Here is a 71,259-nt window from a genome sequence, read left to right on the forward strand (position 1 = left end):
AAATGACGTAAGGTTTGTAGAATGGCTCATTTTTGCTGACTCAATTTGCTGACTCAATTTGCTACTTCTAGATTCATCGGCACGGAGACAGAGCCCCTGAGGCTTCATATCCCCTGGATCCGTACAGAGCCGACTCGTTTTGGCCGGAGGGACTCGGAGCTTTATTGCAGGTATTAACATCATGAATTTTGTCTTTTCTTTTTTTAAATTTTTCATACTTACGCAAGGTAGATTTACACAGGTATGGAAAAGTTGAAAATTTCCCATGAGCCTCAGTACGTGTCACATGACTACGTGACGTAGGTTAAGGGGCCCGTTTTTTAATTAAATTACAATCAAATTAAAATTCAAACGTTTGTGCGTTTAAACGTTAAAATTAATATCGCATTATCAAAATTGTGCAAAAAATCCCACAAAATTTTGACAAACGATAAACCGAACATAATAAATCAAAATAATCAAAACATTCAAAATGGCTGACGTTAAGGGGCCGCTGGAGAGCCAATCAGAGGCCAGTTGTTTAGTTCTGTCCATACCTGTGTAAATCTACCTTGTTTAGTTATTAGAACAGAAACTCTCAAATGAGGGGCTTGGAGGACAAGGCGCATAAATGCAGTGTTTGAAAAGATTGAGATATTAATTACTTCAAGTAAAACTAATCTTAACGCATATTTTGTGAAAAATTGGCTCCCGAATTCCAATTTTTAAGCATCAAAAAGTCAGTTCGGACTTTCTTCCCACCAGATGGATCCACATGATTTCGAAACTTCAAACACGTATTTCCCGAAGTAGCAAAAACTGTACTTCTGCGCCTCGTCCTCCAAACTCCTTAAGTCTACCTTTCCTCGAATCTTAATTAAAAATTGTATTTTTTTCAGTATCAAAACCATCATTCAAATTGTTCCCCTTTAATTTATTTTTCTACGAGGATTTCACTCTTCGTCATAGCTCTCACGGGTTTCAGGACATTTTGTCAACGATTTTTTGTCCGCGCACCTTTTTTGTCCAGTAGTTTACGCCCACACGTAAAATAAGCAACAGTGACTTGGTCCAAGCGTTATATTTTAGTCGGTATGTAAAATTATATTGACAATATAGAAATGAGAAATTGAGAGAGAAAGAGGTGTTGTTATGGTTGCTCATTTTCTAAATGAATATTATTACTTTCCTTTTGAATCATCTTTTTTAATTGTCATTGGTGAATATTTGGTTTTATTTCAATCCTTGAAATAGTTAGTTAGTTAGTTATTATAATTTTAAGACATTCAGCGACTCAGGCTATTAACGTCTTTACAAATAATTTTGAAAATGGGAGTATAAACGAAAATATATTCGGTGTACAATATACCTTATATATGTGTAAGTACTTTTTTTTTATTTTTTTAATTTTTTCTTTACGAAATTATTAATTCATTTTGAAAACATTTATATTTTTAAAACGTGACAAATATTTGTAAAACCTTTTCCAAGCGACATTCATCTCAATGAGCCGCAGTTGTGCCAACAGAAACTGAAAAATGAATAAAAGAGGGGAAAAAACCAAGAAACACGCAATCTTTAGTTTTAACCCATTTGTACATCGATCTTTTAGAGTCAAATACGTCAAATTTTGAGCATTCGGTTGCGCGTACACCTCGCTGCAGCACAATAAAAGCACAAAATGTAAAAGAAAAAATTAAAGTGCTTTGGAAATCATTAAATTTGACACGGAACCACCAATATTTAAAAAGCACACATTATATTATTATCCTCCTTTGATAAATTGTTACATATTTTTTTCCCATCAATTTAAATAAGAATAAGCAAGCCGAGTGCGCAAACATTTCAAAATCATAAGTTAAAAAACGCTGACTATGTGAGTATAAATAGGTATTAAAGCCTAACAAAGCGGAGCGGCGGCGCGCGGCGTGCTGCCTGCGCGAGAGGCTCACTGGCGCCTACAAACCTAAATGGATACTTCACGCATTGCACAATGCTTGAAGTATCCACTTAGGTTTGTAGGCGCCAATGCGCGTTTCGTGCTGGCCGCCCGCCCGCCGTGCGGCGGCGCGGCGCCTGAAGCAACTATTTCACAACAGAGGTGTTGCACAATATCATATGAAATTGAACGTATTAAGAATGACAGGCATCCTTTAAAAGTACACATCTTTCCTCGCAAAATAAATCAAAATACTTATCGTACACAGGAAAAATCTAAGAGCCTTTAGCTGAGGCAAATATAGAGGTTTATCCGGTTCAGGTATAACAAGGTGGGAATTTCTTGAAAGATAATTAAGTCCTGTTACACAAAGAGGTGTAGAGAGTTTTAGTGAATTTTGTCTCATCGAATTGACGCTCTCCCATTTTTACCAAAACTCTCAACTACATATTATTCTCCGTTAGACCAAACAGACCAAACAAAAAAAAAAAAACAAGCAAACCCTCATTCTTTCAAGACATTATACATTTTCATCCAAAAACGTCGTGAGCAATGGTCGTTTGTATTTACATGTGGGCCAATTAACTTTGGGTCTCAACTGGCACGTGGCCGAAAAAACGCGCGGACGTAAATTACTGGAAAAAACAGGTGCGCGGACAAAAAATCGTTGACAAAATGTCTTATAACCCTCTCACGTACATAATTGGCTTGCAGTGGTGAGTACCTAAACAACGGCTCTTTTATTTCGCGATAAAATATGAGCAAGTTCAAATTTTTTACCGCTACAGTAAATTCATTTGGGAAAGTTAGAAAAGGGAGAAGAATGTGCTGGCCTGAAAAAAAAAAAAAAATGGAAGTAAAATTTAAGGAGAACAGCGGAGATGGTATGATCTGTGCGCTTTAATTAGCAATCTTCACTGCACGGTAAAACATTTTTAGCAATATTTGCACCCCAGAAAGCAGGAAAGCTAGAGCTGGAATTATCGTTACGACTGCCAAGATAAGGTAAACCTGCAGAAAACCTGGCATTTTTTACTAAACTCTACGCAATTTTCTTAATTTTCGACCGGACGTATCGGCTCGCTGTAGCTACCGAGTGTTCATTTTTTGGAGGGGGGGAGGGCTTCTGGTGAGTGAGAATATTGCTGAAGAAATTATTCCATGATGCATTTTACACCTTCCCTCAAACAGAAAGTCCTCAAATTATTTTTCCAATTTTCCGATTTTTCAAATAAAAACGGAACAAAAAAATATTCTAGAGTATTCATTTAAGAAAAAATAATATCAAGGATACCTAAGGACTAAGGACCATATTCTCTTTTCGAAGTCTCTAATAGATATAAGTGCCTTTTTTATTCATATTATGTGTAATTTAGAAAAACTTGTGGAATACGGGTACAATTCTGCTGTGCTAATGAAGAACGCCGTATGAACATTCGACAGTTGCCTGTCCCGGAGAAAACATGTATTTTTGAAGAGACTTATGCATATTTTTCTTTGAAATATATCCAGATATTTCAGATTTAGATGTGAGGAAAAATCTCTGAAAAATTGGAAGAAAAATACTCAGAATTTTCTCAGTAAATTCGTTTTTTATTGAAGGAGTTACGGCAAAATCTGAACGGCGTTTTTCCTTAGAACGGCAGAATTGGTCTTGATGATCACTGTTTTATGATTTGTTTTTTAGAGTGGGAAAATTGGTTTACACAGGTTGGGTACCTTTTTACGGCAACGCTACGACGGATTCCTGGCAGCCAAGTATTTGCCAGCAGAGATTTTTGTCTTCTCCAGTTTCCATGATCGATGTTTAATGAGCGCAAGCCTTGTTTTGGCGGGGCTCTATCCTCCACTCGGGACTCAACTTTGGAATCCAGATTTAAAGTGGCAGCCAATCCCCATCCATACTGTTCCTTTGACACACGACGATGTAAGTTATCGTGCGTTTATTCGTCCATTTATCTCAGTGTAATAGACACGTGGACCGCGTTTCGCAGAGAAGAACCAAACCATATGGACTGCATTTTGCAAAAAGGAACTAAGAGCATTCCAATGTTACTGGGATTGTGCAACATACATGCTTTGCAATAAAATTACTAAAATAATGAAACAAATCAGATTTACATGGATGATTTTCGTCTTGAATTCATAGTCTATCGAAAGTAAATATAAAACTTGTATCGATGACCGGTTTATATTTGCAGGGTGAAGAAAGTTGCACAATCTCAGCGACATACTGGAATGTTTTTGGTTCCTTTTTGCAAAATGCAATCCGTATAAGCCAAGGTACATAAGGTATAACTCATCTGATCGTCTTTTATTATAAACGTGGGATCCGATTTTTGACTTTGGTTGGTTTTATTACATTATTTAAAGTGTCTTGATGGAAGGATCGGTATCGTTTCCAAAAATGTCCAATATTGTTTGATATATTATTTTAGCCTTGAATATGTACCCATTTTATCATGAATTGTTCTACTATCTATACTATAAGCTCCAAGACCTCCTAATTTTGCGAAACTGGTAACGCTTAGTTCCAGCGTTCTACCGGGCCGATTTTCATGATTTTTGCGGCTATCGACGGGCAATTGTCTTTAGATAAGCCAACTCTTTTCAGATTTTCAAAATATGGCCCAGGTTTTTTTATATTACGTGGTAAAGTTGCGAATTCTCCCATTTAAACAATGTAAATTTATACTTTTTGTCATAGTTCGTTTGAGCGTTCTACCGGGCCGATTTCCATGATTTTTGCGTAAATCGACTGGTAATAGGCCCTAGATGAGCCCGCTGTAATCAGATTTTGGAAAAAGGACCCAGGTTTTTTTAAAATCACGTTATAAAAGTGACTGAGTTTACAGAATGCTCCGGTACTGCTACCGCTATGCGCGGGAGGATGCGCAGTGGTCGAGGAGGTTGCGCAGTAGCTGTGTAGCCTGCGCATCAGCTCTACACTTATCTACACAAGATTCGTGTTAACATCCTCACGTCGAGCGGTGGCCGAGTCGTCGGAGACGTCGGATGCGTCCACTCTAAACTCGGTATGGGTTCGATCCCCGACCTATGAAAAATTTGATTATTGCTTGACTATCACTATTCATTGTTTTACTGCAATATTTCATCAAGCAGTCATTCCAAAACGCGTCCTTTCAATTTTAAAGTAATTTTAAGTAAAGTTTAAAATTAAAGTATACCTCATATCGTAATTTTTTAGGGGGAAAATAAAACTAACACTGATAGGAGGGTAAAAATGGGGCCGCGAAGCGCCTTCAGGGGGTTGGGCCGCGTAGCGGCCAGGGGGCGTAGCCCCCTAGTCACTACTAACGAGTCACTTTTATAGCGCTTCTGCGTGCTCTGTGACACCCAACCGGCACTGATAGCGATCCTGCCACAGCTCTTCCGGCAGATCGCATCTCTATACTCTCTGTATTTTTCTACTCACTGATCAAAATCCCTGAAGTTATTTTTGTCGTGAAATAGAATGAACAAGAGCTCCATCGTGACCACAAGTGAACCGCGTACAGCAGGAAGGAACCAAGCCACGCCAGATATTGCCAAATTTAATTGGGCAATTTAATTTTTTAAGTGAAAACGGTTGTGCGGATTTTTTTGGGTTGCAAATTTCAGCGAATTTTCTCCGTGATACGGAGCCAATTCCTTAAAATTTCCTTAAATTACAGCATTACATGTGTAATGTCAGGGAGATTGTAATTCAGAACACCGGATCTAGATGTTGCCTAACATCTCATTTATATATTTATTTATTTCTTTGCAGTTTTGAAAAAAACGAATTCTTTGGTGAAAAATGCGAATTAGGAGAGTCAGAATGCCCAAGTCTGATCTGAATACATGGGAAGAACTTATCCTAGCACCTGCTATCACAACAAAAGATTCAGGTTAAAAGCTTGGCTTGAATTCCCTGTGATATGAAGGAGACCATACATATTTTATGTTTTTATCATGAGTTTTTCATTTTCCTTCTCAGATCATTTGCGTATCAAAACGTTGTCCACTCTTGTCAAAGGAAGAAGCCAAATGGCTAGCCACCATTCAACTGAAACTGGTAAAAGATCAAGAACTTCTTATGAACATTTCAAAAGGAACTGGCCTTGACATGAGTAAAATCTTAAACGTCTACTATGTAGATGACAATTTGAAGGTCGTGGTACGTAAAATAATTTTCCAATAGGAGTTTCAAACATTTCGTTGAAAATTAAACGATCATTCTCTCTATTTTAAACAAATTAAAAAATGCCTCGACAATTTATGATTTTTTTTTCAATTTCTTTTATTTTTTACTTTCTTATTTCAATGTGTTTTTCTTTACAAAATTGTACAATAGCAACAGAGAGGAAGCAATGGGAACTGTAAGTTGAACTTAATATTTTAACTTTATAATTTTACTGACAAAGAGTTTCAGAGGATTTTACACCATGAGTAGAGACTGAAATGATACTAAAGTCATTCTTCATTTTCATAGGAGGAGCAAGGTCTTCCACTACCTGAGTGGGCTCATACTATTAATCGGGATAGACTCCGCTCACTCAGCGATATCGGAGTCTTGAAACATTTCGCAACACCCACTATGATCAAACTTAAATCAGGTATCGAAATATTATTGATCCATATATCAAAATGCTACTTGTATACATGACATAATAATATTTCATTTCATCTAAATATTTGTAGTATAGTGTAACAGTGCATAGAAGAACTAATAGCACACCTCTTCTTTTAGTTAGAACGCTATTCGTTCCAAGGAAGGAAAGTGGTCGTGGCAGTGTCAATATTGGTTCCTCCTCTCAAAACTACTCTTGCAAGATTTTCACTATTTCATAGATGTCAATGGAGAGGCTTGGAGAACAAGGCGCTTAAGTGCCGTTTTTACTATTTCGAAAAATACGTGTTCGAAGTTTCGATATTACATGGATCCTCATGGCGGAAAGGAAGTTCAAACTGACTTTTTGATGCTTCAAAGTTAGAATTTAGGAGCGAATTTTTTTCACAGAATATGCATAAAGACTAGTTTTACTTGAAATCATTGATATCTCATTTTCTTCAAAAACTGCATTTATGTGCCTTTTCTTCCAAGCTCCTCAATTATTCAAAATCTTAAAAAATATCTTGCATCGCGCGAGCAGTATATAGAAACGAGAAATTCGGCAATTAAGTACACGCGGTCAGTTTTTACTTTATCGAGAACTCTATCGAGCAATTGGATGTATCTCTATCAAACGGAACTATGTGCATTATGACGTGAGCCCTGTTATGCACATTTTCTTATGGGTCTCAGGGATCATGTCTTAATGCACATAGTTCCGTTTTGCAGAAATACGTCCAATTGGTCTCGCCAATAACAATTTTCCATAATTTGCCAAACCAGATTGTTGCAACATTACCTCTTAGACTATTAATATCGATAGTCGATTATTTGTTTTAAGAGTGCAAATCTCCGAAATTAATACTGAAACCTTAGAAATTCGACGACTCTATGATCTTGGTTTCCCTACCGCGGGTGCAGTGCGGAACGCAAGTGCAGGGTCTGTGCACCTCTAGATTTGTGATCTTAGTCGTTCAGTGATGAAATTCTCGGACGAAGGATACAGGTTCTTAAATTGGACCATTATCCTTGAGATAAAGTGCACGCTCTAGTTAGAGACCTCTTCAACGATTTTCCACGAAAAGCACCCAGTGCGACACTTACCCACAAAAACAAAACCTTTCATTTCCTTCAAAAAATGTCAGAGTTAAGAAAAAAGTCAGGAAATGTCAACGTTTTGCCTAAAGACTAATCCGTGATGTGTCGCGCGGCCCTCTAAAATGAATATATATTGGAACTATGGCACGAACTCCTCATTCATTCTTTCATCGTGACAATTCTTAAGGACACAGGAGGACAGGACCTTGGCTCTGGGAGCGTTTCAGCATTTTCTGTTACAAAAAGCACATGCCGTTTTATTCAGAGAATGTCAGAGTTAGGAAAGGTCAGGAAATGTCAACGTATTGCCTAAATACTAATCCGTGCTGTATCGCTGCCACCTGAAATAAACACATATTTGAACCATGGCACCAACTCTTCATTCAGTCTTTCATCGTGACGATACCGAAATACTGCGTGACGCAGAGCTGATTCATTATATTTTATATTTTAATTTTATCAAGTTTTTGGCAGGTAACTTACAATTAGTATTTCAGGATCTGTTGAGTCTTGTTCGATCATTAAGTTTTTCGTCACTGCGCTTATTTAGCTTTTTCTTTTCGTTGTTTTTGCAGGTGTTCTCATAAAGGAGATCTTGATGAACATGGAACTTAAAGCAAATGCACGGGAAAGATTTGAGCGTCGGCTACATTTATACTCTGCCCACGATGGTACCATTGCTTATCTCTGGCGTGGTCTAAGCGTTACCTCAGAAATTGAGAGATCATCCCTTTCCTATGGAGCAGCTCTGATAATTGAGCTACACGAAATCAATGGCAAACATCAAGTGAAAGTAGGCTTCGTTTCAATTTTAGTTTGACCCCTTCGATGCCCAAGACTTCTTTTATACGCGCGAAGCTCCCAGTACCCAAGTACCAATTTTCAACGGAAGGATCATCAACAGTCAGTGATCAACAGATCAATTGGGGCAGCCCCCGAGGGTTGGGCTTTTTTGATGCCAAGGGGGGCACCACTAGGGTTGGGCAACGCGGAAGCCAAGTGGGGCAGCCCCTGAGGGTTGGGCTTCTTCGATGCCATGGGGAGTAGCGGTAGCCCCCATGGGTTGGACTTCTTCAATGCCAGGGGGCAGCTCCTAGAGTTGGGTTGCTAGGAAGTCAGGCTGGGCAGCCCCCGGGGGGTTGGGCTTCTTGGATGCCAAGTGGGGCAGCTTCCAAGGGAATGGCTACTTCTAAGCCGGGGGGGTGGGACATCCCCTAGGCTAGTGCTGCTTGGATGTCAGGCGGGGCAGCTGCTGGGGGGTTGGGCTCCGTGAATGCTAAGTGGAGCATTGTGGCTAGTCAGCTATTGTGGCTCCACAGGGCTGGGCTCCTTGTAAGTCAAGGGGGCAGGCCCTGAGGGTTCGACTGTTTAGATGGCAGGTGGAGCACTGCCGGAGTCTGGTTTTACTGGATGCCCAGTAGGTCCGCCCTCGGGGGTTGGTCCGCTTGGACCTCAGGGCTGCAGCTCTTGGGGGTTGGGACTCTTGGATGCCAGGTTGAGCACCCCCTGAGGTTGGGCTTATTAGATGTCAGGTGGGGCACGCCCGGAGGTGTTGCTCCCTATAAAACACGTATCTTATTCCAAAATTGTTGCCCTGTTGCCTTGGGCAATGATTCGCCTTCAATTAGCCGGCTATGCAAAACGACTGTCGTGACGCACGAATAGTGGTATCAGAATTTTACATTAAGATTACGCAGTGTTTTGAAGGCGCTCCTCTGTAACCTGTCTGGGTGGCCATGTAGAATGGTGTTGAGCAAAAATGTTCATAATTTTTGAGTTTTCAATCGAGCCGTAAGTTTGGACAGTGCCTGAAAAACATCATTTTGTGTTCTAAGATTTTTTTGTCTTTCAGTCTTATTTGTAAGACTGATAAGAATTGTAAGCTTGACACTTTTTTTTCAGTCTTTAAATGATCTAAACTCTCCGACAGCAGGTTTAATACACTATTTCCAAAAATGTTTATCCTTTGATAAAGTGTCAATTTTTAGTGCCGAAAACGCAAATCTTCGTATTTATGCTGTATTTTCTGTCAGCTCGAGAGATTATTCAAAATGCTGATTTAGTCTGATATTCTTACTATCCTCAAGAATTATTATCCTTCTGCATACAATGAAGAGGAATGCAGACAGTTTCTTTACTCTCCTGGAAAATCGTGTTATCCGAGATACGCACTTCTGCACTCTCACCATCGATATATGCCATTGATTTTCCTAAATGCAGCTAAGTGTTTTTTAGGGAAGAGCGCGATAAAGTGGCTCCTTATTGCCAAATGGACGTATTTATTCTGAAAGGAACCAGAGACGGGTAGAAAAGAAGGAGCGTGCTTGTTAGTTGAGGACCGTAAGAATGCATGATAATTATTGGGCGCCAGTGACGTCAGCGGCGACCATGAAACTCGGGAACGACGATCCGAGGCATTAACTCATGAGCCCTGTTCACAACGCTCGTGTCACATGCCCATGGCTCATGAGTTAGGATACCTTGGCGCTCATTCCATGCGATTTAATTGAAAATCCTACTTTTCCATTGATCTAATTAATCATGCTTGGTGGGTGATTCGAGAGGACTAGAATACGAATTATTTTTATTATGATTTTCCATCATTTACGACTTTCTTTTTTTTCTCATTTTAGGAGATCATGATATTTTCCTGTGCTGACTTTACTCCTCGTTTTTCTCGCGTGATTTATATTGTGTATCATTTCAGATACTTTACAAAAGGAGCCACCTCGATGACAATTTGATGGTGCTGAAAATCGAAGGCTGCAAGGACAGTCGGGGCAAGGAAACTGGTGATTTGTGCGATCTCGATATTTTCTCATCGGCACTACAACATGTCGCTATCGACAACTTCGAAAAAGCCTGCGAAATTCCAATAGAGCAAACCTGATTTCACAAATGCCCCGATATGAACTTTTTGCTCTATACTTCTATTGAAGAGGGAAGTATTTCAGCACAAAAATGACAAAATAAATGTATCAGCTTTGACGCAGTCTATAATGTATTTTTAAATTTTTCATCTGAATACCGATAGATACACTGCGAGAAAGAAGGATCTGTTTTTTAAGGCTCCTCTTTTTTGTTTTATACCATAATTCAAACCCACACCCATTTTATGAATTCTCTCGAACGCCGAGCAAACAAGTCTCCCTCATACGAGTATAATTAGTTTTATGAAAGGCTTACATTTTTATCAAAATACAACACGAAATTCCTTGTTATGGTACACATATAACCTTGGATTTTGGCATCCTCCCCCCCCCTTTGAAATTCAGACACAGACCCCATTTCTCAATATGCAGGCAACTTCTTACTCGAATATTCACAAAATGTTAAAGATTTTCTCTCGCAGAAAGCACGTTTTCCCGCAAACACATCCCTTCCCAAACAGCTGCAGCTTTGCATTTCTCAAATTTTCAGCGGTGATTATGCTTGAAGATGTTCGTTTTCCGATCCAACCTCGTTGACACTGTTTTATGTTTGCATTTTAAAGTATTTAAAGAACGTATATGTCACGCCCGCCGTAAATGAACACAAATGTCGATGGCTCCACGCGAAAAGGCGCTTATTTACCTCGATTGCAACGTTGCGAACCACAGTTAATGCTTTAATTTGAATCAATATATTTTAAAAGATAAGCTCCGATTTTCTGAAAAATTTACAATAATTTTATGAAAGATTTTAGTTGAAATCACGGGAAATTTCAACGTGATATAAAATTCAGTCCTCTTTCTCTTTTTTTATTTTACCGAAAAAAAAACATGGTCCCTGATTCACCAAGTAAGGTAACTTGGAATTGACCCGCTTAGTGCGATTTTCGAGTCCGGAAGGCTCCGCGAGTCCCTCGCTTAGAGCTATCCGCTGAAAACGCTCCAGAGAGAAACTCAAAAAGTGGCCAGAAACACTCCTTTTTGACCAGTTTTTGACTGTTTCTCGGCTCAGGGAGCCTCGCCGAGAGTCGGGACCATGCCCAATGGATTCAGCGCAATCCTCTTCATAGGATCCGAGTGTAATCTCGAAATTATTTTCAGCGACCAAAATTGTTTCTAGATCAAAACTATTTTTATTTGAATTGATTGTGAGTTTGGCTTCCAGATCCCTCGAGAAATGATGCTAATCCAATCATTCTAACCACTAGGTTTAAAAGTCAATCAATCATCTATGAAAGCAAAGGAATGGAAAATATTATGTTTCTGTTATTAAAAATATGATGATGAAAGAAAAATAAATTGGAAGCAAACCAATCTGTACAGATATGTCAAAAAGAATTAAAGAAATAAATGAACAAAACCTCTTGTAATTTTTTTTATTCCCTCTTACAACGTTTAGCGTATGATCCATTTCCATTTCTTAATGAATATTCATTTTACAGACGCACAGAATCAAATCGATAACGAAAGTGTAAAAAACGTATACAGTAAAAGCTCGCTAAGTCGAACTACAGTTAAGACGAAAAGCCGCTTAAGTCGAATTGTTTTTCGGTTTCTAGACAAGTCCACGTGTTAAGAGGAGAATTGGTTAAGACGAATTGCCGCTTAAGTTGAATTATTTTTCGGCCCCTACACCATTTGACTTAGCGAGCTTCCACTGTATCAGTTTGCAAAGTTACAGACTTCATACTGAAAAACTTGTTCTACTTCTTTCTCCAACAAAATATGAAGTTGTAACAGTCCGTAAGCATAAAAACTACTCAAAGTAATTTTTAGGCTACTTTGCGAATTTTTTGTCTCCACTAACTAAAATATTCTGTATATGTTTTGAGAAATGAAAATGGTGTGTTCCTTTTCAGAAAATAAAATTGGATCAACATTTTGAAAAATTTCAAAACAGGTTCAAAATTTTCCCAATTGTTCGATCTGAATGAACTGGGATGGTTCAGCTAAACCTTGCAAAACTTGTTGGTTTCTCAATTCATGACGTACATAAAAAAGACACACTTTTGAAGTAAAATATTTACATACCTTTATGTCATAGGCAGAACTAGGCCAAGATCTATTCAACATCTCTATGAAATTGTAAGGGACTTAAAAAGCGGACACGCAAAATATTTTTAATCCATGAAATTCATACTTTAAAAAACCACGATTTTTTCTGAGAAGACACAAGTTCTAAAAACTACACAAGTGAGAGATCTTTTTTCAAGACATTAATACCTTGAGAAATCAGTGTTATTCATCGCTTCGCGGCTAGAAAGCCTCACCAAACTCGACAAAAAACATTTAACCAACCAAACCGGTCGAAGGGGTAAATATTGGTCAGAAAGACTCGTTTTTCTTGGAAATTACCCGCTTTCTCCACTTAAGCGGCCTCGCAGAGCCTCGGGACCTTGCGCAATCGATTCTGTAACTACATAAGATCCGAGTGTTATCTCGAAATTTTTTTCCACGACCAAAATCGAGGAAAATCGACAGGAGTACTATGGACTAAATTTTTCGGGTCGAAATTGAAAGTTCGCCGATCGGGCTGAAACCAAAGTGCGATTCTCCAGTCGAAAAAGCTCCGCGAGTCCCTCGCTTCGAGTTATCCGCTTAAAATTGCTTTTAAGAAATATTCAAAAAGTGGTCAAAAAAGCTCGTTTTTGACCTGTTTTTGACTGTTTTTCGGCTCAGGAAGTCTCGCAGAGAGCCGAGACTTTGCGGAATCGATTCCGCGCCTCCGACTACATAGGATGCGACTGAAATCTTGACATTTTTTTCTCAGTCCCAAATCGAGAAAAATCGACAGGGGTTACACGGACTAAATTTTTTGCGTGAAAATCGAAAATTCGCCGATCGGGCAGAAACCAAGTAAGCTCGCTTTGAATTGACCCGCCGAGTGCGATTTTCCAGTCTGAAAAGCTCAGCGAGTACCTCGCTTCGATCTATCCGCTTAAAACACTCCAGAGAAAGGGTCAAAAAGTGGTCAGAAAAGCTCGTTTTTGACCAGTTTTTAACTGGTTCTCGGCTCGACAATATCCAAAGTTCGCCAATCGGGCCGACACCGAGTAAGGTAACTTGGAATTGACCCGCTGAGTTCGATTTTCGCGTCGGAAAAGCTCTGCGAGTCCCTCGCTTCGAGCTATCCGCTGAAAACGCTCCAGAGAAAGATTCAAAAGGTGGTCAGAAATGCTCGTTTTTGACCAGTTTCTGACTGTTTCTCGGCTCAGGGAGCCTCGCCAAGAGTCGGGACCGTGCGGAATGGATTCTACACCTCTAACTACGTAGGATGCGACTGATATCTCGACATTTTTTCTCAGTTCAAAATCGAGGAAAATCGACAGGCGTTACATGGACTAAATTTTTAGCGTCAAAATCGAAAGTTCGCCGATCGAGCCGAAAGGAAGTTAGGCCACTTGGAAATGACCCGCTGATAGCGATTTTCCAGTTGGCACAGCTCCGCGAGTCCCGCGCTTCGAGCTATCCGCTGATAACGCTCAAGAGGAACAGGCAAAAAGTGGTCAGAAAAGCTCCTTTTTGACCAGCTTTTGACTGTTTCTCGGCTCAGGAAGTCTCGCCAAGAGTCGGGACCGTGCGGAATCGATTCTACGACTCCAAATACGTAGGATGCGACTGAAATCTCGAAATTTTTTCTCAGTCCAAAAAAGAGAAAAATCCACATATGGGTTACATGGACTAAATTTTTCGGGTCAAAGGCGAAAGATCGCGGATCGGCCCAAAACTAGGGAAGCTCGCTTGGAATTGACCCGCTAAGTTCAATTTTCGAGTCGGAAAAGCTCCGCGAGTCCCTCGCTACGAGCTATCCGCTGAAAACGCTCCAAAGAAAGAGACAAAAAGTGGTTAGAAAAGCTCCTTTTTGACCAGCTTTTGACTGTTTCTCGACTCAGGAAGCCTCGCCGAGTGTCGGGAACGTGCGGAATCGATTCTACGCCTCCAACTACGTAGGATGTGACTGAAATCTCGAAATTTTTTTCTCAGTCCAAAATCGAGAAAAATTGACATGGGTTCCATGGACTAAATTTTTCGGGTCAAAATCGAAAGTTCGCCCATCGGGCCAAAACCAAGTAAGCTCGCTTGGAATTGACTCGCTGAGTGGGATTTTCTAGTCGGTTCCAGAGGGGGACGGAATAAGCTATTTTTGCATCAAGCTCTTTTAGTCCATGAAACCCCAGTCGATTTTTCCCGATTCATTCCGATGAAAGAAAATAATCCGAGATTAGTATCAAATCCCATGTAGGTACTTGGAGGCGTAGAATCGATTCCGCGTGGTCCCGAGGCTCGCCGGAGCTTCCTGAACCGAGAAACAGTAAAAAACGAGTGTTAATTTCTTGACGTTTCGGGCATGGTCGAATATCCGCGGTTATCCGCGATTGTCAAGTCTGATCGACTCGTGAAGCATTTTGGACCGGAAATTCGGACCCCTCGACTCATTTTATGGGGGACGAGCTTCATTTCAGCCCGATCTGAGAACTTTCGATTTTGACCCGAAAAGTAAAACCTGCATGGTTACCCGACAAACACAAAATTTCAACAACGAAGCTGCTGGGAGGAAGGTAAGTCTCTAAAGTATAGGAAATCTAAGTAGTCCTTGAACAATGAACTTTTTTACAGGTTTGTAGAATGTTTTGGGATTTTGCAGTGCTTCCGCAGGGCCGGATTTATACCCACTTGCCGCCCGTGGGCCGCCCCCTTTTCATTCGTTTTGAAATATCAACTACGAACCATCAAGTGAACAAGCCGGAGTAGGAGGGGTGCATAAGACGTGTTTATTCGTGTTGGGCACATTTTTTTCAAAGCCCTGTCAACACTAGCCAAAGTTCACGGAACATAGCGCGAAAGTTAAGTTCCGTAAACCTTTCTCTGTGTGGTCCAGGCCTTCCATTTATTAGAAATGAACGAAAAAATTATGAAAGAATAAATATGAATGTGGTTTAATAATTTTAATTTCCGCCACCGCGCTAACCGGACTGTTTTTGACGAAATGCATTAAGTATTCATGCAGTCTTGTAGGCACTATGAGTCTCACGCCAACCGCTGCTGACCGCACTGCGTTTGACGCAATGCGTGAAGTATTCGGGGAGTCTTGTAGGCGCTAAATGTGTTTCATGCTGACTGGCGCGGCGCGCGAAGGGCTTCTCCTTTTCAACTCAAATCCTTGTCATCATTGCTCTTTGCGCCGCGTCGCTCCAGGCCAAACTGCGTGTTTGGTTTCTCTCTCAACTATACCAATGAAAGGCGCTGTCTCTTGTATCGCTGAAAGACGAACAAATTCAACGCAAAAAATTCATTACTATATGTATACTTTAACTCTCAGGAAATGAGAGATTTTGACGCCTTTTCTCGTTTTTCATTTTTTTTTTCTGAATCCGTTTTTTTTTTATACCTAGATTTGAAAATTTGCCGCCCCCTAAAATTGCCGCCATTGGCCGCGGCCCATGTGACCACCCCCTAAATCCGGCCCTGGATTAGGGGCTGGGGAGGAACACTTTGACGATGAACTCCTAAGCCACGTACATCGTTTGCGGTATTCAAAAATCTCCGCTCCCATTTTACTTTTTGGCGGAGAGCAGAGCAATTTCATTCCTTGGATTTTCCACACAGTTTTCTTCACGCAGACGAAAAATCCCGGGGTTTTAAAAAATTGACGTTGAATGGTTTTCATGATAAAATAATGTATGACAGGAAGTCTGCAACGTTGCAAACTGAGATACGTGGCCTCGTAGTTTCATCGTCTATTTGGGTTCATTACTACGCAGATCGATGTTAATGTCAACCTGCGATAACTATGAGAGATGAACAAATTTTCACTTTGTGTGCGTCGTTTTTTCCATCTTCTTAATCCATGAAATCGAAAAAAAAAAAAAAAAAAAAAAAAAAAAAAAAAATTTACCATCCAATTTTCGTTGTTACAGAGAGGTTACTTGTTGGCAGCCCCTGTTTTGCCGTTACGCATAAAATCAGACCACGTTTAATAGAGATACATCTAGTCGCTTTCAGTTTGAACCAGGTTTCAGGTTTGAAGTTTCATTTATTCATAAAACTTGGGTAATGTTAAATGTGAAGTTTAACGTGCTTTCAGGCTTAAAAATGTTTTCTCGACTTTGAATTTAGCCAGGACACGATGCAAGACTAATTGTATTAAACTACTTCAAACTCTTCTCTTTTCAAAGTGCGGCATGGTAACTGGTAAGTTCCTGCTGAACTTGGTCCAATTCGTTGCTCCTATGGCGTAAGGGTGTATCTCAAATTCCGCATGAGTCCCGGCACAGTGGTTTTGAAGCAAAAAAAAAAATGTACCCAAAAATGGTTTGCTCGGGGTGAGTCCATGGTACGTGCACACTTAAATTCGCGAAAAATCAAAATCTTGGCTAGTGCTATTTTCTAAATACGCGCTTTGAAATTTTCAAAGTAAATGCAACTTTTCTATTGATCTTGATCCACTTTTTATTTATTTGTACATTGAATCGGTGTTGATCGGTTCACGTTTTCATTTTTTATTCGAATCAAGTCGATCGAATACATGCCCTCTCCTTACACGCACACTTCCTTCATACTCTTTTTTTTAACCGAAAAATTCGCCTTCTGCTGCGTCTGCGGCAATTGTTGTTACGAGTATGCGGTGCGTGCTGGTTTCAGGTAGATACATACTCGACTCTTTGAAGGCGTTTTGTGTGCGAGAGCAATTCGCCAGTTCTCCAACAGGGTACGCCACTTGCGCACATAAAACGCCTTCACAGAGTCGAGTATGTAATGACCTGAAACCAACACGCACAACATATTCGTAACAACAATTGCTGCAGACGCAGCTGAAGGCGAATTGCTCTCGCACATAAAACGCCGTCAGAGATTCGTGTATGTAATGACCTGAAACCAGCACGCACAACATATTCGTAACAACAATTGCCGCAGACGCAGCTGAAGACGAATTTTTCAGTTAAAAAAAAAGGGTATGAAAGGAAGTGTGCGTGTAACGAGAGGGTATGTATGATCGACATGAATCGAACGGAAAATGAAAACGTTAACCGATCAACACCGATTCAATGTACAAATAAATAAAAAATCGGATCAAAATCAGTGGAAAAGTTGCATTCACTATGAAAATCTCAAATCGCGTATTTCGAAAAAAGGATCAGTCAAGATTGTGATTTTTCGCAATTTTACGTGTACACGTACCATAGACTCGCCCCCTGCAAACCATTTTTGGATACATTTTTGTCGCTTTTTTTTTTATCTTTTAGATAAAAAATCTCGGCAGATATTGAAGTTTCAGCAAAAAAAAGGACGATAGCCCCTGCGCATGAGTCTAAAGAATCATTCTAAACCCAAAAATCGGCAAAATTAAGAGAAATGAAAGCAGAATAGTGTTTGGAAAAAAACCTCACATTCGATACAGAAATCGGTCAAGGGTCAATTCCAAGCGAGCTTACTTGGTTCCGATCCTATCGGCGAAATTTCCATTCTGACCCGAAAAATTTAGTCCATGTTATCCGTGTCGATTTTTCTCGATTTGGGACGGAGAAAAATATTGAGCTCGCCCACTCGGGAGAGCTCTTTGCGATCGATTTCTTTTGGCATTGGTAGTGTCCGTGGCGACAAATGGATGGTTCTCGTTGCCGTTGGAGGAACGGCCAAAATCCCATTGATTTCAACGTCTAAAAGTTTAATTTTCGCGGGTTACAGTTTTCCTCCGTCGAACATTTCCGTTCCCTCATTCAACTGAGGATTAATTGTTCCTCGTTTGCTACACTAGAGAGCAGCACTTTCCAGTGGCCGAGCGTATCACGGTGCCGGACACGGGAGCTGTCAGCAATAGATTTCGGGTGCACTGCAGATTGCGAAACGACGGGTGGCGCGACTGCGGATTGCACAGGAGTTAGGGCGCTCGTATGATGTAAACAAACTTTGGCCGCGGGATTGAAGAATTGAATCTCTAAATTGAATCGGACATCTGAGGAACTAACAAACAGCTTGTGGGCTGTAAAAATTGACGACCTGTAATACAGATGGACAAGATTCTAAAAACTCTCTGACTTTTAAAAAGAGGTGGCGGGGAATTCAAAACAAGTTGATGCTGTAGGTACATGCTAAAGTAGGTTTTATATATGAAGCGGAAAATTTATTAAAAATTAGAAATTTAGAAAATATTGACTCATCAAAAACTAATTAGCAATAAATGTATATACATGAATTATGGTTTGTGTTGTAACGTCACCATCAACTGGTACCCTGGATGTGACCTCAAAATGCCATTATCAAGACGTCATCCAAGGATGACTCCATGACGTCATCAACGAGACTCGTTTCCATCGACGTCATCGACAGGTGCCTCCATGACGTCATCAACGGATGAGTCTATGGCGTCCTTGATGGGTGTCCCGATGACGTGATCGGGGGGGGGGGGGATTGCTGGTAGATATAGAATTGTCATTTTCTCAACTTAGGGGGATTAAAGTACAAGAGGAGAAAGGTAAGGCCTTGTCTCCACGGGACGTTTTCATAGGATTTGTCCCAAGTTCGAATCGCAGGAATGAAACTTCCGGGATTTTTCCCAGTTACCGTCTCCATGGGACGGGGCTCATACAGTCCTGCGACTAGTTTGCGCGAGAAGATAAATTAGATAAAGTCGAGTATTTAACCGGGATTAAAATACTAATTGCACTCAATTGACAATTATACACATTATTTTAACGAAACAAACATTAACGATGGAGTAATGAATAAAATATCGCACAATTCGTTTCACTTCTTCCTCTCCTCTCAGTGGGTCCTAGGGGTACAAGTACCATACTTGGTACTGGGAAAAATATTGATTAACTCAATATTTTTCTCAACTTCGTAAGTGGAATTTAACGCTAGGACAAATCTCGTGAAACGGCCCGTGGAGACAAGGCCTAAAGAAAAAAGTAAAAACATTGAGAGCGAAAAGAATCACTCTCAAAAATGGGCAACCACTGTTTGACCAGTTATTCCGATTAATCAGTCCACTGCCCCTTCTTTTATATCGACACAATTCCCCTTTACCTGCACTTCTCTGTAATATACCGTCAAAAAAAGGCAGCGTTCGGCCCTCAGTCCGGACAAGAAAACTTCTAAAAGTCAAAGTTCTAAAACGAGCCACACGCTTCATACATATGTATAGGTATTGTTCATAATTTCTCGCGGAGCGCCCTAACTCCTGTGCAATCCGCAGTTGCGCCACCACCGTCGTTTTGCAATCTGCACCCGAAATCTATTGCTGACAGCTCCCGTGTCCGGCACCGAGCATCTCATAGCATGTTGCTATGGTTTTATAGCAAATAACCTAATTGTATGTTATCATCCTCTTATCTTTTCAATGCAGTTTTTGTGTGCAGTTATACTTGCAATTGTTATTATTTCTTAAAATAAAAAACATGGTGACCTCGACGTGATTTAATAATTTGTTCAATTAATTTTAAGTTACTAAGACTAAGATTGAGATCTGCGCATAATTAATGGATAATCCTTAAGATTGCCGTTATTGGTACCATAGAAGGTCAATTAACTTCAAAATAATTGCATGCTTGAGAGCTCGGTTGAGACTCGCATTGGGATCCTTTCAGAGTTTGTTTAAGGTGAGATTGTAGTCCTATCTTTCCCCATGTAATTTTGGTCAACTTCAGGTACAGTTTTTGAGAGAACCATCTGCCCTAGGAAGTTGAAATTTGGCATGCATATGTGTCATAATAAGGAGATTGGAGTTAACCACTTTTTAAATTTTTTTTTACTTTTTTAAATTTTTTTTTGGTTTTGAAAAAACGTATTAAATTTTACTTTTTTCCCCTTCTCTATTTGAGTCTCATTAATAATCTTATTGTTACTCAACATTTTAAGCAGGTTAGACCTGTAGAGCTTAAAAAATCCGAAATTTTAAAAAAAAAATGAGCCTTCTAGGTCAAATATTTCCCGAGAAAAGTGTACCTAAAGGTAAAAAAACACAATTTTTCAGGAGAGCACTTCAAAGTCTTTAAATGGTTTTGACCTTGACCTTGGAAAGTTTATCCACACATAAACAATCACGCCGCGAAACAAGAAGTTTTTTTTAATATAATATATAATATATATTTATATATAATATATATAACATATATATTATATAATTTATATAATATATATGTTATATATATAAGTTATATAAGCTATATATATGATCGTTTATAATCGAAATTTTTGGATTCCTGCTTTTCCACATATAAATGCTGATATGTTCATTAATTTTCCTACAAACCCCATACTATTATATACCAAAATACTCAGGAAGATACGTAGAATAAGAAAAAAATATAAACAAAAAATGTTACAAAATTCGATTTTTTGACTACAATCTCACCTTAAACCTCATATTAAGAATGCTTTAGGATTCGTTTGAGCCCCTCGCATTAAGAATGCTTGGGAGTTCGTTTGAGCCTCGCATTTAGAATGCTTGAGAGTTCGTTTGAGCCTCGCATTGAGTTTCTTTAGAGTTCGTTTTAACCTTAAAATACAGATGCATGAAGTGCTCTTTCGAGCTCCGTGCTATTCATAGTGCGCGAGGTGCTCCATTGAGCCACCGCATACCTACAAAGGCGTGATGTGCTCCATTGAGCCACTCGCATACAAAGGCTTGAAGTGGTCTTTCGAGCTCCACGCTAAAATTCAAGTGAATTCCTTTTCAGCTCTTAGTGTATACGATAAGTATTGTGTAAAAATTATGGGAGAAACGTTCCTCCGAACCGTGCTCAATTATAGTTTCTTTGAACTCTGTGCCGATAAAAATTCAGAATTTCAGACTGCCAGCTTAACAAAGTATAACCATTAATTCAAATTGGCGACTTGATTTTTTAAAAAAAAAAATAAAATTAAATCATATGGTTTCATTACATTGTTGACAAGTTAAGAAAAAGCTTATCAACGATGAAAGCCAGAAACAAAAATGCGATGGCAAAAATAGCCATTGCAACATTTGCCGCAAAATCACATTCATAAAAGATAATTCCATTTCTCTCTCTTTATTTCTCTTTATTTATTGTAATGTGAAAAATGTGTCATATGAAATTACGTCATAACATTTTGCATCGACATGTAACCTCTGATAATTGGGTAAAGATTCATTTAATACATATACAATTTCAGAAAAAATCATTAATAGTTGTTAATAGTTTCCGAAAGGCGAGCTCTCCAACACAGTAGTGTTGGAACCAGCAGCTTCTTGGAGATTTCAGTCGCATCCTACGTTGCTGGAAGCGTAGAATCGATTCAGCACGGTCCCGAATCTCGGCGAGGCTTCCTGAGCCGAGAAACAGTAAAAAACTGGTCAAAAACGAGCTTTTCTGACCACTTTTTGACTCTTTCTCTGGAACGTTTTCAGTGGCTAGCTCGAAGCAAGGGACTTGCGGAGCTATTCCGACTGGAAAATCGCACTCGGCGGGTCAATTCCAAGCGAGCTTACTTGGTTTCGGCCCGATCAGCAAACTTTAGATTTTGACGCAAAAAATTATGTCCATGTAACCCCTGTCAATTTTTCTCGATTTGGGACTGAGAAAAAAATTTCGAGATTTTAGTCGCATCCTACGTAGTTGAAGGCGAATAATCGATTCCGCACGGTCCCGACCCTCGGCGAGGCTCCCTGAGCTAAGAAACAGTCAAAAATTGGTCAAAAACTAGCTTTTCTGACCACTTTTCGTCTCTTTCTTCTGGGCGTTTTCAGCGGATAGCTCGTAGCGAGGGACTCGAGGAGCTTTTTCGACTGGAAAATCCCACTCAGCGGGTCAATTCCAAGCGAGCCTACTTTGTTTCAGCCCGATCGGCAAACCGCAAACTGTCGATTTTGACGCTAAATATTTAGTCCATGTAACCTCTTTCGATTTTTCTCGATTTGGGACTGAGAAAAAAACGTCGAGATTTCAGTCGGATCCTACGTAGTTGGAGTCGTAGAATCGATTTCGCACGGTTACGACTCTAGGCGAGGCTTCTTGAGCCGAGAAACAGTCATAAACTGGTCAATAACAAGACCAATTTTCTGACCAGTTTGTGCCTGTTTCTCTGGAGGATTCTCAGCGGATAGCTGCGAAACGAGGAACTCGTGCGACTCGAGCTTTTCGGACGGGGAAATCGTACTCAGCGGGTCAATTCCATGCGAGCTTACTTGGTTTCGGCCCGCTCGGTGAACTATAGATTTTCATGCTAAAAATTTAGCCCCCTGTCGATTTTTCTCGATTTTGGATTCAAAAAAAAATTCGATATTTCAGTCGCATCCTTCGCAGTTGGAGTCGCAAAATCGATTCCGCACGGTCCCGACTCTCGGCGAGGCTTCCTGAGCTGAAAAACAGTCAAATACTGGTCGAAAACGAGATTTTCTGACCACTTTTTGAATCTTTCTCTGGAGCGTTTTCAGCGGATATCTCGAAGCGCGGGACCGACGGAGCTTTTCCGACTCAAAAATCGCACTCAATGCGTGAAATACAAGCGAGCTCACTTGGTTTCGGACGCGATCGGTGAACTTTTAATTTTGTCGAGCCGAGAAACGGTCAAAATCTGGTCAAAAACGAGTGTTTCTGACCAGTTTTGGACTGTTTACAGGAGTGCAGTGGTTTTCAGCGGATAGCTCGAAGCGAGGGACTCGCGGAGCTTTTCCGACTCGAAAATTGAACTTAGCGGGTCAATTCCAAGCGAGCTAAGATCCAAAGGAGTCAACGTCACGAGATAATCGATAGGCTTGGAGGACAAGGCGCACATGGCGCACAAGTGCAGTTTCTGCTATTTCGAGAAATACGTGTTTGAAGTTTCGAAATTATACATGGATCCTTATGGCGGAATGAAAGTTCAAACTGACATTTTGATGCTTAAAAATTGGAATTTGGGAGCGAATTTTTCACGGAATATGCATCAAGACTAGTTTTACTTGAAATTAAAACTGTCTCCATTTTTTTAAAAACTGCTTGTATGCGCCTTGTTATCTCTGAAATATTTATCAGTGTATAAGTCGCAGGGAGTCAGCAATCGCCGGCAATTTGCAAGCTCCTTACTTGTCAATTCGTCAAATTGTAATTACGATAACATCGATATAGTAAAGATTTCTTTACGCCTTCAAATCCAGCGATACTCTCCGCTTTGCCAAGGAGTTAGTTTAGTTGCTTAACCGAACCTAACACAGATTATTGATGGCATTTCACGAACTCGCGAGTCTGCTAGCTGGCACCATGTATCCAAGAAGAAGGGGCTAACGTATGTTTGAATTCAAAGCATAATAATCCCTACTTCCAATCTCGTTTTTTCACTTTAAAACGATTAAATTTGTTGATTAAACACGAAGAGATTGCAATTTGCCGACGATTGCTAATTGCCTGCAACATATATACCTGAGAATTTTTGTGAAGAAATTAATGAGAAAAAAAAATTACTGACTGAACAATCATAATCACTGCCTGTGGAAATGTTAATTAAACGATACTAAAGCACTTTATAGATGGTGAAAGTGCAGAAGTGCGAATCTCGGAAAACACGATTTTCCAGGAGAGTAAAAAAACCGTCTGCATTCCTCTATATTGTCGGCAGAAGGGATTAACCTTCTACCCTTCTTATTAATAATTCTTGAGGATGGCAATAATAAGATGTTTTTTCAAACTCCATCAGCAGTTTCAATAATTTCTCGAACTGTTAGAAAATACGGCAGAAATGCCGAGATTCGCGTTTTTGGAAATAAGAATCGACCCTTCATCAGTAGATTCGCATTTTTGCACGTAGTGTTTTAAACTTGTTGGTGGATTTGGATCATTTAAAGACGGAAAAAAGGGTTTCACACTTAAATTTCCTTATCAGATAAGATTTAGTTGGTCATCGATGCTCCATTAATCCATGCTTTACGCTTTCCTAATGGGCCAGTGGAGAAAGTACTTTTTCTTCAATTATGATTATTCACAGTTAATCAAAGAAAACTCAATTTATCCGTTCGAAACTATTTAAATTCACGACCGCTTTTGAGTGAGTTGCAATCTTGAAAACGGCGACTCTTTCAGTTTTACTTCAGAATACGATGACCGAACCAAGGGACTTAAAATACACAATCTGATCCAGCCGCCTGCGCTCTCTTCATTTAAAAAGGACGTAGACACCAAAAACCATCTTAATATTATTTCAAAATAATATTCCTCGGCATTTTCCCAATATGCAACTCGCTTTAAACACCCAAAATTATGAACTTTTTGGTCAACATCATGACACAAGGCCTCTCATAATGGATACAGAAGAGCGCCTTCAAATCAATCCGTAAACTTAATGTAAAATTCTGATACCACTGTTCGTGCGTCACGGCAGTCATTTTGCATACCCGGCCATTTGAAGGCGTCTCGTTGACTTCAGGCAAACTGGTCAAAAAGGAGTGTTTCTGGCCACTTTTTGAGTTTTTCTCTGGATCGTCTTCCGCGGATAGCTCGAAGCGAGAGACTCGCGGAGCTTTTCCGACTGGAAAATCGCACTTAGCGGGTCATTTCCAAGCGGACTAGCTTGGTTTCGGCCTGTTCGGCGAACTTTCAATTTTGACCATAAAAAATTTAGTCCTTCTCGATTTTCCTCGATTTCGGAGTGAGAAAACAAATTCGAGATTTCAGTCGCATCCTACGTATTTGGAGGCGTAGAATCGATTCCGCACGGTCCTGACTTTCGGCGGGACTTCCTGAGCCGAGAAACACTCAAAAACTGGTCAAAAACGAATCGTTCTGGCCACTTTTTGACTGTTTCTCTGGAGCGTTTTCCGCGGATAGCTCGAAGAGAGGGACTCGCGGAACTTTTCTGACAGGAAAATCATACTCAGCGGGTCAATTCCAAGCGAGCTTACTTGGTTTCGGCTCGATCGGCGAACTTTCGATTTTTGACCCGAAATATTTAGTCCATGTAACCCCTGTCAATTTTTCTAGTTTTTTAACTGAGAAAAAAATTTCAAGATTTCAGTCGCATCCTATTTAGTTGGAGGCGTCGAATCGATTCCGCACGGTCCCATCTCTCGGCGGGTCTTCCTGAGCCGAGAAACAGTCAAAAACATGGTCAAACACGAGCTTTTCAGACCAATTTTTGACTCTTTCTCTAGAGCGTTTTTAGCGGATAGCTCGAAGCGAGGGACTCGCGGAGTTATCCCAACTTGAAATCGCACTTAGCGGGTCAATTCCAAGCGAGCTTACTTGATTTCTGCCCGATCAGCGAATTTTCGATTTTGATGCTAAAAATTTAGTCTATGTAACCAATGTCAATTTTTCTCGAGATTGGACTGAGAAAAAATGCTTGAAATTTCAGTCGCATCCTATGTAGTTGGAGGCGTAGAATCGATTCCGCACAGTCTTGGCTCTCTCCGAGGCTTCCTGAGCCGAAAAACAGTCAAAAACAGGTCAAAAACGAGCTTTTCTAACAACTTTTTGATTCTTTCTCTAGAGCAATTTTAAGCGGATAACTCGAAGCGAGGGACTCGCGGAGCTTTTCCGACTGGGGAATCGCACTTAGCGGGTCAATTCCAAGCGAGCTTCCTTGGTTTCAGCCTGATCGGCGGACTTTCGATTTCGACCCCGAAAATTTAGTCCATGGTACGTACCCTTGTCGATTTTTCTCGATTTGGGACTGAGAAAAAAATTTCGAGATTACACTCGGATCCTATAAAAGTTGATAGCGCTGAATCGATTGGGCATGGTCCCGAGGATCGGCGAAGTCGCCCGAGCCGAGAAATAGTCAAAAACTGGTCAAAAACGTGTGTTTCTGACCAGTTTTGGATTGTTTCCAGGAGTGGTTTTCCGCGGATTGCTCGAAGCGACGGACTCGCAGAGCTTTTCCGACCGGAAAATCGCACTCAGCGGGTCATTTCCAAGCGAGCTTCCTTGCTTTCAGCCCGATCGGCGAACTTTCAATGTCGACCCGAAAAATTTAGTCCATGGTACTCCAGTCGATTTTCCTCGATTTTGGTCGTGGAAAAAAATTTCGAGATAACCATCGGATCTTATGTAGTTACAGAATCGATTGCGCAGGGTCCCGAGGCTCTGCGGGTAATTTCCAAGAAAAACGAGTCTTTCTGACCAATATTTACCTGTTCGACCAGTTTGGTTGGTTAAATGTTTTTTGTCGAGGTTGGTGAGGCTTTCGAGCCGAGAAGCGATGAATAACACTGATTTCTCAAGGTATTAATGTCTTGAAAAAGGATCTCTCACTTGTGTAGTTTTTAAAACTTGTGTCTTCTCAGAAAAAATCGTGGTTTTTTAAAGTATGAATTTCATGGATTAAAAATATTTTGCGCGTCCGCTTTCTAAGGTCCTTACAATTTCATAGAGATGTTGAATAGGTCTTGGCCTAGTTCTGCCTATGACATCATCATTAATATAAACTTCGAAGGATTCAGACTTTCAGCGATTCTACCTTTTTCTATTTCACTCTTTTTCTATACCATCGTTGAGCAGTTTTTAGACTTCTACGCCACCGATAATCCTCTTAAGAAGTAAAGATGAACTTTTGCCACTTCAGCAAGTCAAATCGCGGAAGGAGATCCATGGATTCTCTTTTTCCGCCACCCGTCCGAAGGGATGACGTCCCAGTCAAATGCGTTTTTGAAGAAATGATCGAGCCACGCCACGTGATATACAATACACGTACGCCAACGGTTGGCAGTACGAAGTGTACAATTGACTTCCGGATCCATAGCGGCATGGTCGGAGGCCGCTGGGTGAGAAACCAAAGCGTGGATCTAGTGCGATTGAACGAAGGTGTGTTCAAGATCTCTTGGAGTGAACCCACAGGCACTAGAGTCCCTTTATACTGAGAGTCAAGACAACACCCCTCATGGAGTCACAAACGGGAATAAAGATTACACAAATTGAACGTTTTCGTAATCTTTGATCGGCTCATTCTGAAATTCCTTTCTCCGTTCCTTCTTTCATTCCGTTTGTTCCTTGCCAAACCCGAAATTCCTCGGTCCATTCCAGATTATAATCTTTGCAATCGGTGAATATTTAATCTTTATTCCCGTTTGTGACACTGTGAAGGCCTAAAATCCGGTTAACCAATCAGAAATGGATTCGCATTGTCTTGACTCTCAGTGTAAAGGGACTCCAACAGGCACGAGCGTCGTCTTGAACGTCCTCCCCAGGGAGCGGCGGCTCCACGGGACGATCTTCTTCCCCGAGGGGGTGGAGCGGGACCCCTCCAAGACGGTCCTCTTCCAGAACGACAACCTAGAGAAGATGCGGGAATATCGGGATGCCGGCCCTACGTACCCGATAAAGATGGTCTCCGAGTTTGCATGCATCACTTTCCTCGAGCATCTCGGAGTGGATGACGAGACTGCCATTTCGGTCGCACCGCGGGATCTCCCACCGGGCTTTGCGCAGCGCAAGAACTAATGCCCCTCCGCACAGTGGATCGAGTCAATAGGAGAGGTCGGACAAAATTTGGAAACTTTAAACGCTTATAACTCTGTTTATACAAAAATTTGATGTTCTAAGAGGGGTTCCATTGGTTTCCTCGTGAAATTTCCTTCAAGAGGCACCCCTTAAAATTTAAAATGTAACGAAATGAACATCTAAATTAGCAGTTTTAATCAAACATTCCATGTCCGACTTCTCTGATTGGCTCGATCCACTGTGCTCCGGCCCAATTGGACGTATTTATGCTAAATGGAACTATGTGCGAGTGGAATGATGGGGTGTGCTCGTTAGTTGAGGGCCATAAGAATGAAAGAGACTTTAAAAGCGCCAGTGACGTCATTTATGAAACGGCAGGTTCGATGAGGAAACGTGTTCATTCGTACCTTGTCTAGTGGTCCATTTGCCAACCTCCACATTAGATCCAACTGTAATCCTCTTATAATTTTGGATCGATGTTGGATATTCTTCTTACATTTTTTGTAAATACTTGTTTGTATATTTTATTCGATGCGCCGCAATTTTCCTAAGATAATGTAAGTTTCTTAAGCAATCCGCTTAACAAAAAAAAAAAACACGCGACGTACAAACTTGAACATTTTTTAGAGTAACTTTTGATGAGCTCACTTATCCCTTCCGCATTATGATATAACGTATGATTTTGTATACTATGGAATACATTTTTATAAAATGCTATGAAGTATGTCAAAGTATTATAGTCAAGTTCACATTATTCTTCGACGTAATGTTACAGAACACGCTGTAAACGGAGAAAAAAACCTTGGCTCATGTCGTCGCCCTCCGGCCAAAGTATCACAAGCGCCATGCGACGTTTCAGAATTTCCGCCGCCATTTTATTTTTTTACAGAGTAATTTTTCCACGTAGCTGTCCGAAAATTTCACTGAATTTTGTTTGTGCTGCCGATAAAATTCGGTGAAATTATCAAACAGATTCAACCAACGATTTTTCAATAAAAAATAAAATTGGGGCGGAATTTTTGAAACGTCGTATAGCGCTTGTGATACTTTGACTGGAAGGTGACGATGTTGTACCTACACCAAATTATTTTGTCTAGGTAGGTGGAATTTTCGGTCTCAGGGACTGGACTTCGATTCAGGTAACCAAAGTTTTTGTTAATTGCACTGAGATTCGTAAAGATTTTAGTTATAACTGGGCCAAGTTTGGATCGCATGATCGACAACCTCAGTTAACCATATCGAGAACCTTGGTTTTTCATTTGAGCCAAATTTCGAGGCTTGCAGTCTGATTTTTTCATCTCTGCCAATTTGAGGAAACGTGAAGGTCGGAAAAACCGCTTTGAGATATCGACATTTGCCTCCAAAAACTTTCAGTGATAGTACCACAGATCGTATCGTGCTTAAGCCGATGGGGGTTTTGGGGCAACCGAAGCTCGGCATTAAATACTGTAAGAGGTTGTTCCAAAAACGCCGATTTTGGCCCCCCCCTGGATTTGGCCCAAACTTTGCTCAGATGTTGTACTAAGTGTCCCTGATGCTTGGGCAAAATTTCAGCCCCCTCGGATAATTAGGGGGGAGGGGGCAGGGGGGCAAAGTTGCAATTTTTTTAAAACTTTAAAAATCGATATCTCGCGAACGGTTTGAGTGTAAGTGTTGCGGTTTGCGCTAAAAAACGTCAAAAAATATTCTCTACAAGAATATTAATGCTGTTTGCAAGGTTGCGTAATTTATCGCGGTCATAAATCGATTTTTTCGATTTTGAAGGTTCGACTTTTTTTCGTTTTTCGTCTCTCCTCTCTTTGGAATCGTTGCTACGTGAATGAAAACCTGTTGAGGTGATTCTCCATAAAATTTTGCATCTACCACATTTTGTTTGATCTTGGGGAAACGATTCGTTCGTGAGTTATAGCGATTTTTCTGCGCGTTATCGGTTACGCGCGGGCGGCTTATCGGCGGCGCTCCATCCCGCGCGGGCAAGGCAGAGGTTGTTTCACCGCTAGGGCCTTATATTCATGCTGTAGGCTGTAATTAACGATATTTTCTCCTCCCCCCACCCTTCCCCTGCAATAAATATTTGTTTAATACTTCGTTATACAGGGTATCCCAGACCACCCGTAACAGGTCTTTTTCTCGGTTGGTTTAGGTAGTACGAAGTGGGGGGCCGCGGGATTGAATAGGGAATCGACCCCAAGGAATCCGAATTTCACGGTCCCGATGCCCCCCTAGCCACCCTCGGGGGGTAAAAGGGGGAGTCACAATGTCTCCCGACTTTGGGGATCGTGACCCCCTCTTTACCTCCCAAGGGGGGCATGGGGGGTTTCGGGACCGTGAAATTCGGATTCCTTGGGGTCGATTCCCTATTCAATCCCGCGGCCCCCCACTTCGTACTACCTAAACCAACCGAGAAAAAGACCTGTTACGGGTGGTCTGGGATACCCTGTATAACGAAGTATTAAACAAATATTTATTGCAGGGGAAGGCGGGGGGAGGAGAAAATATCGTTAATTACAGCCTACAGCATGAATATAAGGCCCTAGCGGTGAAACAACCTCTGCCTTGCCCGCGCGGGATGGAGCGCCGCCGATAAGCCGCCCGCGCGTAACCGATAACGCGCAGAAAAATCGCTATAACTCACGAACGAATCGCTTCCCCAAGATCAAACGAAATGTGGTAGATGCAAAATTTTATGGAGAATCACCTCAACAGGTTTTCATTCACGTAGCAACGATTCCAAAGAGAGGAGAGACGAAAAACGAAAAAAAGTCGAACCTTCAAAATCGAAAAAATCGATTTATGACCGCGATAAATTACGCAACCTTGCAAACAGCATTAATATTCTTGTAGAGAATATTTTTTGACGTTTTTTAGCGCAAACCGCAACACTTACACTCAAACCGTTCGCGAGATATCGATTTTTAAAGTTTTAAAAAAATTGCAACTTAGCCCCCCTGCCCCCTCCCCCCTAATTATCCGAGGGGGCTGAAATTTTGCCCAAGCATCAGGGACACTTAGTACAACGTCTGAGCAAAGTTTGGGCCAAATCCAGGGGGGGGCCAAAATCGGCGTTTTTGGAACAACCTCTTTGCATAAGATCATACTTTTTCGATATTCGCTAAGTTTTTAAATGTACCTATATTAAGACTGCCCCTATGGTTTAGCCGAAATTCATTTTCCTTCGTGCGAAGCCTAACATTGGACATCTCACGTTACGTGATTTATGGCTAATCCCTGATATTAGGATCCATTTCTCAATCATGCTGATTTTTTTCTCGGTGTAAGTTGTATGAAAATGTCGTAACATCAAGAAGATGACTCCAATGGTCGCGTATGCTTCTAAGTGCCAAACTAAGATATAAACGAATGGACAACAATCTTGTTTTAAAACAAATGCACGCAGCATAAACTGAAAAAAAAGATTGGTAGAAAATACCATTCCTTCACGCTGTATTTCACACAGCGTCAATGCAGAGTCAATTCTGCCACAAGAAAGGTAAACGTTATTATATACTGGTACAGGTAACCATTCCTCTGGCAGAATCGACTTTAAACTCACGCTGTGTGAAATGCAGCGTGAAGGAATGGTAAATTCTACCAATTTTCTTTTTCAGTGTATGCAAGTAGCTGCTCCGGTTCGATGATCGGTGAGTGATGACCTGCTGATTTTCCTCAAAGGATTTTGCACTCATTTTCAAAATTTTCAATGATAGCAGGTCTTAATGCATTTGAAAAGAGGTCTAGGTCACACGTGTCATCTTGCCCAATGCCCTTGCCATCTTTGCAGCCTTGAATTTTCAGTACCTCCAAAGTCTCATCGAGATAACTCCTTTTGTACAAGATCTGAAAAATGAGAGAATATTATCTGCGGTGAGCATTGTCAGCTAACATGCATCAGTTACATCAGATTCCTACAGTGTTTTGATTATATATGGGGTCATCATCGTCACAAGTTTCATATAAAAGTAACTTTTAAAAAGCTCTTTCAAAAGATTGTACTTATCCTCAGATTAGTGAACTAAATTGGACTTTTAATTTATTTTTTGACGAGGAACTTGAATTTCAACTCAGATTTTTAAAATTCAAAAATCCAGAATGGCAGAATTTGCCAAAAACACTATCTTAGGACCTTCGTACTACGATTAAATGCTGTCGCACGACAGCATTTAATCGTCGAAAACCACAAACTCGCATACTCCAAGCATGCTAGTCTCTTAAATGATGCAACGCATATTTCGTTGGATCTGCTCTCGCTTAGCTGTTAAAAATTTAGCGAAATGGGGTCTTGAATGTTTCTTTGTCCGCCTTCATTCCAATGAATACGCAAAAACAGCTCATATATGCCGGACTTTACTCTGAATTTGACTTCCGTTAAGCGGAATGTAGCGAGCAAAAACATGTAAAGAAGGAATGTTGAATAAGACTCACCTTCACTCGGTATTTTCCATCAATTTCGTGAAGCTCAATGATGAGAGCTGCGCCGTAAGGTGGTCTCTCTGTGATTTCGGAGGTGATGTTCAGGCCTCCCCAAAGACCCACTATCGTATCATCGTGTCCGGAGTACAAACTTGCTCGAAGCTCAAAATTTTCCGTTATGCTCGCTTTCCGTTTCATGTTTGATACTATTTCATTTATTAAGACGCCTGTGAAGAAGAAGGGAAATCTTAGTTCATTTTGAATTACGTCAAAAATTTCATATTTCAAAATTGATTTTCAAAGATTATGAAAATCTTAGCCGTTCCGTACACGGCAAATCTAAGTTTAGGGACGAACAGGGTTGAAGAGCATTTTGAAGAATTCTGTAACCTAAAATTCTGTAGAAGCAATGGTTATAATTGCGCTCAACGTACACTGAGCTCACTACGTATTTTTTGATTAGAGCAGCGCAAGTATTAGATAGCTCAGGATGCTGTGCTACCAGTATATTTTACCGTCCGAATAATTAAGCAAGGAAATGTTCCAAGCTGTTTGGTTGAAATTAGTGCGTATTGTTACTCGGGTAAGAAAGCAGTTAGTGTCTTCAAGTTTTTGTACATCGATGGTGAAATTTCTAAACCGTGTATCTCGCATGCGGTGATTTAAAATTTCTACTTTAATTTTTGAAAGGGTACCTAGACAAGATCAATATCATTCCTTCAAATTTTCACAGATTTTTCTTCGCCCAGAGAGGAAAAATCGAGGAATTTGTTCAGAATTGACGTTGAGTGATTTTCCATTCAAAAGATAAAGTACGACAGGAAGTCTGTAATGTAACCTAACGTAAAGTAACGTAAGCAAAGATCCGTGCGGATTATTAAGAATTTTACCGTCGATAAGCATCACTATCGCAATCACTGAGCACAAATAGTCGTATCAAGGCTTTATTATTGTCATTCCAGTTGGTCCCATATAGTTTCTTGGATAGAAAAAAATCGGAGTGCCTTCAATTTTTTGCATATGCAATATAGGCATCTACTAAGCACGAATAGTTGCTTAAAAGCGTTTGCTCTACCCAGCGCTCTGCGCTGAAGTTAGAGGACAAGTCTTGTTGCTTTTACCACTAACCAAATATTTTTAACCATAAAGGAAAATGATTTGAGAGGTTTGCTCTAGCTTTCGTCCGTTATCTTTCAATTTCTTTAAGGTAACAGGACGGTAGATTAATGCTTGACTTGCTTCTCTACGGCCGCTATATTGGCTCCGAAAAGAGCCAATAAGTCGGTACCCGTCCTTTTGTTGGATCTCAGCAAGAAATTTCTTTGCATCTGCCTGGGCTAATCACCTGGTCTCTCAGTTTTATTTTAAAGTGTAAAAGAGTTCTTTTATGAAGCTCTAATTCTACTTTTTATTTTTCTCGGTTTTGCTTCCCCTTTAGAATAGTGTAGGCTCAGCACTACTCTATCATCCTGTTTTTTACGATTTTTGAGCCGTCATTTTGTGTTTCTATACTCTATTTATTCTATTTCTTTTTTCTTTATTTATTAAATCTTAATTGCTTTTTTTATTGTACTTTTTCTATTCTTCCGCTGCAGTTATATTTTTCTGAGCAACGTTTTGCGCGAGAAATACGGAGTACACAGTATATTGCGAATACCTGTTAGGAGCTTGAACATGGTTGGAGACACGTTTTTGTACAGGTTATAGATGTCGGAGAGTGCCTGAAGTTTCTCATAAACACCACCTTGAGCCCATTCTGGTAGAGGAAGGCCTTGCTCTTGCTTCATAAAAAATAATGAGAAAATTAAAATGGGAATTAGAATACTACAGTACTTCAAACATGCCGAGGCCTTTAAAAGTAAATTGCAATTGGAATAAAAAATAAGAGGGAGAAGAGAAAGCGAACCCATATTGAATTGGTTTAATGGTTCTTGAACCCATATTCCTGACTTATAACAATTTTTTCCTCTCGTGTAGTAATTATTCTGGTGGAAAAAATAATAAGAACCAATGATGTCATCGTTTACTTCGAATATGACGTCCGTCGTGGCAAAATTCATCAAATCATAGACTTTTAAATGCAATACTAAAATAGAGTTGATTCTTCATATCATCTTTTTCATTCCTTAAAAATCCTTACCTTAAAACCCCAAAACCCCCAAACCTTACCCCCCAACCCCCCAAACCTTAAAAATCGAGCATGGTATGGCCATAATCATATATGCTTATTTTCATTAAAGGATAAACCGATATTACAATACAGAATTTCATTGTATTGAATTGTCATTCAATATAGAGGAGAGGATTGCTTTGGAGAAATAATGAAACTAGGATAATTTCTGCTTTTTATTTATCGTACTTACCACAATTGCAAGATTATCTTGGATGTCATAAATGCTGTAAATGTTTTTGATTGTGTAACCTGTATTTTTTGAGATGTTTGAAACGAACTCATGATTTTCATCCAGTGTTTTTTGAACCAACGATAACCACTCTGCCTCCACTTTCGACATTAGTGCGCAGGGTTTACAAACTTTGATTTTCTGTTGGGTAACAAGAAAACATAATGAGGGAATCCTTAATTGTCTAAATTCTTCAGGTTTAGGAACCCCCTCGTATCACATTAGAAAATGTTTGAAGGGGGCTTTAGGACCGTCATATTCTAAATCATGACCCCCATTTTACTTTCAGAGGGGAACAGGGGAAGCTTCGGGACCATGATATTCAGATCCCTTAGATTCCCTTTTCGTTCTCGCAGTCTCCAACTTCATCCGACCCAAAAGCCTGAAATTGATAGACAAAGCTATAGACAAAGAAGACACAGGCAATATGGAGCGATCCCATTGGTTGTAACTCGTAGTTCTTATAGACTAAGCGAAGGGACTTATTGTAGGGTCTCTCGTGGGTTGCTGTTAGGTAGTCTAATACGTACCTCTTTTGTCCATTGCAATTACCCGCTTCTACAAATAGGATCCCTCCATATCCCTTTTGTCTTCTTTGTCTATAGCTTTGTCTATCAAATTCAACAATCAGCTCGCTAGTACGGGTGGTATGTGACACCCTGTACAACGAATTTGTTGCAAACTAAGCTTATCAGCCACCTTATCAATTGCCGTAGCAAACAGGTAAATTTTGAAAACCCACCCAAAATTTTTAAATTTTTTTTAAAAAATGATATGTCTGCATATTTCAGTAAGTTGAAAGGAAAAATTGATAAAGGTACCAATTTCCTTAAATTCATTGTTCATATTGACCACAAATTTATGTCCGGCAAACTTTTCAAAAAGTTGCTTCTAATAAAAAAATCAAGTTATTTTTATGTTTATTGTTCACTCGCAGTGAATCATTCTGAAAAAATACGATGAAATAATTGAAGATTCACAGAGAGCATTTACCAAATTCTTTGAAAAAATATTCTGTTAAAAATCTGAAAAACCTAGCATTGTAATCCATGGTATAGCAATAGTCTATTTGAATAGACATTTAGTAATGTGTCTAATTTGACTACCATTTAGCCTGTAACGTAGAAATCAAACAAAAATTGAAAAATGCAGACGTGTCCATTATTCTTCTCTGTCTTGGAGTGATTAAGTCCTATCTGATAAGGCTGAATGACTATTGTCTTATCAGTAGGATATCATGTAATCGCATATTACACAATTATTCGTATGTTATATTACAGTAGATGGGTACCAGACAAGCATTAATCTTCTTTCCATCTCTATTGTTAAGCTCCTGCTCCAAAAATCAGTCGCGAAGCGTGCTTTGCGAGACATCGATTGATCTGCTATTTAAACCTCAAGAAAGGATCGATAAACAGGGTTTTCGCAACGAAGACCTTAGTAATCGATTCTTTACCATAGCTTCAAATGGATAAATATCGATAGTTGATCATTCACACCTTGCCACCGCCAAAACATTTACTTCTCTCCTCACTTTTTAGTTTAATCCAAGTTCTTATCTCCACATCTATTCAAAGTGAACATTACATCCTGATTATCTGCCTGATTCGGTGATCAAGCCTCTGTATTCCTCAATGACGTCATAAAGGCCATATAAACCTAGACTACCTCTTTTTCTTGGTCTTTCCACCGTGACCCGTGCTGGCCACGTCGCGTTGCGATTAGTTTGTGCGGTTGTGCGCTTACTTCATAATTTATATTTGGTGTGGTGTAATAGTATTTATAAATTACTGAATTCTCGAATTATCACATGAATTTTTCGTCTAAAATACTTCGGAATGTCCAGATTATTGAGCCACGAATACACAAAAAAAAACTGTTCAACGGTTGGGATTTTACTACTTCTACGATTTTTACTTCTATGATGACTTCTTCTGGGCCGAGGGCCCTCAATTGTTGGTTACATGACTTTTGGCTGGAGTAGAATACCCGTTCGCAATCATTCTTGTAGTTATTATCCTTTTGTGTGGTGGCAAATCAGCCTGAAATTGTGGTTTTGGGGTGTTGGTATAGCAAATTGTCTGAATTTTTTTCAAGGGTGTCAAATAAGTAAACTCCTGTTGTATCTCAAAAACGAACACGAAATTACAATTATGCTAGAATCTTGTCGAATTTGAAGTTTCAGAGCGATCCTCGAGAATCAGAAATATTTTGATTTGATAATAGAATTACCAACAAAGATTATTGAGTATTTGGAAATCTGTGCTTTGAAAATCCGTGCTGAAGAGCGTACTCCCGTTTTAACAAGGCTTAGCTCTCTTAGAATAATTTATGTAGCGTTATTGACGAGTATATATTGCTGAAGTTTTCAAGTATTTGATGATATTAAATAAGGGGATTTAAGAGAGGGTCTGAAAGATGATGTGATTTACTTACGTCATCGCATTGTAAAGGTGCCGAATGGACAGGGATTGGTTGCCACTGCAAATCCGGATTCCAAAGTTGGACTCCAATCGGGGGATACAGCCCTGCCAAAACGAGACTTGCGCTCATCAAACATCGGTCATAATCACTGGATTGGATACGAATTTGAGAGGGTGAATATTTAGCCGAGAGGAAACCGTCATAGCGTTGTCTGAAGGAGACCCCTAGTTTGTGTAGTCCAACCTTCCCCCTCTGAAATACAATTTCATTTGGGTGGTTGAAGGATCAAAATGCTTCATTAATAAATGCTTAATAATGCTTTAAACAACGAGATGGGATTTACCTAAATGCTACATATTTAATTTCCAAAACTCATAGTATCAATAGTTTAATTATTATTGAATATATCTCTATCATAGTCATTGTTTCAATACTTGTATTTACCCGAATAATAAACTTAGGAGATCATAATGCTTTACATTTTATAATTTGGTTACGTGCAGAAGAATTCTTGGATTATCTATTCTAATCAGTATAAATTGAACTCATGAAAATTATTTTTTAAAGCCATCGATGATGTTAAAATTACAAAATTTTTAAGTATGGTTATGATCATAATTACCTTAAAAACAACAACCAAACAATTAATTTTTAATCAATTTTATTCCATGCACATGTTTCTGGATCAGTCCAAGCATAAGCTGACGATGGACATCTGTTCATTCAGAACCATGCATACCAACTATGACAACCGCATACATGTACCACCATACCATGCACGAGAGGCCGACAAATGCTATTGAGACTCCTTGATTTTGAGTAAATCGAATAACAAAGAGTTTGAAATTAAGATTTGTGAAATCTTAGGTTGGAAGGTTGACATAAGGCTCAGAAACTCTCTTTCACAGATGGCGAAGGCTGTTTCGCTGACATTTTCACAGACTGCTTTCAGATGTTCTGAAACACACTCGAAGGTGCCTCCTATTATTTTTTGTAGAGATAAGTCTCCGCCACTTTGACTGTTGCTAAGGACTCCATCCTTCCTGAGAGTAACAGCTTCAAAAATCTCACATTCCAAGTCGGGTTTTTTGCTTTTCAATTTCACTCTTTATCTTCTTAGCAATATGTATTCAGAAACGACTTCTAAGTTCTACTCTCAAATTCTTCCTCGCCTGATTGGTTTAATTAACAAAAGAAATACTTTAAACTTCTGAATTATTCAAATCAAGTATAAATGTACGAGAAAACATGAGATTTATAGTTGTTTTTAGAAATGCCGAAAAAGAAAGAATCCCGTCTGGCATTTGCGGATTCTTTTACATGCATTGAGGTTGGAAATTGCGGAAATGTGGCGCAGAGCCGTGACGTTTGCGAATTAGAGATTTTCGCGGGTGGCGAGGTAGCAGACGAATTGGTAGAGAATAGCATATTTTACCCCCCCCCCCCCCCTCCACCACCCACCCTTCCCCGCACTATCTAGCTAAAGAAAGAATCACCGAAGAGACACTGAATTACTTTTCGTGGACGAGGAATAAAGAACATGCATATTATACATCAGAACACAGAATAATTGACACACCAAAAATAAAAAAAAGTTACATGACTAGAATTGTTTAAAAATACAAAAATTAGCATTAATGAATTCTTAGTTTTAAGTATACAGTTAACAATATTGTAATTGGACTGAGTTAAGCAGAAAGGAACCAACCCACATTCTGGAAAAAATTGAGTTATGAGTGGTTTTGAACTCGACCACTGCTCTACTATCTATCGCCAAAAATTCAAAGTTTTTGTCGGAGCAAATTTTGCAGGAATTGAACTAGAAGTTTATCTTTGACATTGAATATCATGCAGAAGCCAAACTTTAAACCTCTTTTTCTCGGTTCGATCCCGATGTGGCTTGGCCCTTTTCTGTTTAACTCCGTCCAATTAATAGCCCCGAAGGCGGCTACAGCTGTTCACTTTTTAAGAAATATAAAAGAACATAACAAAAAAAATGCAAACTCGGAAAAACGGATTTTCGGCTGAAAAGGGGGAAAACCTTAAAAACTTGTAACGTCTACAGGTCCTGTTTGCACTTATGCACCATTAGATATAAAAAAACATATGCAAAAACTGTAATGAGAAATACTAAAGAAGAAGGAGTTCGAAATATTAGCAGATGAAAACACAACGACCAAGCTTTGAGGTGGTCTCGAAAGCAAGTCCATAGAACATGTATATGTATTGAGAGGATGTGGTAATTTTTAATTTGATAACATACGGAAATTTTAGAAATATACTTAAAATTACGTATTCTAGTATGACTCGCCACTTTCTTGGGCGTGTGAGTTGGATGAGGATGTTTTGTACGTTGTAGTATGGCGATCTTTTTCTCGATAAAAATTTATTCAAAGTCATCTCGGAACCGGCTTTATCACCTTTTGTTGTGGACTTGTCCCCTGATTAAAATTTGACAAGCACTCTAGGTACCTGATTAATTTTAACCGCAAGTTAAGATTCTTAGCTCCAACATTTTCTACTAAAACGACCGAAACCGTCGTCTGAACCGTGAATGCATCTTTTCCTAGCATATTCTTTGATGTGGTCTTAATTTTCAATCGTGGATAAAATTTAATTGCTGGATGGATCAAAGCTTTTTCAATAATAAATTTAGAATTTTTTTAGAAGTGAAACTGTGGAAACAATAACCAGTAAGAGACTCAAATTATTCTTTTTTTATGTAGTTTTTAGTGTGGCATATCTTGAATAGTGGAACAAATTAAAACAAGATCAGATCACTGATCAGAGGTTTTCTAATATCAGATCTCGAACTTATGTATTTAATATTTTTTTTAGTATTGAAACCCTCTCTAAGGACGTTTTAAATTTCAATCCAATTACTTCCCAGCATAGATAGATCTTTCATCTGTGATTTCCTGTCATCCTTTTTTTTTACGAGTTCGGTATGTATCGTGCATCTTTATTTCACAAGTTTTTCAAATGTTTTTTAATAATCCTTCACGTATTTTCGTTCGAAAGGAGTGGGTATGTGTATCCAGCTTATCGCCATTACCTCGTTTACCGCCCGAACTTTCTTTTATCATTTAAAATTCCTTCATTATTCAAAATTACAGATTGAAAGATAATATATAAAATAACAGATGGCAATTATATAAAATAATAAGAAGAAGCCATTGTTATTAGACGGCAATTAATTAAAAGGATATAGACCGCGCGAACTTGTCGCAGTTGTATTGAATGAGATTGAACTACTGACGAAGCGCACGAAATGAGATTGAACGAGACGAGTTCTCGTAGCTTGAACTTGTGAACATATTGTTCGAAAGACTCGCAGACTGTGGAATAACTGTGTCAAGTAATAATTTATGTTACGCTTAAATATAGTGTATGTTATGCTCTCTACTTCTCGAGTATTTATTATTTCATCCCCAAATCCCCGGACAGCACCTCCAATTTACAAATCATCTTCCCACTGTACTGGTCAAATTTTACAAATTTACCGCCGTACAAATTTTAGGGTCAACTCTTCCTGAGATTATCTTCAATCAAACGCTTTGTACGTGAAGGAAGGGGGGGGGGGGACAGGACTTCAGTTTTAGAACAAGTGATGTAGCCTTAACCACAGCACCTTCTCAGGGACCTTAAGGAAATATACTACTACTTTACCATGGTAATCGATATTATTAGTTATTAATTTGCACGTGGTAATTTCCTGGGAGCCAATACACACATCAACTGGATGCCAAGGGGGGCAGCCACCGGGGGTTGGGTTTCTTGGATGTCACGTGGAGCACCCCCGGAGGCTGGACTAATTGGATGCCAGGTTGGGCAGTTGGGGCACCCGAGGAGGTTTTGTTCCCTAAAAAACACGTATCACACTACTGAATTTCGTACCCTGTTGCCTGGGTCAATGATTTGCCTTCAACTGGCCGGGTATGTAAAATGACTGTCGTGACGCACGAATAGTGGTATCAGACTTTCGCATTAAGATTACGCAGTGGGTTGAAGGCGCTCTTCTGCATATTATCTGAGTGGCCCTGTACAACGATGCCGACCAGAAGTGATCAGAATTTTGGACTCTTAAGTCGAATTAGGATTATTTTAAGCTCTCGAGCATTTGAGGACTTCAAATTCTACCTTGATTTTTTAAAATAATGAGTTGTGGACGAGAATCCTAAGATATCTCTCTGATTCTTTGATATTTTTAAAATAGTTCTGAGCCATTTTATTAAATAATTTTTTTCTTTTAAAAAATAATAAGTAAAAAAAATTCTAATTTTTAGAAAAATGAAAAATACAAAAAAATCGTAAATTTACCGGAATTGCATCCATGGATACCAATTTCTTAGAATATGAAATCAAATACGCTGCTGAAAAATGCTTGATAAAGTAAAAAATGCTTAGTAATATCTAGAGCTCCTGCAATTTTTCGATCTCCAAGCTGATTTTTTACACACATACACACCCTATCGCCCTCACACATGCACAATTCATAGACAAATCAATTATAATTTACCTTTGTGAGAGCGCCTGGACCCTCCGGCCAAAATGATTCGCCTTTGTACGGATCAAGAGGGTAAGAACGTTCAGCCGATCGTTCTCCATGCCGATGAATCTGAATGGGAAGAAAGCAGATTTTTTTTTAAATAAATCATTCTTATTTTTGTTTTTAAAGGCATTTATCCAACAGATATTCTTGTCGTAAAGGTTCGATCTTGACAAATTTTGAAACTTCACTTTGGAGGTATAAAATCATGCTTCTAATGAAGAGGTGTAGGAGCTTAATCTCAGCGGCGAAGCGTGAATGAACAATTATCGATATTTCACCTTTTGAGGCTATGGTAAAGAATCGATGATGAAACCGTTCGTTGCGATCACTCTATTTATCGATACTTTTCCATAGGTACATGTGCATTTCATGTATAGGTACATGTCAGATCGATCGATGTATCGCAATGCACGACACGCCACTGCTTACTCTTCATGAAAGGACCAACTTTTTCACAGAAGTTTTCAAAGAACAAATTGAGGGGAAAACTTCAGTGCTTCTGTCCCTGCTCATGCTTTGTTCTTTTATTGTTTTATTATTTTTTTTTCTGAACTAACCAGAAGTTTCCCTAAAAAATTGCAGTGAAGTAGTTTAACTCATTCGAGCAATTTTGCGGGAAAATTCATTGATGTGTTTTGTTTCGTTTAAAAATAAAATAAAAACAAAACATAATCTGTAACCTTGAAACCTTGCAATGAAAGTACGCAGTACGCATTTTCCACTTTTAGTCATTGATATGATGATCAAAGGGCGGTTGAATTTTTGGTGTTTACTTATTCACTGAAAAAAGTGACTTGATTTCAGCAGCAATATTCCTGAATTTTAAACTCAATAAGAAATGTCTCTCAAATCAAGAGGAAAATACGCTTACATCAAGAAGAAAATTGCTTGGAGCTTGCTTGATTCAAGCAATTCCATTCTTGATCAAAAAGTAGAAATAGCATTTTCGTTACGATCAATCCTTCTCACTTTTTTCAGCGCAGTTGTATACACTTATCCCCAAAATTTACTCCTGGGTTGAGATCAGAACTAACCTCAAGTTTACAAACAATAATAATTACGTCAATATTCGATATTCATGTAAACTTATAAAAGGTTTCAGATCTCGTTCCTGTCTTTCTCTCCTCAAAAATAACAGAAAAATCACACTTACATTGTAGTTAAGAGCTCATTTTTCAAACTTTGATATAGCTCAGACTTTCATAAGTGTTTGAAGAGTTTATTTGGTTCCAAGTATTTAGTCTAAAATTTAAGAGGTCTAAAAATAAATAAATTCACTCACAATACTGACGAATCGTAAGGTTGGCTCAGCCGCGGGACTGCGCTTTAAAATGTAAAATCCAACACACGCTGAAGTAATAGATATCACCAACACTATCACCAAGAATACACCCTTTTTACGGGATTTTGTGCAAGATCTGCTTTTAGCCGTGCCCATTTCGTAACCGTAAGTGATGTACTGTATTCGGGTGTGTTTTACTACGCGAGCCTAAGGAGCATTTAACGCATAAAAGGTGAAATAGTTACGGAAGAATAAGCTGTCATTTTAAGAAATGATAACCATCACTTTTTCTACATAAGCTCCTAATTCCTCATATTTACCTCCATCACGTGAAAGAAGAAGCCGGCAGGATTATGCCTATCAAAATTTTTTGCGTGAGAACATGAGGTTGTCGGCCAGACAAGCACGCAGTTGTCATTTGCTGCATGGGTGTATTAAATACTGTATTAGTGAGTATAGAGTGTATTAACACTCATTAGTATGCAAGAAAAAAATCGTAGCGAATCGATTTAATTCCTCAATTAGCAGTTTAGAGTGGGGCTTAAGATAGAGGAATAAATCAAGTGATGAGGTTTAAATTTGTGATAAGATACAGCCACACTTCTTTTTTTTTTCGTAAGTTTAAGGCATTCGTTAACGAAGTCTCCGGAGAGTAAAAGATACCTCTAACTGATACTAATATATTTAACAATTGAGACCCACTGGAGGGTATTCTACACATCCGATTGTTGAAATTATTGCAAGCACAAAAAGTTATCTATGGCTGATTATGTTGGCAGGTTGGTATCTTCTTGCCGCGGCTAAAAAAACCCATTTTAGTACGGTGAAGTGAATTTAAGTCCCTGGTGGTGGATGGGATAGTTACCTTTTCGTTATTCAGTGCTTTTCTGCTCATTAAAGTAATTTCGCGCTCCCTCAACCTAATGAGACCGTCACTTCATGCTACATGACATTTACAGACAAATATTTTTCTCACAGCCGTATTTTCAGCTGTTGGTGGTTATTCCAGCTGATTTAAACTTCAAATTATTTTAAATGTTTGAATTTGTAATCCCTGAATTGATGTTGATACAATTAATATAAATAGAACTAAAAGTTTTAGCTCAACCTCAATGTGTCGGCCTTTTTAAAAATTGACTATTGCTGGTTAGTGAGATACTACTTATTAATATCACCGCAGTGGATTGTATAGTCAACTTAATCAAGGCGTATCGTGAGAGGGGGATAGGGGAGAGGGGGAGTGTAAGGGGGGATGGGGGGCGTCTATGACAGAAGTAAAACGTCAAATAAGAGACGATGTAATAAAGGGGTGGGCGACAAATGACAAATTACTATTTGCAAGAATTGGAGGGGACGCCTTGATTGCATTCGAATAGAAATGTTCAACGAAAATTTCGATTCCATAGGGTGTAAAGGGCTCACAATGCTTCTCATATACGCTGATTAATCAACATTTGAAGAGTCATTCATCATATTCAAGTATTGCTTCCGAGTTTTTTTATTTTCTTATTTTCGTTTCTTTTTTAAACAAACATTTGAATACACATGCAACTGAATTATTATTTGACTAATAATGATCGATGTCAGATGCGGACCGCTAGGATTTCTTTACACGATTTCGCATGATTTGTCAAAATCCTCGATGACTGCACCAATTGAAGCAGATGTAAACGTTGTGATGTCGCACATTTCATCATTCTCTCCGTTCTGGCCGTCTCCGCAACCTTCAATTTTCAGCACTGTTAAATTCTCATCGGAATAACTATTTTTGTACATGATCTGGAACAACAAAGCAATATTTCCTCGTTGTAGAAAGATTTAATCCTCGGCATCATAATATGCATTACTGTGAGGTATTAAAAAAAAGCTCTGATTTCTGATTATATTTGTTGCAGGCAATTGATAATCGCCGGAAATTTGCAAGGTACGAGTGAATTAATAGGAAAGTACACAGTTCAAAAATAAGGGAACAAGTGTAAAGTACTGATTATTTTGTCGTTATTGTGAACACATAATTTTTGATTCGTAAAACATGGTCGTGACAAAAGGCATACTCTGAAGAGCATGTAATGGAATTCAAGACCTTGGTTGGGTTTGGATGGGAAAGGCAACTAAACTAACTCTGCAACAATGCGTGTAGTATCATGAAGGGTTTCAGGACATTTTGTCAAATATTTTTTGTCCGCGCACCTTTTTTGTCCAGCAGTTTACGCCCACATGTAAAATAAGCAACAGTGACTTGGTCCAAGCGTTATATTTTAGTCGGTATGTAAAATTATATTCACAATATGGAACTGAGAAATTGAGAGAGAGAGGGAGGTGTTGTTATGGTTGCTAATTTTCTAAATGTAATGTTATTACTTTCTCCTTTTGAATCATCTTTTTAAATTGTCATTGGTGAATATTTGGTTTTATTTCTATCCTTAAAATATTGAATGTACAATATACCTTTTATATGTATGGGTACTTTGTTTTCTTTTTTCTTCAAGAAATTATTACCTCATTTTGAAAACATTTATATTTTTAAAACGTGACAAATATTTGTAAAACCTTTTCCAAGCGACATTAATCTCAATGAGCCGCAGTTGTGCCGACAGAAACTGCAAAAATGAATAAAAGTCAAGAAACCAAGAAATGAACCAAGAACACCAAGAATGACCAAGAAACACTCAATCTTTAGTTTTAACCCATTTGTACATCGATCTTTTAGAGTCAAATACGTCAAATTTTGAGCGTTTCGTTGCGCGTACACCTCGCTGCAGCACAATAAAAACACAAAATGTAAAAGAAAAAATTAAAGTGCTTTGGAAATCATTAAATTTGACACGGAACCACCAATATATAAAAAGCACACATTATATTATTATTCTCCTTTGATAAATTGATACATATTTTTCCCCATCAATTTAAATGAGAATAATCAATGCAGAGTGTGCTAAAATTTCAAAATCATGAGTTAAAAAACGCTGACTATGCTAGTATGAATACTAAGCCGAACAGAGCGGAGCGGCGTGCTGCCAGCGCGAGAGGCTCACTGGCGCCTACAAACCTAAGTGGATACTTCACGCATTGCACAATGCTTGAAGTATCCACTTAGGTTTGTAGGCGCCAAATGCGTATTTCGCGCTGGCTGCCTGCCCACCGTGCGGCGGCGCCTGAAGCAACTATATCACAACAGAGGTGTTGCACAGTATTATACGAAATTGAACGCATTAAGAATGACAAGCATCCTTTAAAAGTACAGATCTTTCCTCGCAGAATAAATTAAGATACTTATCGTACACAGGAAAAATCGGAGAGTCTTTAGCTGAGGCAAATACAGAGGTTTATCCAGTTCAAGTATAACAAGGTGGGAATTTCTTGAAAGATAATTAAGTCCTTTTACACAAAGAGGTGTAGAGAGTTTTAGTGAATTTTGTATCATGGAATTGATGCTCCCCCATTTTTACCAAAACTCTCAACTATATTATTCTCCGTTAGACCAAACAGACAAAACAAAAAAACAAGCAAACCCTCATTCTTCCAAGACATTATATATTTTCATCCAAAAACGCCGTGAGCAATTGTCGTTTGTATTTACATGTGGGCCAATTAACTTTGGGTCTCAACTGGCACGTGGACCAAAACTCCCTTGCCGAAAAAAACGCGTGGATGTAAATTACTGGAAAAAACAGGTGCACGGATAAAAAATCGTTGACGAAATGTCCTATAACCATCATGAAGAAATGAAGGCGCTGCAATCCGTAAGCTTGCCTTTGAAGGCTATCACCCATCTAATCTTTATTATGCCGATGCGTACGTACTGTTCTGGAAACATTCTTCTGGAACAATTTCTGGAAACAACATGTAAGCCGCTTGCAAATTTTTAGGTTTGTTAGGTTAATCATTAGGTTGGTTTTTTACCGGAGCGGTTCATTGAAATTTACCTTCACTCGATATTTGTCACTAATTTCATGGAGTTCAATTATTAGCGCTGCTCCGTAGGAGGGTCTTTCAGTAATTTCAGGCTTGATTTTCAGGCCTCGCCATAGGTACACCAAGGCGAGATCGCGTGCTGAATACAAACTCAATCGGGACTGAGAGTTTCTCTGCTTATCAGCTTTCCGCAGCATATTTGATAATATTTCATTTATGAGGACACCTGTTGAGGAAAAAGAGAGTAAATTAATTAAGAGATTAAATGATTTACCGAGTTAGATTTCGGGAGCACATTAGAACTACGGATATAGAATGATTTGAGTAAAAATGTACGAAGCAATAATTTCACAAAAAAATTAAGAGATCCTTAAAAAATTCCCTGCAATTTTGCAAGAAGACGTACCTAGGTAAAGATTGCAAAGTAGTGAAACTTTGGAAACATTTTTGTTTATTTTGTTTCTAAGCATTAAACGTAAAAGACTAATTCTGTATAATAAGCTATCGCTTAATTAAACTAACAAAACCAAACCATGGACTGATTCAGACCTATGCCACACAAACGTACTAAGTATGACTTATAGTTATCAATTTATTTGGAATGGCAACCCTGAAAAACGAACTTAATTGTTCAGATCTAATTTATTGCAATCAAACCCGTGAGCGTGAGCTAAAACTTCAGGGGGCGCAATTTTAAAAACGAAAGGAAGGTCAAGCTCCTCCCCCCCCCTCCGCCGAGAAGGGCGATTTTCAAAATTAGAGATACTCGTAGTGACGCTATTTTCCGTTGTTGGCATGGAAAATATTTTAGTTTTCGAGTTTAAAGGTGAGGAAATCTCCTCATCATCTTCAGATTGATCTTCAGAGAAGGGATGGGTTTTATTTCTCCCCGTCAAACCTTCAAAAATATTTACGAGGCGCAGCGCAAATGCGTTCCAGCGACTAATACCAGCTGCTAATATCTCTCTGATTAGTTTTGATAATCCGAGAAAACTTGGGGGGGGGGGGGCGTTCCCATACACACGCCGTCACGATTCGAGACGTGTCCCAATGGAAAAAGGTTGTAGTGACTTTAATAATATAAATTATTTTGTTCCGAAACAACATAGCAGCAAAGGTGCCGGACGAAAGTGACATTTTGAAATTAGAAGGTTACAGAGAAGAATAAAAGTCAATTTAAAATTTGCCCCTTTCTGGCTCAATTTACCATTCATCAGAGTTTTCAAAGTATCTATTTTTCTGGTCTTAAATATATTCCTTAAATATCGCCTTATAATCGTAAAAAAAAATTGTTATGAGTACACTTCGAAAAGGGCGCGCCGATAGCAAATTCTGATAATAAATAGGTAGCATTTCAAATACTCATTAGTGTCATTGAGAGAAAAATTATGTTGCAATTTCATAAAAAAAATTGATCGATTAATACCAGATTTTAGTTTAATCATCTCGGGTGGTGCAAAAAGTCGTAAGTTGTCAATTTTTGCGAGTGATTGCAGTTTATCCCAGGAGTCACCCTGTGCCCACTTTGGCAAAGAGAGTCCTTGCTCTTGCTGAAAGAAAAAAATGTTAAAGAGGAGTGTCATGAAAAGAATGCATTCGGGAACGGACGATTCTCATCTGAGACGAATAAAGTATAGGGACATTGAGAGTCTTGCATAATCGGGTTAAGAGTTAGATCGCGCTTTAAAATCACAGATGGATTGTCTGCGCACAGAAATAGCGTGCAAAGAGTAGCCAATTATTAGACTTCGATGGTTTCTAAACTGAAAAAATACATTATAAATCAGTTTAAAAGACCAACTGAGCATCTTGCTGCCATTCTTTGAATAAACAGAGCAAAATTAGATGAACTCTGAGGAGAGGGAACTCTCTCTCTATCTCTTCATTCCGTTCATATCTCGCATAGATTGAATGATGACAGAATCAAGATTCTAATTACCAACCACTTACTTAGCGGATTCTGATTGCTGAATGGAAAAAAAATTCAATGGGTCAAACTTTAAATATTGCAGTTATGGACTCAAAATTTCAGTGCCTGATTCAGTGCAATTTTTAAAACTAAATGTTTAATGAGTATTTTGTTCAATGTTTTATGTACCTTAGCAAGTCACACTAACCACGTAATTAATTACCATCTAATGATAAAAAAAACCCACTTTTGCCCATGGTTACTATTAATATAGAGTTCAATTTGAAAACTACCTATAATATCGGTAATTTCAATCATAAATCTTTCTCAGTGATCTTCTTTGCTGATTATTTACAGTAGAGGATACAGATATACGTACCGCAACTAACAGATTATCATAGATATGGTAAATGTCGTAGATGGATTCTATTTCCTGGCCCGTGTTCTTTGAAATGTTTGAGACAAACTCATGATTTTCATCTAGTTTCTGTTTAGCGATTGCTTTCCATTCTGTTTCCACTTTTGACAGTAGCGGGCAAGGTTTACGGACAGCAAGAATCTGTAAAGTAAAATCATGAAAAAATGTAAATATGCAGATGCTAATCCATTTGAAACTGCTGTCAACGTGGAGCTGATGAGTTAGATTCCGCAGGATCAAAAAAAATATGCATGTTTTTTTGTAGTTTTAAAAATATATTAATCATTCTGAGAAACACGGTTGTCGGTTCTGCTATGCCCCTTGAACACGTCACAGAGTAAGTTCAGAATGATTATCACAGCACTTCTTCAGTAAAATGTTGAATTTTTCTCCTAATTTGAACGGATGGCCTAGTAGCAGTGTTATCCTACGTGCTCTAAAAATGATAGCTCCGACGGCTAAATTAAAAAATACATATGCTTGAGTGTGACGTTGTATGTCTCTGCTCATACTCTATTTTTAGAAATATAACTCCCTATAACAGACTTGTAGGATCCCAATCATACATCTGTTAGGGCAACCGATCATCTGCTACTCTCCGCATATGTCCATACCAAACTAGCTGCCTGGTTTTGATATCGTGCACTTTATTGTTCTCAACTCCCACTATTTGGACGTATTTCTATCAAACGGAACTATGTGCATTATGACGTGAGCCCCGTTATGCACACATTCTTATGGGTCTCAGGGCTCATGTCTGAATACACGTAGTTCCGTTTGATAGAAATACGTCCATTTCACCCACTCGTTCATTCCGAACGTGCTCTCTTCACGAGATCGAAAGAAGGCGACGTGGACGTCCAGTAGAATGTTGGTGGCAGGGAGAGGAGGAGGAGATCAGAAGGTGTCATTTGCCTGATGATCTGTGGGAGGGTCGATGCCAATGGCTATTGGGAGTCGCAGAGCCCTCCAGTGTACTAAGGTAGCGGATTAATATATGGACTGCGTTTTGCAATTTAGACCCATAAATTCTGGCCTGGTTTAAAAACAAAGTATGTGCCATTAGTTTCCCTATGTACGTAACTGTTTTTTTTTTTTTTCAGATGAGCCAGAATTCATTGTTCCAAATTGCAAAATGCAGTCCATATATCGTTACTTTCCGTCCAAAGTATCACAAGCTCCATGCGGCGCTCCAAAATTTCCGGCGCCATTTTATGTTTTTACAAAGAAATTGTTGGTTGAATCTATTTGAAGAGTTCACTGAATTTTGCCGGCAGCACAAAGAAAATTCAGCGAACTTATCGGCAGCTTCGTTGAACAATTTCTCTGTGAAAAAATGAAGTGGCGGCGGAAATTTGGAAACGTCGCTTGGCGCTTGTGATACTTCAACCGGAAGGTGATCATAAGTATGATCTAACCAACAATATTCCTTGAAATTATATGTGCTTCTTTTCTTTGCATGTCATCGTTTTCTTCTGTGATTGAAGATAAACACTCCGGTAATCTGCTATTACGTTATCAGCAAAAGTTAAATACTTCAAAAAAGTCTTGAAGATGGCTCGCATGGTGCTCTGATCGTTCAAAAGAAGTAGGAAAACACGCAACAGAAAATCAGTATCTGAGATATCTAAACAAGTCAGATAATTTTTTTCACGGACTTTTCCTTCCTTTTCTGTTCCTCTTTTGGTCTAGTTTTGGTATGTTTTCTCCTGAAATGAATATAAATTAAATTAAAAGTAAATAAAGTAATTACATCTCTGACCATTATGTTGCGAACTTTTTATTATTTATTTCATCCCTAAATAATAACAAATTCGCAGCATAATGGTCGGATCTTCAATTTTTTTTTATTAGTTTTAATTTTATGTTTATTTTTATATTTGCTGCTTCTCATATTTAAATGCTAAGCATATCGACGGTGTAAGTCGGCAATCACATAACTCGATTTGCGACGTCGCAGACTTCCTGTCATACTTTATCTTCTAAACGGAAAGCTACTCAACGGCTATTCTTTAAAACTGCAGCGATTTTTCTTCTCTACGCGAAGAAAATTCTGCAAAAACTTCAAGGAATGATGTCAATTTGTTCTCCTTTAAAAAAATAACAAAGAGGTGGAGATCTTCAGACACCGCAAACGAGTTATGTGATTGCCGACTTACACCGTCGATATTCAAATATAACATGAATAAGACAGATTTGAATCCCCCAAACAGTTACAATCAGATAAAAGGAACCAATGGTTGACCTGAACTCATCGAAAATATGGATCGCGTTAAACAGAAAGGAACCAAGCCACATCGGCCATTGCCAAATTTAATCGAGCAATTTAATTTTTTACATGAAAACGGATGTACGGATTTTCGTGCAAATTTCAGTGGATTTTCTCTACAGTACAAAGGAAATTCCTTAAAAATTTCAAAGGAATCCACACAAACATTCTCTCGTAAAAAATTAAATTGCCCAATTAAATTTGGCAATAGCTGATGTGGCTTGGTTCCTTTCTGTTAAACGCGGTCCATATAACTTACTCACGTCATCACATGACAAAGGGGCCGTGTGAACAGGGATCGGCTGCCACTTCAAAGCTGTATTCCAAAGTTGCACTCCGACTGGAGGATAAAGTCCCGCTAGAACAAGACTTGCACTCATGAGACACCGATCAAAATCGCTTGAGAGAGCGTATGTTTCCGTCGGTGAATATTTGGCAGAGAGAAACCCATCGTAACGTCGTCGCAAAAAACCTCCCAGCTTGTACATCCCAACTTTTCCTTTCTAAAACAAACGAAAAAGTGAACTGCACGTAGTTTCAATCCTCGACATCTCCGATTATGTAGCATCACGTCCATGATAGTGGACTCCATGCTCACCCTTGATATATTTGCCTACGCATCTCGTCCAAGATCTTGGACCCCATGCTCATCGCTAAACTTCTCACTTCCTTGCTTGAGCATGGAGTCCAATAGCAAGTAGACGTCTCTCAGTTTTAAAGTTTATCATGATAGAAAATCGTACACTTCTCTTATCTACTCTAACTTGAACTAACATAACCTAACCTAACCTAACCTAACCCAACATAACCTAACCGAACCAATGCAAAATTGTTTAAGAAAAAACACTTTTTTTCGTCTTCATTTCACCAAAATTGTCTTAATAAATTTGTGGATCACATGCTCGTTTGTTGTCAAAGAATACCTTCATCCCACAATTTTGGACGCTATGCTCACTTCGGTTTTTCAAAAAAATCATCCCTAGTTAAAGTGAGCATGGAGTCCAAGATCTTGGACGTGATGAGCAACCGAAAATATATAGCTGAGCATGGAGTCCAATATCATGGACGCGATGCTACATTACCACATCTCCTCCACAGACTCCTCTCCTTACAAAGCATTTTAGGAAGCAGTTTCATCATTGTTCATCACGATTTTAATTTGTTTTCAGTTTTGAGACCTACGTTGTTTTATAGCTCAAATCTCATGTACGTACTTATCTGGAACAGAAATATGAGAATGGCCTCTCACAAAGGCCTAAGAGGCAATGTGAAATTTTACCAAATCAAGGCTAACATGAGTATAAGCACAAGGCAGTGATAATATGATCATAGTCAATGATGACGTCATATACTGCATACGCAGTGCATTCCCTTAATGGTGAGAATGCAGTGCATGACGTCACCATGGCTATAGTCATATGATTTCTACCTTGTGCATGTGCACTGGTGACTCCACCCGCAATAGTTCTTTGGAACATGAGTATGTATACTTGGCTCGTCAGTGTTCAAACATTGTTCATGCATTGGATTAATTTGTCCGTTACGAAACCTTGCATACCCATCAAACTTCTGGAAGGGATTGAGACAATTCCAAGACATCAGTGGTTATTTCTTTTTTGTGTAATTTAGAAACTCGACTCTGAGAATGTTAGTTGCTATAAAATTTATTTTTGACTTCTGTATGGAAAATGCAGGATTTTATCCACGTAGCATTTCATGATGTACAATGACATTCAACTGCAGTGACTATTGAAGACGGATTAAGTTAGTTAGTTAATTTTATTAGAGTCGCTCAGCATACAAATTATTATTTTCAAGTCGTGAAATATATACGTATTAATAAAAGTAGAGTTTTCACAGCAGAAACAGAAGCATTGAAAAAAACGGTGTAGATGGACTCTTCAGTCCTTTTTTATACCTCTACCTACCTTTAAAAGGACGCCCAGGCCCTCCGGCCAAAATGATTCGCCTTTGTAAGGATCAAGGGGGTAGGATTCCTGAGGTGCTGTGTCTCCATGGCGGTAAATCTATAATATTCGTGAGAAATATATTTATTACTCATAAAACTTACTTATCCTCCTCATAAAATCAATAAAATGAAAGCACACCGTAAATAGTTGGATCATAAATTTAATAAAATTGCACGCAGAAATATTTCAAGACAAAATGTCCATTTTATGATTTCAACTTTTCTTTTTCAACTATAACGATTTCATTGTGAGAGAAACTCGCTCTCTGATTCTTTCATAGCTTTCAAAGCTCTTCATTTCACTCTCGTTGGCTCTCATAATATTTTTAAAAGCAGAATCGGCTCTAATTCTCCACCTCTCCCTTCCCCTCAAAAATAAATACCTAAATAAAATATCTCAGCTACACAAGTGGGTTGTTAGTGCCAATAATTGACCCTTGAAGTATGAAATTGTGTAGGTGCTCTTTGACCGTTTTTCATAGTTTGTTTGAACCTTCTTCCTAATTTTAGCAAATATAACAAGTGTAATAAAGACATACTTACTCCTAACTCATACTTATCCATACTTTATCCATTCGGTGCTAAACCGTATTTTTTTAAAATGGATAGCAACAGTACGGCTTAATATACAATGAAGGAATTGATTGCCATAATTGATATTGGAAGTCACTGATGCATTAAAATATGAAAAAAGTGTTGTGCAAGTTACAGCGATAGCTCAAGATCTGGTAAGAATTTTCATATGGTTCTTCGAATTTTCTCTATTTCATACAACTAATGCATCCTTGCATCTCTCCCTAGGTTTGTTTCCATTTTTCCACCGAAAAAAAAGTGAAGTTGATTCAACATTCTGGATGTAAAAAAAAATGTGCGAGAACCTATAAAATTCTTAATTACCCACTATAGCATGTACTTTAGCAATGCCAAGATGTAAAGCTAACTGCTGTGGCGGGTGATTCAGCATTTTTTAAGTTTTCGCAAACCTTTTTTTTACATCCAGAATGTTAAATCAACTTCACCTTTTTTCGGTACACACCTGACTCTTCAACTCTGCATGTCTTTCGTGCCTGCATGAATCGTCACCCCTTTGACCTGAGGGCGAATCTCAAATTTTTCGTGGACCCTGTTTTACAAATTATAATCCATGTTTTTTGGGCCTTATGTGGAAATCGAGGTATACGCCCTAACGTCAGAGGAGCAACGAGATTGGTCCTATAGACAGTCCTTAATATAATGCACCACTAGACAAGGTACGAATTTAAGCATTCTGATACATGTTTCCTGGTCAGAATTTCACGTAGAGCACGATTCGCGCAACGAAAACTAATGAAACAAACTCCAAACGAAGATATTAACGTTTTCATTTCACATTGGTTACGAGGAATTTGAACTGCCCGCTGCCAAGAAACTCAAAAGCTCTTTGTGAGTCAAATCGCGCACTACAACGGTTTCAACAAGATTCTCAATCGAGTAATGTTCATTTTCCATCATGTATTGTTCAAACTATAAGCAATTTGCTACAGCTGAGCCAAAGCGTCAAGATTGAGGTTGCCAGATTTTTATATCGCAGAGACTGTCATGATAACGTTTAGCGCGCGATGTGAATCACGCGGAACATTGAGTTTTCATGAGCGGGTGGTTTGAATTCACGCATCAAGAATCATTAAATATCTCTGGAAGGAGTTAATTTTGGTAATTTTCGTTATGCGCGTCGTATTTTACGTAAAATTTTAGTTTAGAGACATGTATCAGAATGCTGAAATTCGTACCTTGTCTAGTGGTCCATAGTAGGAAAGTAGATGCTGCACCTCTGAGCTTGTTCAGTACATTGAAATGGATATACTTACAATACTGACAAATCGCAAGGTAGGCTCCGCTGTCGGGATGTTTTGATGTATGAAGAATCCAACACAGGTAGATGTGATACATATCAGCAGCACAACTAGCGTAAAGCCACCCCTTTTCCAAGATTTAGAGCAAGGCTCGGCTTTGCCTGATACCATTTTAAATTTTCGTCCGAACAATATTACGCGATGTGTTGTGGGAACAACTTGAGACGGTGAAAGAAAGAAAAGAAGAGTGATCACTAATTCTTGAGAAGGATACAGTGCGTATCAAACACGTCATAGCACCACCGAGAAAATAAGATTTTCACTAGAGCTGCAAGATAATTCGTTAAGAGCACTCGATAAGAACTTATCACAAACACATGTCTTGTAGAGGTCCGTTCTGTCAACGTTTTTACTTTTTTTGCATTAGTGTTGAAGAGAAGATTCTACCTCCCGAAGGTTCTGGGTTTTATTAAATTTTGTGTTTTTTTGTCATTTATTTACTAGTTTAAAACACGTTGCTGCTCATCAATGCCTGTAAGAAAGTTGGGCATTCGATTCGATAGCAAAGCAACACACCAAACGGTTAAACTGAACAGTATTGAGCATTGAGAATTGAGAGGTAAATCAAGTGCTCAAGCTTAAGTCCATAGTTAGATAAAATTAGCAAAACGTGACAGATTTTGTGGAGTTCAACCACTTACTAATGGAATCCTCAGATAATAAGATGATCTTAAGTGATGTCAAATAAGACAGTATTTACAGATTTTCTTAAATAGCATGGTATCTCGCTGGTGCATTAGTTGATTTGATGCTGTCTCTGATAATTTTAACACTCCTCTGCAGTGATCTATGTAGTCCTCTAACGTGCAGTTGTATTTCCGCTAATTTATCGTTCATTATGAGTATTATCATTTTCATTCCTCCTTTATTTTCTTATCTTCTTCTTCTGATCTTCTAAAGTTGACCATGTATTTAATTATGCTGGAATGTTTGAGCAAATCTTTTGCAATTGTGTTGTAAAATTTAAAGGTTGACATATGAATCCGATAAAACGATCTGGAAATTTTACAAAAACAAATTGTTGTCCTTTTATTGTAACGGGTGAATTGTAATTATTTAACGAGCTTTTTTTCGATGTATGAGTAAATATTGCGGTATATATTTGAGTATTTAAACATATACAAGTTTACAAATAGCGATTATGATTATTCGGACCAAACAACCATGCAATCTAACATATGTTTATTTGCCAATTATTTTGTTCATTTATTGCACGATATAGAATATGAAAAAATTACATAATTGTTTTTGCATCTCAGTCTCATGATAGATTCTGTTTGTGTCATCACTTAAGCGGTCATAGAATATAGTAATACAATGAATACACTCGAGCGCATACGGCATACCGTGTTCCTTCAAAGCGCCCTGAACTCCTAAGCATGCAACAGGTTATACACTCCTGCAATCGTGCTCCGATCCCGGCGATTTTCAGAGATCCTAATTTCGTTCCGTCGTTCTCACAAGTTTTTCATTCTTAATGCTCTCAGATCTTGGACATTCCGAAGAGAAGCTCAAGGGAATAGTTTTTGAAGCAGTTATTGTGCTTACCACAATTAACAAACTGTCAAATAAGAAGTACACGTCTAAGAGCGTTTTCATTTCGAGCCCAGTGTTGTTTGATAGATAAAATAAAAACTCTCGATTTTCATCAAGTTTTCTTTGCATTATTGAATTCCACTCTGCGCGTTCTTTTGATAATAGTGCACATAGTCTAGCGACTCAAATTTTCTGCAGGGAAAATAAAAAATGCAAGCAAATTCTTATAGATAAAAGGATATCCTACGTGAAGACCAATAAATATTGTCTGTCAAAATATAGCAATTTTATAAAACAGGTAAGTAGAAAGAGACGTAGAAAGCAGGCAAATATCCACAATCCTTCAAGAATTGCAGGCTCGTGTTGCACACTGGTTGGATAAATTGTGTCCATCGCACCACGGGCGGTGGGTTGGCGATTAAAATGCTCACTGTCCTGTGCGCGCAATGCGTGAAGTATTCCTGCAGTCTCGCAGGCGCTAATATGCGTTTAACGCTGTGCGCACTGAATTAGACGCGATTATTCGAGCTCGCGTCAGAATAATCACGGCATCGAATAATGGGGCTTAAAAAGCACATGTTGTGTTTCGACGCCAGATGAGTATTCCAACGTTGCATCTTTTCTCCCGATAAAATATTTTTACCGAGAAAAGTTAGGAAAGTTCTTTATGTTCGCTTTTGTAGATTGAACGGATCATTGAGCAAGGTACGAAGTTAAGCACTCTGATACATGATTCTTCCCCAAAATTTCTCGTTAAACACAATTTAAACAATTTAAATGAACAAGGTAATGGCTTAGAGTAATGTCAAGTAATAAAGAACAGCTTGATCAGCCCAAATGAATAAAGAGGGAGAGAATTAAAACATGGGTAAACAAGGCTGAAACATTAAAAACACTAAAAGGCAGGACGTTTCGAGTTGTTACCAGCTCATTTTCAGCTGCAAAAAAGCACAGAGAACAAGTAAAACATTAAGTAACGACCTGACCTTAGCCGTCAACGGCTGGGGTCAGGTTGTCACTCAATTTTTTCTTGTTTGTTGTGTTTTTTGCAGCTGAAAATGAGCTGGTAACAACTCGAAACGCCCTGCCTTTTAGTGTTTTTAATGTTTTAGCCTTGTTTACCCATGTTTCAATTCTCTCCCTCTTTATTCGTACATTCGGCTTTGTTTTTGTGCTTTATCAGCCAACATGTCGAATACGTCATTCTCTATGCCAGGATGAGAAAATGAAGTATCGATTTATCTGATTCGAGTCAACCCCCCAAAATATTTGTTTTTAGTCGTGAAAACCCCCTCTAAAATTTTAGCGAGGCGAAACGACACTAATGTGAAAATGAGAAATCTCAGTGGGAAAATTGCACTTGGAGCTCTGTCGCCCGTCTCGGGGGCTTAAAAAGGTAAACTTGTAAAATTAAACAAACACTCAGACATGGCAACGGTCGTAACTTAGTTGCGCCCTGAAGTGTCCATTGTTCCAACGCCCCGGAGCACTCGGCGAGTCCTTTTGTTTGCTGTGACGTCATCATCGACTCGCGGCGCGCAACTCCTTTGCCTGTGAGCGGGTCTTCCTATTCCCCGTCAAAATATTTACTCTTATCCACTGCCCCAATTTAAAGTTTCAAAGTGACTAGAGAATCCCGTCAAGGAGGAGATCGGCTCCCGCGAGCTCACCCTTGACCCTCAGTTGACAGTCCCTTCATCGACCCGCGTTGTTTCATGCACAGGAACTATCGTAATTGTAGCTAAGAGTGGTTTTGAGCCTCTAGCCATTGTAGGTTACGTTAAGGTTGATATCGACGGTGAAACTACCAAATCATGTATCTCGTTTGCGGTATTTAAAAATCTGCGCTCGAATTTTATTTTTTTGAAGTAGACCAAATCAATATCATTCCTTGAAATTTTCACAGAATTTTCTCCGCACGAAGAGGAAAAATCACAGAAATTTTCAAGACTGGACGTTAAGTAGTTTTTCATTTAAAAAATAAAGTATGACAGGAAGTCTGCGACATCGCAAACCGAGATACGTGGTTTGGTAGTTTCACCGTCGATATCTTTGAAATCTTGCATTTTAAAACTCAACATAAACTCGAAAGCCGTACTGCCGTGCTGAAGGAGAACGCCGTATGAACATTCAAGAGTTGTCACCTTCGATAAAATGTTCATTTTTCAGGAAAGTTATGAATATTTTTCCATTAAATTTTCAAAATCTTTAAGTAAAATTGCGAACTGAATTATCTGAAAAATTGGGAGGGAAAAACTCATAACTTTGCTAGGAATTTTGTATTTTATCGAAGGAAATTTGGCAACGCCTAAAGGTTCAAACAGCGTTCTTCCTTAGCACGGCAGTGTAGCTCTTTTGCCACTATTTGCCTAAACCTCATAAAGCGCGTCGTACATCTTATACATATATAGATTTTAATAGCATTATGATCGCGAATGAGTGTCAAAAGAAGTGGAAGGTGGATCTTGGATAGTGGCGTGGACGAAGTTGCGCACTGGTTAAGCGTTAAACGACACTTTTGAGATTTTCCATAAAAAAAGATCAAATCTCGAAGAGGAGGATAAATTAAAAATGTAAAAAAAATTGACGAATTGCGTTTCCAACCATGCATCATCTCCATGTGCATGAAAAAGAGAAGGTCATTGACGTCATACAGCAAAAAACTTTGAAGCATACATTTTTCGTCTCTACTAAGGCAAATTCTGTCACTATTATTACATTTCTAACAGTCAATAGAAAAAAATACGGCTCTAGCATCAAAAACCTTAAGAAATTGTGTAATTTATATCACAACCAGGTACGTGGTTTACGAATATCTCCAGAACCAACGAAAACGAGAAATCACCTACGAATGTTTAAGTGAAGGAAGGACAAAAGGTCGTCGGTTCAATTTTGTAAACTAGAATCTATTGACGACATCAAATGCTATTTTCAGAGCTCTAAAGAGTGTTTTTTTTCTCACAGGACGAATTTCTATTTTCGAATTTTCTGGAATATTGCTGGGAAGAATAAAAGAAGAATTTACAAGACTAGCGTAACTTTCAGGTGTGTAGTACGGCAAGTGAAGAAAAGAACTGAAAACATGCTCAAGACAAACATGCATTTTTGCCGAAAGTCTGTTGAAATTTCGAGAAGAGACGACAACTCAACCATACTTCGGTATATTCTTTAAAACAATAAAGCCTTGCTGATCACAGTCTTTTTGATTTCCATCCTTTTTCAGTTTAACAATAATCACGACGCGGCGTCAAATGTTATGGTCCAAGGACCTCTTAAATCCAAGGCAACTTTTTCCTTTTCGTTTTTCTCTCTTAAAATTTAATGGAAATTTGATAGAATTGATAATTTAGAAATTATAAAAATCTTGGGAGGAAATGATGCTATTGATTATGAGTAAATGATGAAATTTTATGACCTATGCTAGAACTCCTCTTCATCGGTGAGAGGGTTTCTATTTTTAGCGCTGAAATTTTTTTTGCACCGAACGCGTTATGTTTTCCCCCTTCATTAGGAATCTTGTCTACGAACAAAGCTAGCTTCGTGTTCATTTCGTGAATAGTAATCATCAGATTTTTTACGGACAAAAAGAATATTGCTCGTGCGTCTCGGCTGGATTGCATTTTGCAAAAAGGAACCAACAGCATTCCAATGTTGCTAGGATTGTGCAACTTACAATCTTTGCAATAAAGTTACTGGCATTGTGCAAAAAATTAAAGTAACCAAGGTAATTTTCGTCTTGAATTTATGGTTATTTGGAGTAAAGATAAAACTTGTTTGGGTGATCAGTGTTTATATTTGCAAGGTAAAATCATTTGCACAATCTTAGCTATATTGGAATGCTCTTGATTCCTTTTTGCAAAATGCAGTCAAGTTGTTCCACGTTCTTCGTCATGTTCAACCGGCGGTAAAATTGTAAATTCGCGAGTCTTGCGTGTGGTGTTTCAAAATCTCGCTTCCATTTTAGCCGCGTCAAAAGCAAACGATTCAACCCTGTTGCCAGAAATTTTCACGGAATATGCTTCATACAAATTAGGAAAATCAGAAGAGTTCTCAAAGAATGACGTAGATTTTTTTTCCATGAAAAAAAAAGAAATAGAGAGAGAGGGAGAGGGAGAAGGGGATAGAGAGGGAGGAGAGAGGGAGAGAGAGAGAAGAAGAAAAAAACACTATGGCAGTAAATTCGTAGCGTCGCGAACCCAGATTCATGTTTTTGCAGTTTCACCGTCAATATTCCGTATTAACCGTGATGTTGAGAGTGGCGTCAGAGGAAATCTGCACTCATAGTTAAGTTTAGAGCTGTTTGATACATGCATTTTTCCTCTGTTTTTGTGGTGTTTAAGATAAAATGTTTCGGCTAGTAATTATGGCATTTGTTTCGACGGGCTGTCATTCTACGGTAAGTTTCTACCATACTAAAACTTGCGCAGCTACCTCTGAAATCTAAAAAATTCGAACATACTGACTAAGCTGCTCTAATTGCAATTTTTTTGTCATGCTTATATTAAGGATCTGAATTTTTATTTGGTATTCTGGCGCTTTTATTTTGAAAGGGAAGGAGGGGGAGGTCCGCCGAATAAATGCCCAAGCTTTAAATGTTAACTATTTATGGAATATTATTCACAACTAAAGTGAGGTTTAGTACCACCATAATGTATCATATAAATCATTTATCATATTATATTGTATTATATATTTATATTTATTCCTTTGAAAACAGATCGTCTCCGATAATCTCATAAAACGACCGAGGCTTCCTCGTCCCCCCCCCCCTCTCCAACCAAAAGGGCCGGTAGTTCTTCTTGCGGCATTCCCAGTTAATTGGGGCCAATCATGTGGTGACATCCCATCGACATTGTACTTATATCATTTATAAATGCCCAATAAGCGATTTTGGAAGTTTGCGACGACCTAACTTCTCTTGTCTCTTGTTATTTCACGTCAAAGAAAATGGTCTAATTATTTCCTGAAAATTCTAAAAATTTTGACCTCGGCTGTGATTCCAGGATTGTAGTGACCAAAAGTGTAGCAAAATTGAGCAAATTAAAATTCGATGAAGAGAGGGCATTTTTGTTATTTAGTGAGTACGTCCACTGGAAAAAAGTCGCTTGGATCTAGAGTTCAGACTCTTAAAAACATTGACATGAAAAAAAAACTCTTGATTCAGTCGGGGATTTTTGCTTAAATCGAGAACCAAGCCTCTACATTTGAGCGGATTCCTTTTTGCTTCGAGCAAAAATCCGATTGAATCAAGAGTATTTTTTCTTGTCATTGTTTTCAAGAGTCTGGACTCTAGATCCATGCGACTTTTTTTCCAGTGACAATCTGGCAATCTCTCCTAGCGCTAACTAGGTTTTGAAGTTCCAATCTTCATTTTTAAAATTTTGCTTTAATTGCAGGATGCCTTTGGTTTGGAGTCGTTACGCTTGAAACCACAAGGCACGGTAGTCAAGTCCTCGTGCGAAAATGCTAGTATTCACACCAGCCTTGAACATTTTGAAGAAAAACAAGTTACAAATTTCCCCTCTCCACAAAACGTCCAAGAAAAAAAAATAGAAACAAAGAAGGATATGAACACGGATCTACCCCTGAGTATAGTCGACCATGACTCCAGCCAGGTTTCCATCAATTTTGAAAGAAAAAGGCCCTCAAGAAAATTGGAAAATCCAAAAAGAGGCTCAAAGGTGGCAATGTTTCAGCGTTCTTTCCCGCTAGACCCACAAATGGGAAACCAATCATTGTCAAGCCTGAATTTGAACTTGAGATGCCACTTGAAACATTCCAACAATTAAATGGAATATCATTTCATGCATCCACACCGCACCACCAGAGTCCCCAAACGCAGCAAGCAAAACTCTCGTAAAATCGATTTTTTTGTAGCCAACTCGCTATCAGGAACGAACTTTGCTGAGAGTCTTAAGGATACTTGCCCGGAACTTCAAGCAACAGCTTCTCAAAAAATTCAGAGATTAGCATTTCAGGGAATTCAAGAACGCTATTCCAGAGCTCAGGAGACAGCTTCCTAGAGAGTACGGTCAACCATTTAGAAAATTCAGGTGCTACCGTTTCAAAGATTGCAACTGTTGTTTTGGACGAGTCAGTAACTAACGACTCAGAGACTCCACGAACTATCGCTGCGGTGACATCAGGTCCTCACCTTAGCACTCGTATGTTATCAGGGATGGTCAGCTCGGTTCAGCCGACGGTTTCCGAGATTTTCCGAGTCGGCAGAAAATCTCGGAGGAGATTGCTAACGTCAGCTGTCGGGGTCACCGCCAATTGGTCCTCGGTGGAACGGGCGCGGTACATCCTGAAGGTCCCTTACGTGATCCCGTTGCTGGAGAAGATGGTACCAGAGCCGACGACGCCGGTACCAGACAACGTTCACGATGACGCCGGTGGGTTGTTCCTCAGGCTCCTCATGTCCCACGAGCACGGTGCGGCGGTGCTCATGCTCATGAAACTGATAGCGAAGAACATCCGCTTGGAGAAGAAGAAGAAAGGACGCGAGGAACTGAAAGTCAATATCGTGTGTTTGATACAGTCGGCGAAAAAGCTCATGGAGACGGACCTCTTCAAGAAATCGGATATCGCCGAACGCTTGACTCGGAAGAGGTTCGAGGAGGTGCGGTTCGAGTTCCCAGGCGCCGACGAGGGGTGTTACGGTTGTTCGAATCCAGCGCAGACCGTACAGTTTTCGGTCAAGGCTCAGAGATCCGGAGAGACGCCTCAAAGATCCGGAGGACTTCTCAAAGATCCGGAGGGACTTCTCAAAGATCCGGAGGGACTTCTCAAAGATCTGGAGCGACGCCTCAAAGATCCGGAGAGACTTCTCCAAGATCCGGAGAGATAGCTGTGCCGGAGAGCATGGGAGGGCTCTTTTTTGCAGATGGCCATAACCCATAAGGACGCACCCGACTACTTGAAACGCTGTCAAAGCAGTCCTCAGGAACGTTGAGGTTCGCCAGAAGGAAGAGAATGGGAAATTGAGGCGTCATTACTATGTGAACATTCTGGATTTTGCCTCGGAGCCTGGATTGGTGTTTTGTTCGGCGATATTCCCGGTTTGCCCGGTGAGTTGCTGCGGAGGATTTATCCGAGAGTTCCGAGAACAGCCTCGGCGGCGACTGCGGTGAGTCTCGTTGATCGCGAGACCTTTTTTACAAGTAGGATGATTCAATACTACCGTGCTCAGCGAGAACGCCGTAAAGTCCATCAAGATTTTCCTTCGTTTTATCGAGCTTAACACTTTATAAAATAAAAGTTGTTTTACCCACGCACCTCAAATTTTCAGGTTAAGTTCGAGATAGTATTTGCAGGAGAATTCTGGAAAAACATTGGCATGAGGTTCACAAGTTTTTATGCTACGATATATTGTTTTCAAAAAATGTAAAAAAGAGGCGTTAATTGCGTTTTTGCGTTGCACGGCAGAATAGCTACGTCATAACTGCAACTGCTGTGCTAAGGAAAAACGCTGAATGAGCATTCGAGAGTTGCTAAATTGCCTCTGGGAAAATATTTATTTTTGATGAAACTTATGAATATTTTTCATCGACATTTTCAGACGCTTTAGACCAAATTACGAGCAACATTTTCTGAAAAATTGGAAAAAAAATGTTGATACACTTTTTCGGAAATTCGTGATTTCTTGAAGGAACTTTGGCAACGCCCGAAGGCTCATACGGCGTTTTTACTTAGCACAGCAGATAAGCGCCGTGTTTTAGTTCAATGGTTCGATTGTTAGCAGGCACATACAGGGGTGGGGGATACAGGGACAGGGTGGCGTAATTTCATGAAAAATAAAATCTTGAAATTTTATGTGAAATACATCATGAAATTTCAGATAATTATAAAAGATATTGAAACATACCGGTTCCTTTTCATGTTTTGAAAAATGTAAACATTGTGACTTTCCTCTTATTTTTGTGTGTTTGAGTACGAGTTGTATACTCTGACCCCTGAAAAATATGAAATATTTCATAGCCTTGTGAAATTTCATGAAATATTTCCCTGAAATTTCCAATTTTTAATTTCTTTGTTACGTTTCCCCTGGTAAAAATTGGCGATAAGAGCTGCGTTTCAAAATACCATAGGAATTTTTATAGCCGGCTAAAGAAGGCTACAGAAAATCATGTAGCTGGCTGTAGAATACGGAGAAAATAATACGGTCGGGCTATACGAAGCGATAAAAAATTATGCAGCCGGGCTATAGTTCCTATCGCCGGGCTTTACACGTTATCGCCTGGCTGTTGCTTTTTCGCCATCGATTATAAAAGGCTTTAAGAAATTGTGTAGAAATTCGTAAGTGGAAATCATTAAGTTTGATACAGAACCACCTTAATATTTACAAAACACACATTATATTTTCCTTTAATAAATATTTTTTTTCATCAATTAAAATGAGAATAATCCATACAGGATGTGCAAACATTTCAAAATCATGAGTTGAATAACGCTGACTCCGCCAGATTAAATATTAGAGCCTAACACAAAGCAGAGCGGCGACGCACTGGCGCCTACAAACCTAACAGGGATACTTCACGCATTGCGCAACGCGTGAAGTATCCCTGTTAGGTTTGTAGGCGCCATCGTGTTGGCTGCAGCGAGCCACGGCGCCTCAAGCAACTATTTCACAACAAAGGTGTTGCACAGTATCATACGAAACTGAAGGCGCTCTAATATATTAGTAATGGCAGGCATCCATCAAAAGTACGGAGCTTTCCTCGCAAAATAAATCAAGATACTACGGCCCAAAAAGAGAGCAGTATTCCAAAACTCACCAAGTCCTAGCATCCGTAATTAGTAACGTTTAGCATACACTTTATCGCCTGGCTGTTGCTTAATCGCCATCGGCTATAAAAGGCCATTAGAAATTGTGTAGCCGGCTATAGAATCGATCGGAAATCTTACAGCCGGCTGTAGGTCTATGGTATTTTGGAACACAGATTCTACTGCCAATTTTTACCAGGGTCAAGCCAATATTGCCACCCTGGACACATATAACCTAGGTGGCTCCACGCCATAGTGGTAAAATGCGCCTAAGTGTCCCTTACGATCAAAATTGCTCAAGAAAAATTAGACCTTTTTATTTCTTTATTTATGATTTCTTGCTGGCAAAATTTTAATGAATTAACGCTATTGATGTTTTACAAAATGTAGACAGGTGGTTCTGTTCTATTGTTTTGGTTGGAACTATCTCAAATCGACAGGCCAATTATCGCAAATCGATAGGTCGAATACCGAAAGACCAACGTGGCTACGAAATCAGTTCATAGACTATTTGCGGGGTATGAGGAGGGGGATGCGGAGGAGGGAGGAGAGGTGTGTGGTGGCCAATCGTGCTCTCTATAGAGTTATACCACGTGGATGTACATCTCATAGAGATGTAAAAGGAGGTATATGCAGTTCAAGCGTCATATGTAGCATGGGGCCATAATGGAATGACGCAAATGGGCTCAGACATTATTGTTAACCTTGACATATGACATTCTCGAAAACGGTAGTCGGTAGTCAGTTTCTCGTGTATGGAAAAATAAGCACACGACAAATTATTTAAAATTATACTTTGGGCTGAATTGTACCGGAGCAGAAGACGTCACGTTCAGTTTCCTATATACCTCGAATTTGGCTGTGCAAAAATATGCATGCATAATTCGTCGCCACTTTTACGTGAGGGCGTATCCTCATTTCCAAGTGAGACCTGTTCGCCATATAGTTACATGCTTTTAGTTCATGTGGAAATAAAGATGTGCCCCTTACGTCAGAGGAGCGACGATTTGTGCCCTGTGCTACACTGAAAAAAAAATCTCGGTGTATTTACTAAGAAAAGGGTAAAGTACCAAGAATTCAGGGTCTATTTGATCACAGTTTTTTCTGTAAAATGACCATTTATGGAATTGGTAATTCTACCAAGAAATCTCGGTAAAAATTATTGAACTTTCTCGGTAATTTTACTGGACCTTGGTAAAAACGCCAATATTTTTTATCGACTGTGGTAAGAATTACCGAGATATAAATGAGGCCAAATTACCGGGACTTGATTACCATAATAAGTGGTCATTCTTAGCCTTGAAAAAACAGTAGAAATACCGGTTTTCTAGGTAAGCTGACCAGTCTGTCTTGGTAAAATTACCAATAATTGGTAAAAAAAAAAGGTGAGATGGTAAAGGTACCAACGGACCTTGGTAAAAACGCCGATAATTTTTTTTCAGTGTACTGTGTGTATATCCTGGGCCATTCCGTCACGTTAGAAATATATTGGAACCTTCCACCATCTCCTTTTCTCTCAATGGGTGTATGTACGCTAAAGGAAGTTATGGAAAATTGAAATGGATAAAAATAAACTGTATCTGAAGAATTTTCGTGCGCCATTTTTTATACTCATGTTTTGTTGTTTGCATAATTTATGGTGAATAGGAAGCCTAACGAGCAATAATTAATCATTAATCCCCCCCCCCCCCATTCCCCCCCCCCCACACACTCACGGGGGGTGGGGGGGGGGGGGGGGGGGGGGGGGTCCCCCCCATAGGAATTTTTTTTTTTTTCTGTGTCCACAGGAGGATTTGCGAGCCTTACAGCTTCTTTTGGAAATACTTTTTGAAATTGTGCCCCCTCTAAATGAATTTTTGCGAGATTATAAACTGAGGTGATTACAATGTCTCTAGTGATCGGTGAAACTTGAAAAAAGTGTGGTAAATTGTATCGTTGATTTAAAACACGCCATTACTTTATCTCTCTCTTTTTATCTCTCCCCCTCCTCCCCTCTCAACCCCTTTTTTTAAATGGATCTTCTGCCTGATTTTGTTTAACGCCTAACATATGCGATTTCAAATTTTAGGATGAAAAACTCCCATGCAGATGAAAATTACATTTTCTAAGTGAGAGAGATTACAGTTGAGCTTGATTAGAAAGGGGTCGGCGGGAGCGTATCAGACTTCATGGAAAATAGATTGCGGGTTTTCTAACTAACAGTTCGATTATTTTGGAGCTGTGAAAATCTCTCAACCCTCAAACATGGAGCAGCTCAGGGAATTCATAATAGGAGGTGACTCAATATTAAAATTATAATGCAGTGCCATTTTGTTCAGACACAGTGTTTTTTATTCATTCTCCCTTCTCCGTTTGCCATAAAATTGGAACCCACCAAGGAACCTGAAGACAGTTGTAAATCTGTTATTAAAGTCAATACAAATTTAAAGGAACACACTATTTTCAAGCCGGATGTTGGGCACGATCTCTGAGGATTTTTTAGTTTTTAGAGGAACTTTTTTATGTATATATTTATGATAATGATGATTGATGATGATTTATGTACGATGATGTATGTATAAATGAGATGTACAACTGTTACACATATAAATTTAGGTATTTATTTCGCCAACATAGTAAGCATTTAAGTTTAAAGCATAAGTTTAAAGCATATTGTAATAAGTTACAAATATTTGTGTGATGATTGTTACACATACAAACATATATTTCAAGAAAGGGAACCCTTCATATTTAAGTAAACTGTAAAAAGTTCTAAAACAATGACATCAGAAGTTTTACATCAAACTCAAAAAGTCTAGTTGAAAAACTTATCAAAATATCTCTTCAAAATGTTCAGTGGTAAAAAAAAACGATAGAAAAATACTTCAAGAGAAATGAGTTTTCTTTAAAAAAAAAGGAAAAAGTAAAAATGGATCAAGAATGGAGATTTTCACTTTCACAATCGGAGGTGTGCATAATTCAATTTTAGCCATCCATATCGACGGTGTAAGTCGGCAATCACATAACTCGGTTTGTGACGTCGCAGACTTCCTGGCATACTTTATTTTTTAAACGGTAACTACTTAACGACAATTCTTTATATCTGCCGTGATGTTTCTTCTCTGTGTGAAGAAAATTCTGCATAAACTTCAAGGAATGATGTTTGTTTGTTATCCTTTAAAAAAATAACATAGAGGTGGAAATTTTCGGACACCACAAACGAGAAGAGTTGATTTAGCCCCCGAAAAAAAAAAAAAACACCTTTTACACCGTCGATATTTGCTTAGTGTTTAGCGGTAATAACTTGCCTTCCTGTTTCGATTATTCCTAACAGTGCCATTGTTAGAGTTTATTTTTGGTTCTAAAGTGTAATTTTTATTTATGTATTTTCTGATTTATAACATCTTATTTCCTCTTGTGATACAATTATGTATGTATACGCACACACAATATATAAATTTTAATTAAAGAAATAAAACATCCCTTTAAAACCCTCGAAATGCCTAGAGTTAAAATACGCGCAGCAAGTTATAAATTAAGACCAATTCCAATTTTTTGTACATTTATGAAACCAGGATTGAAATCTTAGAACATTATTTAGCTATTGAATCATATAATCGAATGTAAATATTGATTCTATTGGTTAATAATATTTGATCGATGAGAGAAATATAAATTAAAAATCACTCAGTTTCCTCCTTAAATTCTTAAAAAAAAAGTGGAATTCAATGCGGAGAATAGGAATGTCAATCGGCATCGTCGAAGATATCAAAACAGAGGAAAATGGTAAAAGGAGAATTTTGGCGTGGAAGTGGGTCGAATATTTTGTGAGGCTAAATAGTAGAAATTGATTAATTTTTGACCGAGAGAACGACGTGTCGACGTGACTCGTTTTGGATTCATAAATTAGCATTTCATCCGCCGGTGTTGTAGATATTTCCATGGGCTAATAGAATTTTTAGTTTTAATAATCACAGAGAGAATATTAATTATTATAATGTGATCCGGACACATGGGAACGCTTACATAGAATCATCAGTGCTTGTGAAATTTAAAATTATTATGTACATATTTTAATCAACTCCGTGGCTCCCATGCGTCAGACGGTGCCAGTCGTTCCCAAAAAAATTAACTCTGTGAAAAACAGAACCTCATGTATAACCACTTAATATTATCAGACTCCTCACAAGACTAAATGGACATATTTATGCTAAAAGGAACTATTTTTGCACGCAAAACCTATCCACATAGTTCCTTTTAGCATTAATACGTTCAAATGGATTATTTTTGCATAAGAAACTTTTATCTATGGCTCTTCTATGAAAGCACTTTTATGCGTAAGGAAACCAGCGGCATATATCGTCGTTCGAGGGCGTATCTCAATTGGACTTATTTCTGTCAAACGAAGCGATGTGCATTATGACGTGAGCCCTGTTATGCATGTATTCTTATGGGTTTCAGGACTCATTTCTTAATGCACGTAGCTCCGTTTGATAGAGATACGTCCAATTTCAGTTAAACAGTAAGTAATAACCCGCGGCGTGTCTTGATCTTGGACCCCGCATTTTCATCGGCAAGTCATAAACAGAGATAAGTTAGAAGTTAATGACCCCTAACACTCCCCACCTCACCACTCCCCCCGGGCGCCCCCCCCATGTGTGCACCCACCTAAGACCAACCCCTCCACCCCCCCCCACCCCCCCCCACACCCCACCCCCCACCCCCACCCCACCCACCCCCCCCACCCCCCCCCCGCCACCCCCCCCCCCACCCCCTACCACCCCCCCACACCCCCCCCCCCCCCCCCCCACCCACCCCCCACCCCCCCCCCCCCTCCCCCCACCACCCCCCCCCAACCCCCACCCCCCCCCCCCCCCCCGCCTCACCCCCCAACCCCCCTCCCCCCCCCCCACCCCCCACCCACCCCCCCCCCTCACCCCCCCCCCCACCCCCCCCCCACCCCCCCCCACCCCCCCCACCACCCACCCCCACCCCCACCCCCCCCCCCCCCCCACCCCCCCCCCCCCCCCCCCACCCCCCCCACCCCCCCCCCACCCCTCCCACCCACCCCTCCCCCCCCCCCCCCCCCCCCCCCCACCCCCCACCCCCTCCCCCACCCCCCCCCCCCCCCCCCCCCCCCCACCCCCCCCACCCCCCCCCCCCCCCACCCCCCACCCACCCCCCCCCCGCCCACCCCCCCCCCCCCCCCCCCTACCCCACCCCCCCACCCCCCTCACCCCCCCCCCCCCCCCCCCCCCACCCCACCCCCCCCCCCCACTCCCCCCATCAACCAACCCCCACCCCCCCCACCCGCGCAACGTCTTACCCGCTCCCCCGCACCACCGCGCCGCCCGTCCCCTCCGCCCCCCTTGTGACATGAGAGATTTGAGGAAATTCGTTCAATTGTGTCAACGTGATCAGAGCAATATCTTTTGCACTCCAAGGGTCCGATGAATGTTTTTGATCCAAAAAAAACATATTCGACGGTGAAACTGAAACTACCAACCACGTATCTCGTTTGCGGTGTTTTAAAACTCTACCTCAAAACCAATTTTTTAGTTTTTTTTAAGTAGAACCAAATCAATATCATTCCTTGAAATTTTCACGGAATTTTCTCCGCACAA

The 71,259-nt window shown here is 39.4% G+C and overlaps 3 protein-coding genes across 7 annotated transcripts in view; 1 reads left to right on the plus strand and 2 right to left on the minus strand.

Moving 5' to 3' along the window:
• LOC109040662 (lysosomal acid phosphatase) overlaps positions 1–10,598 on the plus strand; it is a 15,378-nt gene extending 4,780 nt beyond the window's left edge. Inside the window, exons 2-8 of one of the 4 annotated variants that reach the window (XM_072303687.1) lie at positions 72–170; positions 3,606–3,845; positions 5,898–6,077; positions 6,393–6,516; positions 6,651–6,728; positions 8,186–8,403; positions 10,318–10,598. In XM_072303687.1, the coding sequence (XP_072159788.1) occupies positions 72–170; positions 3,606–3,845; positions 5,898–6,077; positions 6,393–6,516; positions 6,651–6,728; positions 8,186–8,403; positions 10,318–10,500 (1,122 nt within the window). In that variant the 3' untranslated portion in view covers positions 10,501–10,598. The remainder of the gene's footprint in view (positions 1–71; positions 171–3,605; positions 3,846–5,897; positions 6,078–6,392; positions 6,517–6,650; positions 6,729–8,185; positions 8,404–10,317) is intronic. The other 3 variants (XM_072303689.1, XM_072303688.1, XM_072303690.1) reach the window with 3 other exon arrangements.
• A 20,632-nt stretch (positions 10,599–31,230) lies between these two features.
• Positions 31,231–43,272, minus strand: LOC109040646 (lysosomal acid phosphatase). 2 transcript variants are annotated; one of them, XM_019056635.2, is made up of 7 exons: positions 42,983–43,272; positions 41,668–41,766; positions 37,161–37,400; positions 34,686–34,865; positions 33,980–34,103; positions 32,335–32,549; positions 31,231–31,749 (listed from the first exon to the last, which is right to left on the minus strand). In XM_019056635.2, the coding sequence occupies exons 1-7, from the start codon at positions 43,136–43,138 to the stop codon at positions 31,579–31,581; spliced, it is 1,185 nt and encodes a 394-aa protein (XP_018912180.2). In that variant the 5' UTR covers positions 43,139–43,272; the 3' UTR covers positions 31,231–31,578. The 2 variants fall into 2 exon arrangements, with proteins under 2 accessions (XP_018912180.2, XP_072159176.1); XM_072303075.1 differs by lacking the exon at positions 34,686–34,865.
• Positions 43,273–44,464: 1,192 nt separating this feature from the next.
• On the minus strand, positions 44,465–55,935 carry LOC109040647 (lysosomal acid phosphatase). The gene is made up of 7 exons (XM_019056636.2): positions 55,310–55,935; positions 53,422–53,520; positions 51,757–51,996; positions 49,186–49,365; positions 48,324–48,447; positions 46,909–47,123; positions 44,465–44,761 (listed from the first exon to the last, which is right to left on the minus strand). The coding sequence occupies exons 1-7, from the start codon at positions 55,463–55,465 to the stop codon at positions 44,591–44,593; spliced, it is 1,185 nt and encodes a 394-aa protein (XP_018912181.2). The 5' UTR covers positions 55,466–55,935; the 3' UTR covers positions 44,465–44,590.
• Positions 55,936–71,259: the final 15,324 nt, after the last annotated feature.

The sequence above is a fragment of the Bemisia tabaci genome, chromosome 8, assembly GCF_918797505.1.
Source record: "Bemisia tabaci chromosome 8, PGI_BMITA_v3".
Classification (NCBI taxonomy): Eukaryota; Metazoa; Arthropoda; class Insecta; order Hemiptera; family Aleyrodidae; genus Bemisia; species Bemisia tabaci.

Bases quoted from the DNA above. Each gene is read 5' to 3' on its own strand.
- LOC109040647 (XM_019056636.2), bottom strand. From the start codon at position 55,465: ATGGTATCAGGCAAAGCCGAGCCTTGCTCTAAATCTTGGAAAAGGGGT. The intron at 53,521-55,309 runs GTAAGTATATCC...CGAATATTATAG, and splicing joins CCTTGCGATTTGTCAGTATT to ATTTACCGCCATGGAGACAC. The intron at 51,997-53,421 runs GTAGGTAGAGGT...CGTTTGTTTTAG, and splicing joins GCCTGGGCGTCCTTTTAAAG to AAAGGAAAAGTTGGGATGTA.
- LOC109040646 (XM_019056635.2), bottom strand. From the start codon at position 43,138: ATGGGCACGGCTAAAAGCAGATCTTGCACAAAATCCCGTAAAAAGGGT. The intron at 41,767-42,982 runs GTGAGTGAATTT...CTTCCCATTCAG, and splicing joins CCTTACGATTCGTCAGTATT to ATTCATCGGCATGGAGAACG. The intron at 34,104-34,685 runs GTAAGTACGATA...TTTTTTATGAAG, and splicing joins AAGATAATCTTGCAATTGTG to CAAGAGCAAGGCCTTCCTCT.